A 72,089-nucleotide genomic window follows, 5' to 3' on the forward strand; every position below is an offset into this window, starting at 1 on the left:
ACTGAAAAGTGTGGTAATTTGCCAGTGAAAAGCCGGTAAGTAAGGGCACTCTGGGCATCTCTCCGTATAAGATGAGAGGTGATTTGGAAATTAAAAACCTCAATGATTCCCAAAGTCTGCAAGTGTGTGTTTATCCTCCATCAAATGATGAGCTGACAAGAGGAGCGACGCTCAAGTTTGAATGACACGAAACACTCAACATTTTACCTCAGTGTGGGGCAATTTGGTCCTTTTTGCACTTCTCAGACTTGCTTACAACATCAGCATATTGATCAGCTCCTCCTGGTTACCATGTTGAAGGTACGTTTATTAGACTGGCATTTTTAAACTAATTTTTGAAGTGTTCCACTTTAGTCCTGTGTATACATTTTAGGTCACTGCTGCAAGTGCAATGTCAAAATCAGGTGTTTGGTGTCACAGTTATGTCATCTTTGCATCCATATGGTTATAATACGGTTTGTCAGAACAGTTCACCTCTCGCCAAAGGGAATAATCAGCGAGGAAAGCTTTGAGCGATGATTATTTAACACTTTAGTCTTGATGCATGAAGCACTACTGCCCTCTAATGGACCGAGTATGTTAAACGTGTGTATATTGCATGTAATGGCTGAACGTCTTCGGAAATATGCAATTGCTCACAACACAAAATGCAATGTTTTGACTAAAATTAATGCTGGGCAGATAAATATGCTTTTTCAGTAGCTCTAAATTCGCCAGAGCATCTGTAGCCTACAACTGTGAAATGTTTTGTGGACTCGATCTGGTCAATGTGATCTCAGTCTATCACGTGGATGGACGATGCAGTCAAAGGGAATTTGTAGTCTAAAAGTAAATAAGTCACTATCTAAATGCAATACTGTGATTATCAAATAAAAAAAAAATAAAAAAAGAAACTGAATGGTTTTAAACTCTAAACTTTTACTAGACTGGAGTTTAGTGTTGATGCATTAATTTGGAGACAGATGTGAAGCCTTGTTTCATTAAGCGATTCCCAATTAACCTTTTCAGTGAACAGTTTCAAAAAGTTTTTCAAAAAACAGTTATTTCTTACTGTGAAGAAAAATATGTCTAACAACCTTTTAAAAACCTATTGTGACGTAAGATTCCATGGATGTTAAAGGTTCCTCATGGAACATTGATGCCACTGAGTAGAAAAAGTTAGGGCTAAAAAATACATGGTCATTCTGAAGGACAATTAAAGTTGTCAGTCTGGTCGTGCATTGTGCATCACAAACAGTCAGTCACCAACCTGTTCCTTCACCTTTCAGTCTCTCAGTCTTTATCTCTGGCTCTCTAGGTGGAACTATGTGAGTCTGATACATGAATTCACTCAAGTCTCTTCATGTGCGACTAGTGACCACCAGCCTGTGACCGTCAGAAAAGCTGCGCTCTGCCCTGCTGATTAGTGTGACTACAGTAATCTCTCTAGGAAAAATCCCATACATGAAGAAGTTACGTCAGTCTCAGTCAGTCATTCTTAGTCAGTCAGACACTAGAATATCCCAGAGAGACTTGAGGTTGGGCTCTTTTGAAACTTTTGGTTCAATACCAAACCAGAAATCCTTCAGCAATTGCATAACAATGTGATAAAAAAATAATAATAATGCAGAACGCCTTAGCAACCACATAACTTTTCTCATTAGAGACCTGCCCAAAATGAAAGCATAGAACATAATAATAATAATAATAATTGAATATTAAAAACACAGCAAAGGGCTAATATGCAAAAAAGTAGCTATATTTCTGAATATAAACAGCAATGTAGAAACAGCCTTTCTCTGTGTGTGTGTGTGTGTGTGTGTGTGTGTGTGTGTGTGTGTGTGTGTGTGTGTGTGTGTGTGTGTGTGTGTGTGTGTGTGTGTGTGTGTGTGTGTGTGTGTGTGTGTGTGTGTGTGTGTGTGTATAATATTCATTATTCTTTCAGAAAATGTTAACCACACAGAAGAAAGAAAATCACGTGAATTTCAGACAACATGATGGTGAGTAAATGATGACATCATTTTAATTTTTTTGGGTGAAATATTTTCTTTAATAAAAATAAATAATGCATGACTAAAGTTGACTTTAAGTTGTATTATTCCTTGGGAGAATTCCTTCTCACAGTAAATACTTTAGAATTCTCACCCTAAATACTTTAATACTTCCTGTAGGGTTAGGTAAGTCATGGGCAAGTTTTCAGATAAGGGAAGAAAATTGATTACATTAACACTTGCCAGTCTTAATTACATTCTACACTGTGTTACACTGTGTGTTTTACTTGTGTCAGCATTATTTGGCCCTGAAGGGATATTTGCTGTCTTTTTATTCCTCTTTATGCTTAGACTATAGTAAAGTTTTTTAGGGCTGTCATTAGGGCGGTGCGACTGGTGTGGCTGCCTGGGTCCCCGTTTCAGCTTGGGACGGCCCTGCATAATTTACATTATCTGAACTTCTTTATACAGATGGTCAGATGTTCTAGTTTCCATTGAAGTACCGAAAAGCATAAGACATACCAAATACAATTACCAAATCACTTTTCACTCAAATTGCTATGCTGATCATTTGTATCATAAAATAATGTTTTAGTTAGAAAAAAGTTTGATGCATTCTCACTTGTAGTCTTGGATTTAACCATGAAAGTGAAAGAAAGTCGTGACATTTTGCCAAGTATGGTGACCCATACTCGGAATTGGTGCTCTGCATTTAACCCATCCAAGTGCACACACACAGCAGGGAACACACACAAACCGTGAACACACACCCGGAGCAGTGGGCAGCTATAGATCCAGTGCCCGGGGAGCAACTGGGGGTTCAGTGCCTTGCTCAAGGGCACTTCAGTCATGGGTATTGAGAGTGGAAGAGAGCGCTGTTCATTCACTCCCTCCACCTACAACTCCTGTCAGCACCAAGACTCGAGCCAGCGACCTTCTGGTAACTAGTCTGGCTCTCTAACCATTAGGCCACAGCTACCCCCATAGCAGATCACCATGTGACAGCTTTGACCTGGTTGTGTTAAAAAAGCTCTCTTTTAATCTAGTTTGAGGATCTTTCATGCCCTGTGTCTTTGGGATGACAGAGTTTTTACATCTCTTCGGTTTCTCTCTGAACTTTGAACTTTGTAGTTCAAGTTTATTTCTTATTTTATATGGAGGTTCTTGACTCTTATGGGATGTTTATTTAAAGGGGTGGTTGCAATATAGAGGACGTCATTGTTTACAATACAACCGGAGCACATTCTGAGCTTGAGGTGTGTCATTTGTTTAACACTCAAGGATATATTATGACATATGGTGTGTTTCTTGCACACTTTAATTTTCCTGTGACTCCCAAGGAATTCTCTCTTGTTTTATCTGCAATTAATCCTGCTATAGTTTCTTTATTTAGAAATGTGATATTGGCTGATATGCCCATTGTCAATCTAACTGATACAGTATGTGGTCAAATTTGTTTTTCACAGACTAAAAATAACAAATCTATTCGTTCTCTGTTTTTAAAGGAGGTTGCTACCAAGCCTTGCTCTATTTCTTATTGGGCTAAATTTGTTAGAAATCCAAAGTGGGGAAGTATTTGATTACTACCACACAAGTTTTTTGTTACAAACAAGATAAAAGAAATTGGTTTCAAAATAATTCATAAATTCTATCCTGTTAAACATTTTTTTAGTAAGTTTAAAAAGGATATTGATGTTAATTTCTCTTTTTGCTCTTTGCACTTGGAAACTGTACCCCACATCTTTTGGCATTGTAGTCATGTTAAAAAATTATGGTATGATGTCTCTATGGTTATCAAAGATAAGGTACTCTTTAATTTTACATTTTGAAAATGTAGTTTTTGGATATTTCGATTATGGAAATGTAAATAACAATGTTTTTGTTATTAATCTATTTATTTTGTTGGATAAGTTTCACATCTATAAGTGTAAATTTTCGAACAAAAAAACCCGTTTTGCAGTGTTTTATAAAGAGTTGGAAAATTACTTGTGTACTATCCAACATAATACTAATAGAAAGGCAATTAAAACGGTCCATTTGTGTTCTAGATTTAAAATTATTTGAGTGTTGTAAAGATCATGCTTGTCTGTGATTGGATTTTTGTTTTTGTTTTTTTATTTATTATTATTAATTTACATTATTTTGTTATTTATTTATTTTTATCCTTTGTTACCCTGGATTTATATTGTCTGTTGTATTGTTTTGTATATGTTGTTTAAAGCATAATTTAAAAAAGGGATATATATATATATATATATATATATATATATATATATATATATATATATATATATATATATATATATATATATATATATATATATATATATATATAAATATATATATATATATATATATATATATATATATATATATATATACACACACATTTTTATACATGTGACAGCTTTGACCTGGATGTGTTAAAAAAGCTCTCACTACATAATCTGGTTTGAGGATCTTTCATGCCCTGTGTCTTAGGGATGACCTGCTGTTTTTGGTCCTATCAGAGTTCTTACATCTCTTCGGTTTCTCTCTGGCAGCAGAGGACAGGGTAGATCAAGATGCCTTTGATGTGTTGCCCACTGCAGGCGATACAGGGAAATGGAATATGATTTCGGAAAAATGTATTAAAAAGTAACATCTGGTTGAAATTCACAGCAAGGAGTGGTATGTTTTATGAACTGAATGGTTTCGAAATGAATTAAATAAAATGTTGACTGAATTATTATTCCTTTATTATTCTTTATTATTAACCTCCTCTCATACAGTGTTTGTAGTGCCACCTGCTGGCTGAGATGGTGCAGTGCAGGATTCCACTTTGAGCCTGTTTACCTGACAATTTTGGCCTGCACTTAACGTCGAGCTCTCATAAATCACAGCTCATTGTCAGGGGTAAGACCTTATGAACTCAAAATGTTTATCCAGTGCTAAACTGTAGAACATATATATCACCAACATATGATTGATCCTAGTGTGACATTTATTCTAGATGTGCAAGATTATAGATACTTTATTTTTTTATTATTGTAACATATGACCTTATAAAAACTCTTCTGGACAGTTCAGAATGTTTGTACAAAAGACACAGAGAGAAAAAAAAACAAAGAGGGTATAATATCTTTTGAAATCATTATTGATTGCTTTTAAGAACTGCAGTCCAGTTCTGATGATAAGAAAATCTTCCATCTCTCACCATTCAGTCTCTGCTCAGCCTGCTGTCTCCTCTGAACTACTGTACAGTATCTGAGCCCTCTCACCTCTTCACACTTGACCAGTCTGTCACCTTCTCATAGGAAGAGAAGGTTTCCTAATGCTTCTGAATAATGGGATGTATATATGAGGAATTTTAAAGTGTGGATGAAATGTTTAAACTTCTGAATCAAGAACAATGTTTAAAGCAAGACCAGGGGGAGGAACCCTAACACTGAGGCATACCTTGGGTTTGTTTCCACAGTCCAGTGCCACTGTGATTAACAGAACTTAATTAAAGTCACATCAGCATTGGAATTGTGTCAGAGCTCTTGGGGCTTCTCTCATTTACTCTCATTTCGGAAGTGGACCAAGCGTTGAAAAAATGCACATGTAAAATTATTTATTTATTATTAAATATATTAATTATTTTTAAATACATTATTTTTTTAATTATAGTAAGATTTTTAATTAACAAATTAAAGATTTTTATTCAACAAGTATGTATTAAATTAATCAAAAGTGACAGGAAAGACATTTATAATGTTACAAAATATATAAAAAGCTGTTTATTCATCAAAGAATTAAAGGAGTAATGGCTGCTGAAAATTCAGCATTGACATTTTAAGAATAAATAGCATTTTTTAATATAATAAAATAGAAATCAGTTATTTTATATTAAAATTATTTACACAGTATTGCTGTTTTTACTATATTTTTGATGAAATAAATTATCCTTGGTGAGCATAAGAGAACAGTAGTGTACAGTTTAATTTACTTGCACACAACCTTGCTCATCTAATTTTAAATATTAAAAACCTCATAAGCTCATATTTACTTAATTGTTAGCATTTTCTTATGCACAAGAATCAGGCGTTGTGTATCTGGGCCTGAGGTAGTAATAAGACTCTTAATGCAGAAGAGCTCAGTGCATATGGTGGAATAAATACATTTATTATTTTTATATAAATAAAATAATATAGCAACTCTATATATGTATTAACAGGAATAAGGTCTTATTTGACTCTTTTTTTTTTCTTTCTTTTTTTATTTTTATTTAGCAATTTCACGAATTATGGATCAATGGTGTCAGTTCCATTCTGTAAATGCCTCACAAACCAAGTTTGCTTAAAATTGTAGGTGGAAAATCACTAAAGGAAAAGATTTATTTGAGAGCATCTCTAGCTGATCTCAGTGGAAACACGTTCATGCTGGGCTGGACTGATTATTAGCTCGGTGAAATCTTCAAAGATATGACTTGACTTTAAAAAAACAAAAAACAAAAATTAAACATTTATTTTATTGATATTTTTAAGTGTTAAAGTTGCATGAAGTATTTTGTGTATGATAATTCATTGTAATTAAAAAAAAAAAAAAAAAAAAGAAAGTTGCAGATATTGTAAAAAAAAAAAAAAATTGGGTACTTTAAAACAAAAAATGGCAGAGGTGAGTTTGCAGCAGGAGAGGGTGACACAGGAACTGCGGGGAAGCGAGCCGAAGGTAAGTGGTGTTGCTTGGTGGTGGTATGCGTAGAGTGGACGGGGTTCCGGGGAGACACGGACATCCAACACAGAAACACACAAGAAAGCAAACATAGGTTACATACATGAAACAACGCTCTCACGAACACAAGATGCTAGACAAGCCAATATATAGATGAGTAATGAGTGACAGCTGTTGCTGAGGACAATTACCGGAGGCGCCCACAAACCAGAGCCGTTGAAAAACAGAGTTGCGACACTCCCATAGACTGCCATAGGAACTTTGGAATGCGGAAGTAACGCGTGTCGTGGAGCCGCCAATAGTTCCAAACACTGATAGTTCCAGCGCTGAACTCCACACATTTTCAATGTTTCTGAAGTACGCTCGCTGGTAAATTGATGAAATCACTGTATTTTCGACATTTGAACGCATTAGCCGACCTCTCATGAATCTATATAATAGTTGTATTTCATGTTGCCAGCTTTATTAATGTTTATTGGAGCCTGAGGTAGGTAGACTCCTATTAATCGCTGCTTAAGTAACAAACACTTAACTAATATTAGCTACCATAATCTGATGATGGGCTACATTTACCTCAAATTTTCTTCAAGTTCGTTGGCATACAATGTTTATCGTCGGTTATTAGATTTGTTGTTAAAGTGATTAACACTTGTTTGCGACCGTATTAGTACACCTGATTACAATTAACTTTAGCTAGTTTAACTAGAATTTTTGTTTTTTATTTATTTTTACTAGCTCAACTAGATAACATAGCTAACTTGTATATTGCAAGGTTGTTCTTTGGTTTATTTAGTAATTAAAGTTACACAGACCGTTTGTTAGACAGTGCATTGTGATGATAGGATATGTAGCATAAATGTGGATGATCCCAGCAAATAAAAAGTATAATTGCAAAAAGAAAGATTATTAATCCATTTTTAAATTGAAGAGGCTGACATGTGAAACCATTTGAGACTGACTTTTGACCAAAAAAACTGAAGTCATGATTTTAATAGTTATTTAGAATACAGTGAAGAATTTCAGCTGCATAACTCATGTTCATGGCTCTTAAAATTTTTGATGAAAGAAGCACATGTACACTGCTGCTCTGGTAACACATTGAACTTTAATCTAACAGTCCCGTTTGTGTAATGGAATGTATACACATGAAAGCAGAATACTTCTTTGTAAATATAAATTCAAGTAACTAATGCATTACTTACAGCTTCCTTGTTGGAAATCAAGCGAGTCTCTTTGAAGACCGAACATTCAAGGAAAATGTATCTACCCTCTCACAGGATGTAATGTTTAATTAAACGTTTTGTTGAATGCAATTGGTTGCCTTGTATATTTTTCACTGTTGACATTTTTTCTTGACTTAAACTGAGCAGCTTCTGGCATTCATTGATATTCACTTGTTGTGCATGTGTATATATGTATGTGAATGTGTTTTAACATAACTTTAGGATGTTAGTAATTATAACCATAGAAGCACAAGAAAAATATATACAGCACATACTGTAAATTATTATACCTTATCGGAGCAGTCCCCTTTTCCCTTCAAAATTAAACACACACAAAAATTAATTCAATTTTATTGGCATAAACGTTATAAGAACATTTCCAAAGCATCAAAATAAAATTTTAAATACACACAATATATACAGTAATATTAACATTAACAGAACTGGGTGAGGAACAGCCAAACTCAGCTAAAAAAAAAAAAAACATATACCATGGCAAGACGCAGCAACAAGACACAAGACGGATGCGCTGCTTCAGATGTGCTGCCCAAGCTCTGTTGAAGAGGCACAAAGAAATTGAGGACTGGTCAGCAGTGTCACCCAAAGAAACTTACTGCAGCAGATGAAAGGCACATCATGCTTACCTGCCCTGCAATTAGAAGATGTCCAGCAGTACCATCAGCTCCGAGCTGCAGAAAACTGTTGGACCCTAGTACATCCATCTATCGTCTGGAGAAGTCTGGTCCGAAGTGGCTGACCAATTCCTAAGAAGCAGGTTTTAAGACAACTTTGATTCACTTTTTTGATCCATTTCTAATTTTGACTACTCTATATTATATATACATTCATTTAATTATATATATATATATATATATATACACAGTGTTGGGAAGGTTACTTTGGAAATGTAATAGGTTACAGATTACAAGTTACCCTATTTAAAATGTAATAGTAGTGTAACTTTTTCAATTACTTTATTAAAGTAATGTAACTAATTACTTTTGATTACTTTTTGATTACTTTTCAAAATCTCCAATAAATGTTTATTTGCAACTGTTAATCATCTTCAAACATTTACACCATTCAGGTTTAACCTTACAGCAGTGCTCAATACTGTCAGACTTTTACAATCCTTCATCACTTGAATTAAGATGATCAAATTTGAACACATGTCTGCATGTCTGCTTCATTAATTTCCACATGGGGCGGACTGGGATAAAATTTCAGACCGGGAAATCTCAAACTCATACAAACAAATTCATGGACAACACTATTTTTTTGTATGGACCTGATATAAAAAAGATTTAAATCTTTAGTTTGGGGACATGCAAAATAATTAAAAGTTCTCTCCTGAACTTCACCTTCACTTCATTTCTTTTTTCTTTTCAGTCTCTTTATTTTGCCCTGTTATCCATCTACCTCATGACTTTAACACTCAAGATTTAACAAAACTATACTTTCTAAATTGCCTACATGTCAAATTGAGTGCATCACTACAATATAAAATCCTAATACTGAACATGAGTCATGTTTTCCCTCACAAAAATTAACTGCTTTTATTACGTAAAAGTACAGTAACCATGTTTTTTTTTATTATTATTATTGCAAATGGATTACCATTTGTATTTATTTTTAAATAAATAAATATGTAAATTTGTGGCATGGTTTAACAACAGTAACCTTTGTCTCTGAATTTATAGCAAATATTAAAACTTTGCATATGCTTTGATTCAAGTGTACTTTTGATATATTTGTCCAAAATGTGGCATATTCCGTCCGTGTTAGGCAATAGCAATCCCGTTTTTATGACTGGATTCTACTAACCAGACTATGTTTCTGCATCGCGGAAATTATAGGGCCGTACGTCTCAGAATAGTCAGTTCAATTTGGGAAAGAAATCAATTACATCTGTATGTGGATGTGTGTAAATATTCAAATGTAATCCCCACTGTAATCTTTAAAATTTTCAGAAGTAACTGTAATTTAATTACTCATTTTTTCTTAGTAACTGTAACTGATTACAGTTACATTTATTTTGTAATTAAATTACGTAATTAAGTTACATGTAACTAGTTACTCCCCAACACTGTATATATATATATATATATATATATATATATATATATATATATATGTGTGTGTGTGTGTGTGTGTGTGTGTGTATATATATAATTTATATACATGCGTGTATATGTGTACACACAAACTCATTAGTAAAGGATGTGTGGTTATGTACATATGTCTATATGCATGTGTGGGTGTGTGTATATCTATATATCTATCTATCTCTCTCTCTCTCTATATATATATATATATATATATATATATATATATATATATATATATATAACATTTGAAATGAATTTAAAGTTGTCCTAAAACCTTCTTAATAGGACAAATTAGTTCTTAGGATAACTTTTTTTTTTTTGTATGTGTATATATTATTAGTATACAGACATACTGTAGGTTAATATTAACAGTACACTTATGTTTCGGGAAGGTTTAGCCTATGTTTAGGGAAGGATGAAGGAGTTAACCATACTGAAATGAATCCCGTTAACGGTAATGTTATGGATCGTATTTAGGAAAAGAGAACACACTTTAAGTGTAGTAAACATAGTAATCAGTTCATACGCGTTAATATTTGCCCGGAAAATTCTGTAATATAGTCATTGCCGCCCGATCTTCCCTCCAAAATTAAACACAAAAACTGATTAATGCCGTGTTTCCGCCACTCCACAGAAAAGAATGCTATTATATGTATGCAATGCAAGTGTCAACGTAATAATCAATACATATTATGCGTCAATATTTACCTATAATTGCTGCAAATATAGTTGAAGCTTGTCTGACCCGCTTAAAACCATTCAAACTGGTTGACAGCGCGGAGTTGTTTGGAACTATTGAGAGCTACATGAACCACGTGACAGCGTGGCGGCGAGATCAAAGAGTGTCGCATATGGGGTTAGAATTGTTGCATTATTCCAAATAAATAGATTATGATCCACAAATAAATGTAACGAGATTCACAAAAATATATCAAATTCACAAATGAATATAAAGAGTTTCACAAAAAAATTTAAAACTCACAAATAAATAAAATGAGATTTGCAAATAAAAAAAATATATTTACAAATGTGTTTAATGTCACAAACACAACTCTACCTGGTATTTATTTGTGAACCGCTGTCTGTGCATTTGTAAATCACTGCACGCATTTGTGGATCGGTTCCTGTGCATTTGTGGATTTGAAACACTTCTAGCGTCGACGTGCAGATAAATCCACAAATAAGTGGACTCCACCCACCGTTTACTCAAGCCAATCAAATAACGGCCACATTGAGCTGACCAATCGTAGCACGTTATCGCTTCAACCAATCACGTTTTGGCTTACAGCCAGGGGAACTGCGGGAATAGACACCGAACTTGAGACCAACAACAGACAGTCAGGGCATTTCTCAATACCAAGTTCGCAGAGTCTGGACTTCCGTCCTTCCGAGTTTGGACATGCCAAGTTGGACTCAGAAGAACGAACTCTCGAGGACGGGAGGACGCGAGTCCAGTCATTCTACAAATGGAACGGCAGCGTACTTGATAGCTTCACTCAGCATGCATGTTTTACTTGAATTAACTTCTTTTTTATTTTCAATATATTAAATATATTAGTATTAAAAAACTAATATTTACCTACTCTGATTATTTTCACTTTATATTTATAATGAAATTGAATATAATATTAAACGACTGTCTCTTTTTTATTTTAAAAACTATTAAACATTAATATGTGGTTCAGGTAACATTAATACTGTGATTATATTTACGTCGTTCAAAATAAATAAAATATGTGGAAACAACTGCCTCTTTTCATTAAGAACAATCTAGCAATAAACCCACTCAGCTACAATTTAAATAATACGGTTGAAAAGTGTAAATCAATTGTAAATAAGTGTAAATCAAAATGGAACAGCTTAGGATTGCCATTGCAATTGCTATTTATCAAGATGCTGAAGAGGAGGCTGCCGAACGGAGGAGACAAATCCTTCAAAGAAAAGCCAGGATGCAGCGGAGGATGGCGAAGAGACGTGCCATATTAGCATGTCTCTCTAGCATTGTACGTTTTTCTAATTATTCTTTCTTCATAAACTGCCCATATACTTATGTGGACTTAGTTAGGTATATCCAAATGAAAAGTCATAATAAAAATTTATTATAATGTATCATATAGGCACCCTATCAACAGACTACAAAGTACTATCTCACAAAAAGTTATGTAAACTATTGCAGGGATGTAATGAGACAACATTAGATTTTTCAGTATACCAAATAAACTGACAAGTACAATAGGTTTGACAGTTGATAACATTTAAATTAACTAGCTTACACTTCACACACCTTTTATTTGTCTTTGTGGTGCTCAAATAAGTTTATAGTTTATCATCTTTATATAGCTAGGTGCACATCATATTACTGCATTAACACAAACAGGACAATTTAATATCTATAATAATCATATAGGCTACAACTTTTAGACTCTGGGATGAATGTTGTGCTAGAGCTTATCAATAAATGAATGAAACCGAAATAGAGTATAAAGAAATACTTCACGAAAAGAGCAAATGTTAGAGGGAGATTTAATTATGGCAGATTTTAGTAAATTTTAGACAAAATCCTTAAAACAACTGAGTATATAGCTTATATTAAATCCAAAAATATAATAAATACAATGCAACGACAGTACATATAGTAACAACTTTTTAAAAGCAATACATATAACAAATACATAATACAACAAAAGTAAAAACATTCTTAATATATTATCTATATATTTTAACAGGAACAAAGTCCCACTCGCAGGTATTCACAGATCAATGACCAATCCTGGTCAAGTTTTTTTCTGGAGAGGATTTAAAGCCAGCTTTCAGGCTCTCCAGGAACAGCATCAACATGCTGGTACAGATGCTGCCCCGTCAAAAAGCCCATGGATGGAGCCGTGAAATTGAAGTACTTGTTACGGTTTATTGGCTTGCCTGTTGAGCATCCTACAGGGTCACATCAGATGACTTCAGCATGCCACTTTCAACAGTTTGTAGGACTGTTCACAATGTTGTGGAGGAGATGATGACCATCCTCCACAAAATTATTCATTTTCCAAAAGCAGAGGAAATGGATGAGGTGGGGGGCCTTGCTGGCCATGAGGCATTCCGCTGTGCTGCTGGTGCCACATCAGGATTGTTCCTCCTGCAATGCCACAAAAAAGATGCTACATAAATAGAAAGATCTTCCCTTCCATCATTCTACAGGGCACCTGTGATGCTAAAGGCATATTTATAGATGTGTATATTGGCAATCCAGGCTCTGTACAGGATGCCCTTGTGCTGCGCAGATCACCAATGTACCAGCAGGCTTTGTATTCACCAGCTGGATACTATCTTTTGGGAGATGGGGGATACCCTTGCTTGCAGCATCCTATTGCAATCATGACCCCATACCGCCAGCCTGTCGCAAGTAAGAACACTTTTTTTATGTCAGACAGACAGACACACACACACACACGATAAACCAAATTTTTACTGTTATGAATTTGCAATACACTACACATTTTCTACACGATTTTTGATTAACAGGCCAAGTTGAAGCCCGATACAACAGGCATTATGCACAAGCACGGAACATCATCGAGCGCACTTTTGGGATGTTAAAAACTCACTGGCGTGCAATTTTCTTGCGGGCCCTAGAGATCAGGCCACTGTTCGCCCCAAAGGTGATTGGTGCCTGTTGTATCCTCCACAACATCTGTGTGATGGGAGGTGATCTCTTGGAGGAGGAGGAGGAAAGCCAAGGACAAGAAGACCGCGAGGATGGTGAGAATGCAGCAGTGGGTGAGAGGGACCTATCAGGGAACCATCTCCGAGGACGTCTGGCTGCTCAGCTTTCTTCTCCCGTGGAACTGCCTGGGTGTCTAACTGAACAGTACTACATCTAGACAGTAAACCTTTCCAGATGTTGTCATGTTCATTAAAAGAGCAACATAAACAGTTGAAATAGCTATGACATTGATTAGAAAGATAGGTATGAATAAATGTGCAAGTAGATGGGTATAGATACATTTATACGTTTTCTTAATGTTGGTATGTTCTTCTTGAGATTTAACTGCATGATTGTAAATAATTGTATACCACTATAGACATTGGATATTACATTATTTTATATTATTTGTGTTTTTGTTGTAAATATAAAGAATACACTGTTGCTATAACAATGATTTGCCAGGGTTGAAATTGAAACATTCATTTTTATTTTTTTTATTCAAATAATCTATATAAAATCATTTATCATTAAATACAACATTAATTTAGAATTTATTAAGTTTTTCAAAAAGAGACATATGTCTCTGCTCTGGCTGTTGCTGCCCTCTGTCTCTCCTCTTCTCTCGCCAATGCTTCTCTCTCCCTCTCCTCTTCCCTCTCTGCCTGTTCTTTTAGAAACTAAAGAAGAGCCTGGCTGTCCCGTCGCCTCTTTCTTGACTGCTGGCTACTCCTGGCTTCCACAGAAGGGGCTGAACCTGGTGTGCTGACTGAGCCACCTGTAGTGGCAGTGGGTTTGATGCAACAACTACGGGCATAGTAACTGAGTGCTGCCCCTGGAGTGCAGCATCCATTGCAGTGTACCACTGCCAGGTTGCAGCAGTCACACTACCGGCCTCTACCCCTTTTCCTGTGGGTGGGTCCCTAAGCTCCTGAAATAAAGCAAAATGCTGTCATGTTCTCACCTCACGTTGTTCCACACTTTTAGACATTTTTTATTTTTGCTCTACACAGAGGAAGATATTCTTAAGAATTTTTGTAACCTAACAGTTTGAGGCACCAAAAAATTACACATGTCAGTGGTGCCCCAGAACTCTTAGGTTACAAATATTCTTCCTTTGTGTAAAGCAAAAAAAAAAAAAAAAGAATAAATAAATAGTGTATACAGGTGTGAAACAACTTAAAATTGTAGGTGAATGGCAGAATGTTCATTTTGGGGTGAACTATTCTTTTTACAGTCTCAGAGTAAACAATGTAAACGGAGTAAACTACATTTTACAAAATAAAATGTAAGGACCAATGCATCTATGTTAGGTTTCAAATATGACCGGAAAGTCTTTACACACATCTTGGTAAGCCTCTTTCAGTAACAGAAAGTAGAGAAACAGGCAGATTACCTTGTATTTATCTTTTAGGTTATTCAATTTTTTCTTTGCCTGTTTGGCAGTTATGGCCAAACCAGAAGTGGAACAAAATGCCTATAGGCAAAACAAAACCATAAAGATTTACATGATTCCACTTCAATAACGTATTCATTTTTATGGATGAAGACTGTCCAAATCTAGCTCCAAACCTTCAGACATGCAGGGAATTATACAAGCACTCAAAATGAATACTCACTCCCATCAACTTTTGGAGGAATTGCGCCTCCCGGTGAAAAGCCTTTCATTGGCCGCCCGCCACTCTATCAAGGCCCGAGTTTCCTCAGCAGTCCCTTGATAAAAAATAATGCTTAATTTAAGTTGATGAAAAATAATACAATTATAAAAGAATTTGTAAAAAAAATGTAAATAAAGACAAGCAAACTATTTGGTTAAAATGACAAGAGCACTCTAAAATAAGGTTTGCATTTGATATAAGTATCGTTAGGCAAACGTTAGTTAGGAAACTTTTCCCTCAGGCAAAACAATTGCCCATTAGATATACCCAAAGCAAAATATATCAAATGTTTATCCACTACAGAATCAACACAGGCAGCCCCATATTTTACAAAATGTTACAGGGCCTAGCTACTTTTTAGGAGGACTTGCCGAGGGTTAGGCTACTTTTCAACTCGTAACGAAATAGTCTGAGCAAATTTTCAAAATTCGACGGTAGCTTTGAAGTTTAAACAACATTCTGGCATCAAAACTCTTAGAACTACGTTACATTTTGTGATAAAACAACAATAGTATTTCGAAATGTATAACTTACAGTTGTGAGTTTTCTCCTCCGCCATTGATGCTAACCTGGTTCGAGCTGAATTCTGGGTTATGGCCCGTATCAAGTCCGCACAAGTCACCTCTCCATGCATCCTCGGTAAAAGGAGCGGAGCAAGAACACATCCGGGGATTTGAACTGGACTTGGCTAGATGTGAACTTTGAAAAGGGAAACAGTACTTGGGCAGCGACTGATGACATTTCACAAGTCCACAAGTAACGTTACAGACAAGTACGCACAACATGGCCGATCAGGCAAGACGCCCCCCCCCCTGGATTTAAGCCAAAACGTGATTGGTTGAAGCGATAACGTGCTACGATTGGTCAGCTCAATGTGGCCGTTATTTGATTGGCTTGAGTAAACGGTGGGTGGAGTCCACTTATTTGTGGATTTATCTGCACATCGACGCTAGAAGTGTTTCAAATCCACAAATGCACAGGAACCGATCCACAAATGCGTGCAGTGATTTACAAATGCACAGACAGCGGTTCACAAATAAATACCAGGTAGAGTTGTGTTTGTGACATTAAACACATTTGTAAATATATATATTTTTATTTGCAAATCTCATTTTATTTATTTGTGAGTTTTATATTTTTTTGTGAAACTCTGTACATTTATTTGTGAATTTGATATATTTTTGTGAATCTTGTTACATTTATTTGTGGATCATAATCTATTTATTTGGAATAAAGCAACAATTCTCACCCCATAGTCGCAACTCTCATATTTAACGGCTCTGCCACAAACTAATCAGTGCTGACGCGTAACACACAGACTTCCCCACAAGGTGCAAAACCCTGAGATCACGGTTTGCCAACCGTGACACATATTAAAGGGTATGTAAAGTACTTGTTATTTAACACTATAGTAGTAAATACATTTTAAATATATCAAATTGCGACTTTCATTGTCAATAGATACATTTCAATAACGTTTCAAAACCTAAATTTCAAAAGTAATGACATTAAAGTATATTTTTGTTTACTATAAATGCTTGTCAACAAATTTGAAAGCACCCTTTAATCATATTTCAAAGAAAGCATAAGTAATTAAACGCATATAAAAATAAAGCTTAATATAAATAAATTTAAATGTAAATAATACATTTTCATTTAACTGAAAATATATTGGGGGGAGGGAAATGCAATTACATTATGCACTTAAATATTTGATTAAAGTATGTTATTCCCATAAGTAATTTTAAAAGAATGTACTACTTTAAGCATCAATTTTGTCTGCGTGCATCAGCTTGGGTGGTTTATGAGGACACAAATTTATATAATGACATGGGAATGACATATTACAATGTGTAGGTGGTTTATGAGGACACTTCCTGTGTCCCTCTAATTCAAAAGCCTTCAGTCATGCGTCCCCAACTAAGCAAGCCAAAGGCGACAGTGGCAAACATAAAAAGCATCTGCCAACTGCATAAATGAACAGTACATAAAGTGTGTAAGTTTTTAAAGCATACCCACAAAGTATCATGACCAAATTTGGCCCATGAACTGGATTACTCAGTCCCACAGCACTGACCATCCTGACTGGAAAGATACGGCCACATATCAAACATTTTTATGATTTGAGAACGTATGTCATTTATTACTTGCTACTGTAATTATGGTTATTATAATATATTATATTTTGCATGTATATAAATAGCAAAACCACATTTCTTCTGGGTCTGGGTCATTTTGACTCTGAATTAACATGAACCTGACCAGTTGTTAATGGACTTTGACTCTGACCTGAATTAACATAACCCGTAATTATCACTATCACTGACCTCCATTGTTTAAAACCTAATACAGGCGAACTGTACCAACCTGAAACACTAGCATTTCTGCATTCACTATCTGTGTGCTCAAAAGTAAATTATATATGCATGCATGCTTTGAGGTGAACAGAAGGTGTGGCTGGATGTCAGTGATAAAATCATAGAAAATTCTATGCTGCCTGTCAAGTTTTCAGTATCGTGAGCTGTGCTTAGGTTATGCAAGGTCAATTCACCAAACCTCATGAGAATTCAAACTCACCACATATAGACCTCAAATGAACTTAAAGACATCCAGAGCAAGCATGCATGAGGAAAAAAAATGTTAAAATACAATATTACATTGACTCAAGAAGCTTAGCTACATTTTTCATTGTCCCTCCCAAAGCTAGTTAGTTAAAAGATGTTAGAAAAATGTAATCCACAATGACCTTTTGGATTATCATAAAGTAGAACCTCTTAACGTATTAAAACATAATAAAGTAGCTCGTATTGCATCATGCAGTATTATACAGTAGGTAACAGCATCTGCCTTTTTAATAATAAGCGAGCTCTTGAAGTTTGAAGACCCCTGGTTTAGAGAGGAGTGAAACAGTCAGAATGTTCCTGTATTTTCCACCAGATGTCACTAAACATACATTATTATGACAAAAATATATATGTTGACACTTAATGTATAGCCTAGTAATTTAGAATTAGACACGTTTATAAAAGTGTGTGTGATTTATCAGACGGAAAAGTCTGAAATCTTAAAAATAATGAAATAGAAACAGGCTAATATAATAGCTATATCTTTAAAGACATGAAAGTAAAAAATTGTTAACGTACATACTTTCATTCAGTAACGTCACAAAAACACGTTTTACGAGTTTTACGTTAGCACGCTAGAGGGGTTTCACTTGTTGCGTCACATCCAGGGCCCCCTGGGCACTCAGCTCGATGCTAGTGGGGCGTGACGTCATGCACGAAACTTTGATACAATGCCCTCCATATTTTCGGGGAAGTTGAGCTCAACAGACAAGAGCAACATGTGACGTAGCGAAGGCATATAGATTGTCAATGGAAATTTTGCGTAATTGACGCGACCCGCTCGGAAAGCGAAGGCTCGCTGAAACACAGTTGGACCTGTTCAGTTTTTTAGGTGAATGGTTCGTGTAACACCCAACTATAGAGCGGTCTGTTCTCGGGTTGACACGCGGGCTGCTTTGGTAAAGCGTGTAACGGAATCTGTTTCCACCGAGTTGTTTTTGTGTTTCTTTCTAAAATGAGGAGCCCATTGGACAGACGCTTTTAGGATTGTTCTTCTGTGACAAACAGCCCTTCTCGGACCTCCGTCGCCGGGCGAGAGTCGGGCATCGTCCGTTGGAGGAGTATCAGAATGATAAAGCCCAAAGTGGGTCGGATGTTTCTGGCGACATGCGTCGGCTCGTTTTTCATTCTTATATTGTACTTCCAGAACATCTCAAGATCAGGTGAGTCTTACTAATAAACTAGCGATGTCTGATTCATTAAGGATTTGTTCTTTTAAATTGGATCCTTCGAAAGAATTGGGTCACAAAACCGGTGTGAACAGTTTGTTCGCAAACTGGTTCTCGAATGACACCGACAAGACTTTTCAGTCTGACATGTTCGATTCATATGATTAGATGTCAACAGTTTTGTCAACACATAGGCTAACAGATATGGTTTTGAAATTTCATTTAAATATGCAGAGATGTTTTTAACTGAGACATTATTTTTTTATTGTTCAGTGGAAATGCTGAATGTGTTTATGTTCAAAATAACTTCTGCTGAGTTTTGGCTTCAGTCAACGAATGAACTGGACACGTTAAAAAAAATAATAGAAAATCTTAGTAGGCTATAGCACGTAATCACATGATTCGTATATGTTTTTTTTGTTGTTGTTTTTTTTAGTATTGTACAATGATTTCTGCATTATTCAGTGGTAAACTTATTGGTGTACAGCTCTTCTTCTTTTTAATTCAGTAGAAAAAGGAAGTTAGATAAGTTTCATCAGCCAAATCTAGATTACAAATCAGACTTTTTGTAACAGACCATGACCACATACTAAATTCGTTCTTGGATTGATGACATTCATCTTTTTAAACGTTAACTGTGGGCAAAGATGATGCAAGTGCATTCTGATTCGTCCTACCTGGTCCGGACATCCTAAATGTCTGGGATCAGTGCCATCAAGGAACAGCATTGTTATTTTGCTTTGGCCTGTTAAAGTTAAATGTCACTTTGCATTAAGTGCTCTGTTAGTTTAAAATCTAGGATGATATCTGAAATGTTGCTGGTTTGAACCCCAAACAGGTCGATCCACTCTACACTAAGCCTCTTTTTCTTTTTTTTGCAGTCCCAACTTTTCACTTTCACAGTTATAAGTTAGTGAAATTTAGAATTGCATTTTCACCTGTTCTCCCATTTTTGTCTTCCAAATCCACCAGAATTACTGTTAAAACCTGTGTTAAAAGACTTCAAATGACTTCTTACTATGTGAGAACTTTGGCCTTGTTTACATTTGGTATTAAGATGTACTAAGATGTGCACAGTCATCTTTCACAGTGATCTGATCACATTATGAGCTGAGACACATTAATGATTACAAATGGTCTTAACATGCACTTTAAATGCATTTCCTGTGGCCACATGTGTTCGGATTTCCTCTTATTTTTTCCATCTTATTTTGGCATACTTGTGTGCGGAGCATGAATATGATTGAATGACTAAAGCTATTATGCTGTTTACAAGCTAGCAGGAAATGGAAGTGAATGGAAAGGACACGGTAACTACAATTTCAATCATAATCTTTGTGTGGCACAACATAGCTTAGTTGGAATCAATTGTTTTGGTATGCTTTCTCAAAACACATCCCATAATGCTCACATGTTAGGTCTACACTACAAAAGGTTGACTGCTTTTTCAACTTCCTCTAGAAGTGGCTGAAAATGTTTTATTTTATAACCCATTTACACCTGTATTTAACCTTGTTCACTTTTGATCTGGTCAATGAAAAGCATCTTAAAACCAGGTGTAGACAAGACCTTAAGCAATGACTGTCTAATTGAAATCCCTTATTTGATGTCAAAACTCAAGATGCTGTAACATAATTTTAAATTCAGTTAGGACAGACATTTCTTCCAGTGGTAATTGGGTGAAAATAGGAAGTTAATCCCACACTGAAACTGGTTTAATAATGTAGATTCAAGCCAATATGTTTGACATTCATTTTACATAAAATCAGTGTCATATCAAGTGTTTGAAGTCAGTTTGATTTGCATATTTGACCTGTTTGTTTTTTTTTTTTTTTTTTTTGACGTCAAACTGACATCTTTTCAACATCAGTTGCTCACTGGGAAAGATTTAGTGCATTGTCTTCACTTTCAATTGACAACCTTAAGTAAATAAAGTTTAGATAACATGGACAAGCATGCCACAAAAAAAGCAGTTCCTCTGACTTACTAAAAAGGACATCAGACTTTAGAGTGCACACATTTAGACTTTAGCCTGTTTAGAACAGCGAACAAAAAACGGCTGTTGAAACCCGGGAAACAAAGCAGACAGAGAGAAAATCCGGAATGTTTGGAAAGCCCCCACTGGGACACTCTGGGGTATTCTGAAACCTTTTAAACCTTACCCTGATGCCTCAGAAGAACGGATCACCTTGAAGAAGTATAGTGTGAGATTTGAGAAGAAGGGGGAATTAAAGGTCAGTGGCTTTGACTTTCTCTAGAGTTTTGGGAAAGGCTTCATGTGACCATGTCAGATTTTTCAACCAGAGATTACTTAGGTTCATGACAGTTTATGGAGCTAAACCTGTGCTGTGACAGTAATTTATGAAAATCACCTGGAAATGATCAAAAGCAGCATGGGGCAGTGAAGTACTGTATAGTATGTAACCACAAAAGATATTTAGATGATGGTTAGTTTCCTGTGAATTATAGATAAGAGACTTTGAACAAATAGAGATAATCTTGTAGTTATACATTGTAAAAAAAAAAGTCCGTAAAAATACAGTACAATATACCTTAATAATTTAAAGGAATTGTCCGTATTTTCTTTTTACAGGCGTTTCTCCGTTATTTTTTAATAATGCTTTGCATTGTGGGTACAAGAAGCTCAGTCGACAATCGGCGCGAAACCAGTGCTTTCGCAGGCGCCATTATTCACGGAGATACTCTCGGTCAAAATCTCATTTTAAAGTCGGATTTAGGATTTTGAGAATGGTTCCTACACTTACTTTTGTAATTTTTTTTGTTAAATGTAACAAACTGTATTGCTAACTTAGTTGCTGCCTGGCTTGTTTGGCAAATGAATGTCGGAGCCGTTGCATTCAACATTTTCAGCATGCCGTCACATCTTAACGTTACTCGACGTGGAGGTACGTGTTACAGCGCACTCTTTTAGTTTTATAAATAAAGGTTTATTAACTTTTTGTTGTTGATGCGGTGTAACATGTTTGTTAATGAGCGTGTCGTAAAGCATCAGGCATATTAATGTTTCTGAGGTGATATTGAGCAGCTGTGATAACGTTAAATCTGAATCGCGGTACAACTGTGTTTAGAGCGCTTTATGCCTTCAACAGGAGCAGGCAGAGTAATTGTCAAGAAAAGAAGACCCCATTAACGTTACGACTTTTTATTTAAAAGAGATTGATTATATGACCAGAAGATCTGACATCACGGAGTTCTTCAAGGATAACACACATTTTCTGCCAAACGAGGTAGGTTTAGACATTTCATCAGCTTGTTTATGTTAAACACACACACATACACACACACTAATAAACGATCAGTTAATTATGTAACTTTACTGGCACGCTGTCTGTGAACGCACACATGTCATGCACACGCAGAGAATGCCGCTTCAGGCCTGGTTCACACCGGACGCTGAAGCGGCGCGGAACGGAGGCCGCTTCCTTTCGGCGCCCATGTTAACCTATGGTGTCGTTCACACCAGACGCGGTGCGCCACGGCCGGCCCGCGCCGTGAAGCGCCAGTTTAGGCGTCTGGTCTATTTTTTGCGCGAGCCGCGAGCGATCCGCGTCAATTCCGACAGGAAGTCACACCAAGAAACACGAGAAAATCCGGTCAATTGTCAAAATATAAGCAATTTTCAAATTAAAATACCGCGAGTGACAAATGCAATCATATTTGTGTATCTAAACAGACTAGAAAAATGACACACAAAAAAACACGCACGCACATGCACACACAGAGAAACGGGAGTGGGCGGACTACAGAGGGGGTGGGGGTTATTTACTTACCCATGTGCTCTGAATAAACAACAACTGAGCAGAAGCGCTTGTCGACCGCTGCGGAGAATACGCGTCTGGTGTGAACAGGCAGACGCCGGACCGCGCGTGATTTTCCGTTCCGCGTCGCTTCGGCGTCCGGTGTGAACCAGGCGTTAACACAGACAAAAGCACGCACAGAGAATGGTGCTTCATACAAGTTCTTTCACTCTTACACAGACAAAAGCACGCACAAAATGAACATTTTTGGCAAGTGAGAGTCTCAAATAAGTTAATAAGTCTTAACTGATGTAAATCATGTCCAATATTTAGTGCAAAATGAAAAAACTATTATATCGTTTACATTTGCTATTTCCTACAATAATTTTAATATGCAAAATAAAAACATATTTTAATGCTTCATAAGTTGCAAAATTAAAATGAAAATATATTACACAAATTGATTAGATGTGTTTAATATGTCCAAGCAAAAACTAGTAAAGTTATCATTTAAATGCTGTTTTTCCTAAAAAAAAATTGACTTGGGGGTAGAACACTTGGGATTGCATTTTCATCATAATACAGCGTGATAATTGTAGCAAAATACAGTGAGAATTTCAGAATGCATTCTGAGCCAAAGGTGCCGCAAAATGGTTTAAATTTCTATTATTCTTAGTGCATTGAAGAACTGAAATTAATAATAATTTTGCTACATTTTTTGCTTGGACATGTTAAACATATCTAATAAATTTGGGTAATACATTTTCACTGTAATTTTGCAACTTATAAAGTGTTCAAATGTTTTTAATTTGCATATAAAAACTAGTGTAGAAAATGGCAAATGTAAATTATATAACTGAGTTTTTATTTTGCACTAAATTTGACACATGTATGGTAAAATGTTAATTAAAATACAAAACTACATTGGCATTTTATGTATTGCATTGCCATTTTGCATATTTCAAATTGAATTTTGCTATCCATATGGTTCCATATTTATTTACCATTAGGGATGTTCAACACTGACAAGAAATTAGTCATGGAGTCGTTTAGTAAGTTAACAGAAAGATTTAATCAATGTTTGGAATGGCTTTCTGATTTTACAATGTGTTGTTTATAATTTCTTTGTTTGTTATTGGTGATTCCAGATTGCTGTCATACAAGTTACCATTTCCACCCCCATTGTGGCCGAGCTACACATTCTCTTTGTTTTATTTTAAACCTAAAACATCCGGAGGAGAATGCTGCCTACACTGGAATTCATTCAAATGTAGGGAACATATCTAATGAAACTGTGTATAAAGCATTTTGTTATGTTGCCATTTAGATGAAAATAATAAGGGTTCGTTCACTCAAAAACAAAAATTCTGTCATTAATTACTCACCCTCTTGTTGTTTCGAACCTGTAAGACCTTCATTCATCTTCAGAACACAAATTAAGATATTTTTTATGGAATCTGAGAGCTTTCTGACCCTCCATAGACAGCAAGTGCCCTACCACGATCAAGGCACAGAAATGTAGTATAAGGACATCGTGAAAATGGTGCATGTGACATCAGTAGTTCAACTAATTTTACGTTAATTTTGTGTTCTGAAGATAATAGAATGACTTACGGGTTTAGAACGACATGAAGATGAGTGATTAATGACAGTTTTCATTTTTATGTGGACTAATGATCTCTTTAAGTATTTCATAAAACATTGTTGACAAGATCACGTGACCGATGCAATTGGAGACCACTGGAAATGCAAGTTTAGCATTTTATAAGCAATGTTTAAAATGGAACTGGATAATTCAATCTCAACCTGTTCTGCACATTACTCTGTACTTCACTTTCATTCATTTTCATTTCTTGTCATTAACAGTCTTACTGTGAAGAAATCCTGAACGAGCGTCAAAGGTTCAGATGAAGGGAATCTACGCTTCCAAGACTCATGTATGAACTACTTCTAGATTCCACATTTTTTTTTTTTCAAATCTCAATTTAGGACTTGGACTGAACATGCAGCGCAGAAAAAAAAAAAAAAAGGTTTCATCAAACGGGCACATGGCTAGCGATACTAAAAGCACACAAACACACTTGGAGCCCTGATCTTAATTTAGATTGTATAGTTCCCTTAGTTTAACATTAAAAAGTCAGGTATGAGTGCATAAATCTTCTTTATTTTCAAATGCTGTACAAGTTTTTTTTTTTTTTTTGATGTCAATTGTAGATGCAGATAATTTAGCATGAATAAAAGGTTAGTTAATCTAACTAGGTTTAGTTCACCCATAATATTATATGAAAAATCTAATTCAAATCCTGTTAGACTTTTGTTCATTTTTGGAACACTAATTAAGATCCTTTTTAATGAAATCTGACTGCTGTACTGTATTAGACCTTGAAATGGTAGTTGCATAGGCTGTCAATGGAGGGACAGAAAGCAGAGATTTCATAAAAAATACTCTTCATTTGTGTTTCAAAGATGATTGGAAATCGTATGGATTTGGAATGGTATGAGGGAAAGTAACTGATGTCAGAATTCACATGTGCTTTTAAATAATGTGTTCTATAGGAAAATTGTCATTTCACTTGACTATTGACTATTAGTCTGTAGCAATTGTTAATAATGACAGCCCTGTCTTTGTATTAATTTTTACCCCATGTATTTGAAAATGTTTATCTTTGTGACCATTATTTTGTGCAACACCAATATTGTACAGGTACCTGCTCATATTTTCTTTTTTCTGCATGTTGCTCTAGGCGCAGCCAGGGGCCGGAGGGGGTCAGGTTTGGTGACAACACGATTTCGTCTCTGCTCTTTGCGGATGATGTTGTCGTGTTGGCCTCATCAAGCCAGGACCTTCAGCATGCACTGGGATGGTTTGCAGCCGAGTGTGAAGCGGCTGGGATGAGAATCAGCACCTCCAAATCCGAGGCCATGGTCCTCAGTCGGAAAAGGGTGGCTTGCCAACTTCAGGTTGGTGGAGAGTTCCTGCCTCAAGTGGAGGAGTTTAAGTATCTTGGGGTCTTGTTCAAGAGTGAGGTAAGGATGGAACGGGAGATTGACAGACGGATCGGTGCAGCTTCTGCAGTAATGCGGTCAATGTACCGGTCTGTCGTGGTGAGGAAAGAGCTGAGCCGCAAGGCGAAGCTCTCGATTTACTGGTCAATCTACGTTCCTACTCTCACCTATGGTCATGAGCTTTGGGTCATGACCGAAAGGACAAGATCCCGGATACAGGCGGCCGAAATGAGCTTTCTCCGCAGGGTGGCTGGGCAATCCCTTAGAGATAGGGTGAGAAGCTCAGTCACACGGGAGGAGCTCAGAGTAGAGCCGCTGCTCCTCCACATCGAGAGGGGTCAGCTGAGGTGGCTCGGGCATCTGTTCCGGATGCCTCCTGGACGCCTTCCCGGGAAGTTGTTCCTGTTGTTCGCTGGAGAGACTATGTCTCCCGGCTGGCCTGGGAACGCCTCGGTGTCCCCCCAGAAGAGCTGGAGGAAGTGTCTAGGGAGAGGGAAGTCTGGGCGTCTCTGCTTAGACTGCTGCCCCCGCGACCCGGCCCCGGATAAGCAGAAGTAGATGGATGGATGGATGGATGGATGCATGTTGCTGTTTAACACTAAACAGTGTTCTATAATACAAGCATTTTCAATGGTGCTTTTCACATTGTTAAAGTAATTGATGTCATAATGTTTTTGTCTTCACCTGTTTAAGGCAAATAAAAGCTACTGAACGCATTAAGAATGTTCACATGAGGTAAAAATAAACCATGTTCAATTTTTACATATTGTGCTGGATTAATTTGCTACAAAATATAGGCCTATGCTATAAAATAAAGTAAAATCTCTGCATAACGGATTTTTTTTGTTTATGGTACGGAAGAAAATGTTAATCTAAAGAATTTTCTGTTTTAATGTTGAAGGAAGTGTCCGTAAAGGTTACGGAAAATGTCCTGGTAATTTTCTGCCAGTACATTATCCGTGTTTTTACGGATTTTGTTTTTACAGTGTAGCTAATTTATATTCTTGTTATTTCGTGTTGTAAACAAAACTTCAATTCATTCTCTTCACCCAAGAGAGCTAGACTAGAGCCAAGTTCAGAGTATTTTGGTAAAAATGTTCAATTAAATTAATGATCCCCTTACTAGATTTGGCCCTATTGAACCATTCTTGCCCAGGCTTGTTAGTATGGAGTAAGGCAGCTTTATGGTACATGCTGCTCAAGGATAGTTCAGAATCTGACCCTGGAAAATCTTCCTGCCTGAAGCAAAGAGATTGTCTATGGAAAAAGAACATTGTGTGATAATTCACTGTCTCTCCTTAACCTGCATTTTTGAAGACGCTTCTTTTGGTGGACCTCTTTACCCTTCACTTGCTCCAAACCTGTTTGTTTCTTTCCTCTGTTGAACAAGAAATGAGATATTTTGAAGAATGTGGGTAGCCATTGACTTCCATAGTATTTTCTTTAGTATAAAAGTCAATGGCTACTGTCAACTATTTGGTTACTAACATTCTTCAAAATGTATTCTTTGTGTTCAACAGAAGAAAGAAACTCATACAGGTTTGGAACAACTAGAGTGTGAGTAAATGATGACAGAATTTTAATTTTCGGGTGAACTATTCCGTTAATCTCATTCTAATGGTGATGTATCAAGGTGAATCATTCAAAACTGGGAAGCTTTTATATAGGCTTGAATGTGATTAAACTCATTCTAGGCTCACATTTTCATACTGTGCATTATTTGCTTAAAGCTTTTCTTGTTTGGCTCATGGACAGTTGTTTGCTGAGCCACACCCCTTCATTGGTCACACGGTCACACTTCACAGGAAGTTTGGCTATGCTGTATACCACTCTGTCCTCTTTGCTTCTAAAAAGTGGTTCCAATAAAAAGAGCTGATACAAGTGATCTTAAAAGTAGTGCGCTCTAGGTGTCTTGGCCTAATACTTGCAGCAGCAATCAGTAATTTCTTTAAAATGGCTTTTGTATTTATTTAATTATACTTCTCAGAACCACTCTGTAACCGACCTCATGTGTTGGCCATTTATTCTGTTTAATTACTGAATATTGAATTTCCCCTTATTCTTCTGCTGATACATCATCAAGAACAACATCAAGAAAACTTGTCCAGCCAAAAGGCAAACGGTGAGGTTCAACTCATGAATGTTTATGGCCAAACATATGGAGCTGCTTCCCTTTCTGTGCAGTAATTGACTTTGAGTCAGAACACGGGGTGGGGGTCATTTCTTTGACCTTGGCTCCATCACACCCACTGTGGGCAATCTGAAACTAAGATGATGTCAACTTCATGTTCTCCTGTGATAAAGGCTGTGTCTGCTGTGTGCAGCAGTTTCATTGCTTATCTGACCACCATCACTTAACTGCTGTTCGTGTTTAAAGAGGCAGTGTTGCTGAATTTGCTGCATGTCACACTTCTTTTTGCTTGTTTAGTTTGACATAGCCTGATTAATCTCATTCAAGCATTTTACTCAGCTCCCTTACAGCTTGCTCTGGTAAAACTGCTTAATAGACTAAAGTAGTTATTCTTGATGTTGATTGTCACAAGTGAAACTCTCTTTGATCTTTGAAAATTGAGTCACATTATGAAGTGATTGAAGGTCAAATTAGATTTTGGATTTGTACTTTCTCCAGTAATTGTTTCCTAAGTTGTTTATGCGTCTTTTACACATTTTATGCTCTAGTTCTAGTAAACTGGAGTGATTAAGCCTTATCGATTTTGAAATAAACCAGAGGTTGGGACAGTCCAAGACTTACCTACATTTAACAAACAATTTGAAGCAATTGTTCACCCAAAACTATTGTCTTTTACTGAACTTAATGTTGTTTCTAAACCTGTATGACTTTGTTTCTTCCACTAGAACACAAAAGAAGAAGGATTAATTTTTTTATCTATGTTTGTTTTGGACCCCACTAGCTTATGGGCGAAAGGACATTTTTCAAAAATAACTTTTGTGTTCTGAAGAAGAAAGTCATACAGGTTTGCACTTACGTAAAGGTAAGTAAATGTTGACTGAAGTTTGATTTTTCATTGAACTGTCCCTTTAATGTTTGATCCTCTTTGCAAAGCATGGGTTTTGATGCTCTCTTAAACAGATAAATAAACAGCAGTTTAAAAACCACTTTCTGACAGTATCCTTCAGGCACATGCGTTTAGTATAGCGTCATCAGCCATTGCTGGTTTGTCTAAGCATTCCATTACCCATAAAATGACGTAATTCTGGGAGTCGTTCTGCTCTACAGTGCCAAGTTTCCCATTAGACCCATTTTATATTTTATGAGGAACTGCGCACAAGATGCTTTTGATTTAACATGCTGCCGGGGCATTGGTCTGATCCCGCCAACCCTCCTGATCCTTCGCTCTTCCTTTCGGACAGCTGAGACTGGAGACAGATTTTAAGCCGTCAGAGATTTGGATAGAATAAACAAATCACGCAAGTGACATGAACAGATTGTTTGATTGCCAAACACTGGCACTCGTTTGGATAGAAGGCAGATATAGAACAGCTTGAGGGTCACAAGGTTGTTGTATCTTCTCTTTTGTTTTCATAATTTGTTCACTCTTCAGGCCTGGGAAGGAGAAAAAGACTGCATCCTTTTAATAAATTAGGGGAAATTTCCAGCCTAAAATGGAATTTGGGGATTTGGGATGAACAGTCACGGCTCTATGTTAGTCAGGGATAGAGTGACACCCTCACATTGAGGCTCTAAGGAGAAAGAGAGAAGCACAGTCTTTCATCAACGTTTCATATTATATGCATCTCTTTCTCTCTTCTCAATGTCATCTATAGTTAAGAGAGTAAAGCTCATCCTGTGAATGGATTACTGTACAGTAAGATGCTCTGAGCCACTATGAGTGGACATAACTCTATCCAAATCTCTGATTAAGCACATTCCTCACTCAGTAATGGATTTTGCTTTATGGCATATTAAGGCACCCATTGGAGTTCTACTTCCTCTAGTGTGCTTGGGGCAGAAAGGAAAATTATTGCTTTAGTTCGAAAACTTTTCCCTTCTTCCCTAAGAACGCTTTATGATAAGTAAGACTCCTTTTTACAGAAACAGGTCTCTGTAGGTATTCATTAGAATTTCAAGCAAGCATTTTAGTAATTTTGAAAACTAATTTGATCAAATCAGTAATTCTCAGTCAAGTTCATTCTTGTTTTAAAAATGTCTTTTATAGCTTAACATTTCATTACTGCCTCTATTTTGCAGCTCCCAGAATTATGCAGAATATCCACCATAATTGAACATTCAAGATTTGACCAGCATTAAAATACTTACACAAAAATGTTAAGCAGCACAACTGTTTTCAACACTGATAATAATAAGTAATGTTTATTGAGCTCCAAATCAGTACAATATAATGATTTCTGATGGATCATGTGACACTTAAGACTGGAACAATGGCTGCTGAAAAGTCAGTATTGTCAGGAATAAAAAAAAAAAAAAAACATTGTAATAATTTCCATCGTACTACTGAAAAATTAATTTTGATGTCGTGTTTTCTGGGAAACATGAGTCAAAAAGACACATGGCAGATGGTTTAATGCACATTTTACATGAATAAGAACAGCTTGTGAAATGTTCTCATTTCAACATCAGACTGGTTTCACTTCTAATTCTGATGGGTTTCATGACACATACATAATGCTTCCTGACATCACCATGAGGCATGAGCTCTTATGTTTCCACTGTTGTTTTAAACAGAGAAACATGACCCTCAAAGTCATTTGAATGTGTTTCCATGTATCACAGTCTAATTATATTTAGACTTTAGGAGCGAGAACACCAGCTGTGAAGACTATTGAGAAGATAAATCAGTTGATTTCAGGAGTAAAGCAACAGTAAGCGTGCAGTTGCAGTGCCGCAGGAGGGTTTCCTGCCCATTACCTTGCCTTAACTTTTGATAAAAGCCTGCTGATTTGTGTGTTGCCCTCTATAAACCCTCACAGAACAACATTATTGGCCACAAGCCTGTGTAGCATTCCAGCAAACAACCTTTGTTGTTGCCCCCTGGCCTCGGTTGACTTGTAGAACCTCATGTGGAACTCATATTGCATACTTACAAGATTAAAAAAAAAAAAGAGACCTCATTGTTGCCTACCTTTGGAAGCCATTTAGTGTTTTTTTTTCCTACTACGTAGCTTAGGATTGTTTGGAAAACTCATTTAGTCAAGTCAAGTATTGTTTAGTATTTTAAGTCATATTAAGTATTTCTTTGGGTGATACTGTTTTATGTCTAGTCATCATTTAACTTCAATTTTGTATTTTTCTTCTAGCAATTCTCTATAGATTACTATGTTCCTTTTAAAAATAAAGTCACAAGAGGAAGTTAGCTTGCAGGTCATTCTGTGGTTGCGAATCTGACAGCCCCTTTACTGCCTCTTGCACTTACTTTCAGACTTCCTTTATAAAATATTTTCATCTGTTGATTAAAGGAGTATAAAGTGAAAAGACATAATTTTGTGATGGCAGCTCTGATATGCTTGGAATAGACATCAAATTATGGCATTGTGTAACATTAAATAGTTCCTTTTTCACGACTTTGCACACTACCATTTAACAACTGCACTATCTGTTGTGAGGTAACCAACTTCAGTGAGTCATAAGATTTTGTAGCAGATAGGAGCATTTTAAAATTTTACCTCCGATATTTCACATTGAAAGTATTTGAAATGTATTTGAGCAGCACAACTCAAACCTTTATGCTAATATTTGTTTTATTCACTGAACAGGTCTAATGTATTGGCTGAAAGGCAGACGTTGTTGAGTGGGCGTAAATCATCTGGCTAATTAAACAATCATGAATATTAATTACGTTTTATGACTAGATGCTCCCGGTTACCAAGCAACATCTTCATGACTGAATTAATTAATATTCGCATGCCTTAATTTTGCAGACTAATTATACTGGGCTGAAAAGTGAACTAAGATTCTACTAGTTGTTTGGAGTACTCACGTTTTTCACTCTCTCTGTTTGATTTTGAAAACTTAGTTAAGACTTCTTTGTGCAAAATCAGATCGCTCCCATTATAAACAAGACTATTGGTAAATTTTCAGCATTTCACTTGAAAATGTTGCACTGTCACTCTTTACTGTTATTGTAATACAAGTCAAAAAGCCCCAAAGGCACATTTAGACTTGATTTTCACTGTGGAATTTATCCATTTTTATGTTTTATTGGCTTATTTGCAGTTTTGTATTAATTGAATGTTTCCATTTGTCCGGTTGAATGATGAGTGTATATAAAGGCTGGGAAAGCCATCAGCGTCTGCTCTCATAGCACAAATTTTGGTCTGTATATGTACTCAACCCCCTCCACTTTTCCTTCTTTCTGCCCCTTCCATGTTATATCATGTTCTTCTTTTCTTCCATTTTCCATCTGATCCTCATATAATCCATGTTTTTCTAGTACTGTATGTCTTTTGACAATTTCCACAAATAAGGTTCAAATTGGTGTACCACTAATTCTTTTTAAGCTTTTTTAACATTAGATATTTTTGATAAATATACATTGTTAATCAGTCCCATGTGACCATATTTTACCAAATTAAGTATAATTTGTACATTTAATTATTATTTTTTTTTTGTTTATTGATAGAAAATTATAAAGGAAAAGTTCCCCAAAAGTTTAAATGTTTTTAGTTTGTCTGGATAATGATGATCAGCATCTTTTGAGGGTTAAGTCTTTCATAGACCATTTACTGAAAAATCTCTTTCAGTGTGTTTGTGTGCGCGTACATTTGTGTGTCAGAATGGGTGGGAAGGGGAGTAAGGGGGGAAGTGGCTTGGACTGAAGAGAACAGACTGTTCCTATAGAGAATACAAATGTGAAGGAGGAATTTGTGAATTCTCAAATGTGAATTTTAGGGCTTATCAGCTATAGGAGCGGGAGTCAGAGAATGCAGTAACTGTCTGGTCCCAAAATGCTGAAAATTAACCGCTTTAATCTTTTACAGTTTAATAACATGACCATTCAGACAAAGTGCTTTGATATCTGCTCTCTCCACACAAGATCACAAGTCCCTTAACTACAAAGAAGCTCTTTCTTCTGAGGAAAATTTGAGTGATGCTTGAACATACAAAACTTGTAGTCACAGTGCTGGGATGTTGTGAGTGGTTGTCAAGGCATTGCTATGTGGTCGCTAAGGAGTTCACAGTGGTTTTTAGCATATTGCTATGTGGTTTCTAGGTTGTTCTGGGTAGTTTCTTACTAGCCCAAATGAAAAGACCCCACCTCAGAGTCATATTCTGGTCAATATAAGTTCCTTTAATATAAGCTAATGCACTCGTTATATTGTTAAAAAGATATTTAGCATAGATTATTAGCCCCAATTTGATGTATAAGTCATTTTCAATAGCAGTGCAAGATATACACTGAAGATTTGTAAAACCTACAATGACCATATTTAATAACAATATTTTCTGTTGCCTAAAAAGCAATTAAATGTTTTAACGGATGTCTAAATGTTTTGCTTTTGGAGCCATTATCTTTCTGTTGCCATTTCTCATGTTGTTGCATTTATTGTGTGCTTATAGCTTCTGAACAGTTTTCAGGCTGGAACAGTTCTTCAGTTAAATCAGGAAGAAGCCCTTTGCAGTCACTACAAGAAAATGACCAGGTATGTATTTCAGCAATGAAATCATTACAGATGTTGTTGATTAACGGTTATAAAATAAGTAACGAAATTATTAAATAAGACTATGTGTACTTGATGATACATTTGCAAGCAATTTTGAAGTATGAATTATATGATTTTGGGGATTGACAGAGGACAGAGTGAATTCTTTGGGACCCGGTGTTGAAGGGACAGATTTTAACAGCAGTAGAGGATGAATTACTAAAATAACAACCTCCTGTTGGGGCTCAATTCATTCACCCTCAACACCTTATTTTTACACAATCACCATCTCATTAAGACACATGCTAACATCTGACAAAATGAAATTATATGCGTCACTGCTATGCCAGGGTGTGCGCTGCACTAAAGGGTGAAAATTCTTTATTTAATTCAAAATAAAATGCTTTTGTTTGCTCACGTTTTTCCAAATTTTTAAGACTGACTTTCTTCTATTGAAAAGAAGAAAATCCTGGCTTCTTTTTTCAAATAATTCAAGTAAAAGATAGTTGGGTCTGTCAAATTTCAAAATTGCCAAACACAGTATAATAAGATTAATCCATGCGACTTGTGCACCATATTAATTTTTTAAGCCATACCATAGCCTTGGAGATTTACAGACACTGTTTACTGTGTAGTGGAAGCAAACTGCCAGAATGTTCTGCTAAACGTCTGCTCTTATATTATACAGACAAAAGTAAGTTGTACGGGTTTGGAATGACATGACGTCAATGATGGCAGACTTTTAATTTTTGGGTGAACTATCCCTTTAAAGGTCTCCGTTGAAAGTTTAGATATGATCCTTCTTGTTGAAACACTACCAGCTCATCAAATCCTATTATATTGCCATTATTAAACCCATCTGTGGATCATCCCCCAGGCAAAACCGTTACCCTCCTTTAACCGCTATGTGCCTCATTGTTTCACAAGAAATTCCCTCAAACAACAACTGTCATATCATATAAAGTAACGCAAAACGTGTAGTGGAACCTGTGGTCGCTGATAAGAAATCTGGAAATTCAGTTTCAGAAGAAAATATTTTTAAAGCAATAGTTCACCCAAAAATTGTATTCCGTTCTGAACTCATGTGACTTTTTTTCTTTCGTGGAACACAAATGGTGACTTTTTTTTTTTTTTTTTTCATTTCCTCTTATACCATTCCTTTCTGTCATCCAGCTGGAGCAGTCTGCAGTGCAGGCCACTCTGCAGGATCGAAGGGAACTCCTGGAGGAAACCTGTCGCACCCACACCCACAAAAGACGCATACTCAGCCCGGAGGACCTCCGCCACCTCATAGTGGATGATAAACACAAGTTACTATATTGCTATGTCCCCAAAGTGGCATGTACAAACTGGAAACGTGTGTTGATGGTGCTAACAGGAGATGGGCACTATCATGAACCACTGGCTATTCCAGCAAACGAGGCTCACGTAGTGGGCAACCTGCGTTCACTCTCGGAGTACTCCACAGCCGAGATCAACCAGCGGCTACGCACATATCTGAAGTTTGTCTTTGTGCGTGAACCCTTCGAAAGACTTGTCTCGGCATATCGCAACAAGTTTACCCGTAGCTACAACACGGCCTTCCATAAACGCTATGGGACCAAAATCATCCAGAGGCATCGTGCGGACCCCCAGGCTGAAGCACTGGAAAAAGGCAACGATGTCTCCTTTGAGGAGTTTGTGTATTATTTAGTGGACCCCCAGACTCAGAAAGAGGAACCGTTTAATGAGCACTGGGAAAGGGTTCACTCACTTTGCCACCCTTGCCTGATCCATTACGATGTAGTGGGCAAGTATGAGACTCTTGTGCAAGATTCACGCTACATCCTGAAGTTAGCAGGTGCTGAAGAAGAGGTCAAATTTCCCGCCATGTCCAAGAGCACCAGGACCACGGGTGACATGACCGCTAAGTTCTTCGACAACATCAGTCCGTTTTACCAGAAGAAACTCTTCAACCTTTACAGAATGGACTTCTTGCTTTTTAACTACTCTGTGCCGGCTTACTTGAAGTTGAGATGAACAGTTCAGTGAGTTTCAACTGATCATAAAACTTGTACACATGGATGTGAGTCTTGCGGGCACTGACTAAAATTTTGCTTGTGTCTGGATTTGAGTGAATTGCCTGAGGGAACCTGTAGAGGATGCACCTTGGATATGGCGTCTCCATTGGTCTTTTGAAGTGAAATTCAGCACTGTGAACAGATAAGTGCTGGCTGGGGTGTTGCATACCATCCCAAAAGTTCACAAAATACTGTCTGTAATTCCTTTGGCAACTTTCGACTGAGCTCCAAGTATGTGCCTTTATCCTTATGAATGTCGATAAGTGAAGCAGGATTCTTCATCAACAGACAAATGCTATTTATGTTTCATCTCCTTTAATCTTCACCATCCAAAATAATATTTATGGCATTGTTTACATAGCATATTTATTGTGGATTTTGCTGTTGAACTGGAACCAGCAAAGCCTTGACATTAATCTCGAAGAGATTCCTTGTAGCTGATCTCAAAGCCTCCTTTTAACATTCCCTGGATATATGGGCCTTTCGCACCACTTTAGTTCAATAACTAAATGTACAGTTCTTAGTACTGGGATGATTTTGCGATAATTTGATTCTCGAAAAGTAGGAGTTAATTTGATTCTCGAAAAAGGCAGTCCTGTAATAAAATCACACCTAATTCTGGCAGTGCGAAAATGCCCAAAAGTGGGTTGTTCCACAATTAGTTCTGGTACTATGAAAAGGTTCCAGCGGTGCGAAAGGCCCTAGAGTTCCAGACCTCAACCTTACGCCCAAGTTTAAAGGTCAACTGGTTCAAGCAGATTGCTGGTAATATGTTGGAGGGAGTCAAAGGTAAGGGATGAATTTAGACTTCTTTTTCAGTCGCAAACTGGACAAGGCTGTCTACCTTGGGCAGTTTAGATGCTCTGGAAAGAAATGGCGTTCTCATAGAGTCTCCACTTTATTTGGCATGCAACGGGCTGTGTCAACAGTGCATAGCTGTGGTTGGAGAAAGGTAGACCCTCATCAGTGCGGCTCTTGTTGAGCTATGGATGCAGGGTGAGGTGCAAACTACTCACTTGCCATTGCAGGTCAAACATTAGCATGATTCTGGGAGGAAGCACTCGTTTCATTAATTTGTAATAAGGGTTGAAGTGCAATAAAAATTTTAGAGAGGTACCAGTATGTGTTTGAGTCAGTAGAGGATTATCTTTCCCTTAGAACTCTTAAAGTGAGAGAAAATCAATCTCTGACAGTAGAGTTTTACATCTTATTAGTTTTCGCGACTGTGAAATGTTCTTTTGGTTCATTAGCATTTGGTGGAAATGACCCTTGATAATTTAGGTAATGTCGTCTTGTCTGCGAAAAAGCCTATGGTTATGGTTGAAATCATGATGAAATCTTTAGAGAAAGGGTTAGAATGAGTCATCTGACTAATATCTGGCGGACAGGCAGACATGTCCTGGTGCACAATGGGTACCTCGTGTGCCACAAAGCATAACGAACCTTCCAAATTTGCTCCTGGAAATGTTTTGTTGGAAAATATTTTCTGTCTTGATAGTTAGGCTGTATTTCAGTTTTGAGCTGGAATCTTTCAGGTTTTTGTAAGGACAAAGAGAATCATCTATATGTCTAGGTTTATAATGCATTTAAATGAGCAATATATATAATCATTTGAAGAGGAACGTCATGCCTTGATTTGAAAGTTAAAGGAGTGCCAGTGCTTTTGTCCTATTATAATGTCATTATTATGGTGTAAAATTATGAATGTTGTTTGAATGGGTTGATTCATATGTGAGATGTGAGTGTGGGAAAGCCTGACTGCATGAGCTGAGCTTTTGAGAGTGTGGCGACAGTGAGTGCCATTTGTGTTGAAACTAACAGTTTGCACCTGTTTTGAAAGCTTGTGTGCATACATGTGCTGCAAAACTGTGAATGCCAATGTGCTAGACAATATGGAATCTTGCTTCGAAGGGTAAATTATCTTGTTTTCTTTTTGTTTTGTTTTTTCCAGGGAATACATCAACCAAAAGTGATTTCATGTGCTTTCATTTTTTGTTACATAACATTTTATAAAGACAAACTGCCTCTGGTACGACAGTTAAACTCAAATGTGTAATTATTATTATTTTTAATGTTTTAGGGACCACAACACTTAAACTGTAGAAAAGTCATGAAAGAAGGTTAATTCTAATTCAGAGTAAAGATATTACAAATGTGTTGAATAAAATTGCCACATGAACAATATCATTGTCATCAATTCATTCAAGTGAACAACCATTTACATTCATTATATAAATTAAATTTAAATTAATGCATTTAGCAGACGTTTTTATCCAAAGCGACTTACAGTGCATTCAGGCTATCAATTTTTACCTATCATGTGTTCCCGGGGAATCAAACCCCCAACCTTGTGCTTGATCATGCAATGCTCTACCAATTGAGCTACAGGATCACTATATAAATATAAGATTTTGTCTTTTTTCAAAGTGTAGTATTTTGAGAAAAAATATTTCAGGTGCAAAAAAATTACAAACGGAGAGGTACGTTAGACCCCCTGTGTATATGAGATATAGTATCCAGTAAAAATATCTAGCAGCAATTATGATTTTGTATGTAGTTACTATAACAGCAAAAGGAATGACCTTCAAAGTTTTGAAACTTTAGATCCTAAATCAGACACTCAAAAACAATATTTGACTAAAACAAACATCCCAGAATCCTTCAAGGTCTTAAATCTTGTAAACTTCAAATTCAGTCTATACATGGCACATAAAAAATTGTGGAGCACCTAAAGTTATACAGTTATCAGGTGACTAGTGTTTATGAAAGCAGCATCACTGAGGCAACAGGACAACACACCAAGAGTATAATCATATTACGGACCGTCAGATATTAAGTCCATACCTGCCGATGTATTTCATATTTCCACTCAACATGTCCTGTAAGCACAGAAACAATGTGGCTCATTTTCTGTCTTTAGCTTCCCACAGACAAGTTCGCATCTCCAAAGCATTGCAACCAGGCTGGGTGGCTAAGGTCCCGTGAACTGGGAGTGGGAGTGGGGGGAGGAGGAGGTCTAGCATTTTACAAGCCTAGCCCCTCCACTAACATGACCAGACGGAAACACAAGGCCAGGAAACCCGTGCCCAACAGGTCTCCCAGTGCAGTCAGGTATGGGATGGAGAAGTTATCTGGATCCAGACCTTTTCTCCACATCAAACGCACAATCAGGTCTGCTGTATAAATGAGGATCCCGACCTGCGAGGAAAAACAAGATTAAACATTACATATATTGTGACAACTTACTTCAAACAGATTTCTTTTTTTACAAAGATTAATATTAATCGTTTAATAATTTATTATTTTAATAATACTTCAGCAAGAAGGCATATAAATTATTAAAAGGGACAGTAAGGACATTTAAATTATATATAAATATTTTTTATATACAATATATTTTTTTATATAAAATATACATTTTAAAAATGCTGTTATTATGAACTTTCTATTTATCAAAAAACCACAAAGCATGTTTGTTTGTTTTTTCAGCACTGATAATCATAAGAAATGTTCTTTTAGCATCAAATTGGCATATTAGAATGATTTCTGAAGCATCATGTGACACTGAAAACTGAAGTAATGATGCGGAAAATTAAGCTTTGCATCACAGGAATACATAACACTTTACAATATATTAAAATACAAAACAATTACTTTAAACTGAATAACATTTCACATTATTACTCTATTTTTGATCAAATAAATTCAGCCTTGGAAATTATAAAAGATGTCTTTCAAAAACATTACATAAAGTGGTAAAGTAGTAAACCTGACCAATACCTTTACTTCCTGCTATCTTTTATCTTGGTATTATACCTTATTTCCCTATACAAGTCAAAATAGTCTAAAATAGTCACTACATGGGAATTGGAGACAAAATGAAACTTTTTTTTTTTTTTTTTTTTGAAGACTTCAAGTAAAATATTTAAAACCACAACCTATTTTAGAATTCCATTTGCCAGCACTATCCGTGTGAACATTAAACACTTAAGCTTGAAGCACTAAGGCTCACCTGAAGCAAAGCAGCACCCAGGTAGCAGCAGATAAATGCTGGTGTGATGGCAGTGTGGCCTCCTTGGAGCATATTAATGGCAAAAAGAAACAACAGATGACCTGGAACCACCAGGAGGAACAGCACCCGCGCCGACTTCGAGTTCACACCTGAGGAGAAATGGCACGAGCTAAAGATATCATCATTTTTCAATTATTTTAAAAAGACCACAATTACAATTTTTTTTTTTTTCAAAGGTGGTTCCTTACTAATTTCAGGCCTCTCCTTCAATGTAAAATTTTGTGAAGTCATTGTCTAACCACTTAAGAAAATAAATAGCACCCCCTCTTCAAAATACAGCAAGGTTTCAGATATCACTCATGTTTGCAGCACAAATGGTGCAGATGATTAATGTGTTGAAGTGCAAATATCAGAGTTCATGCTTTGTGCAGCAATAGTGAAGCTTGACTTAGCAAACACTACTAATTACCCACTTTATCTCAAAGATCTGAAGGAGTGAATTCATCTGAGGAGCACAAATAGTTTGACAGTGACCTCACCTGAGGAGAAGAATGTGGCACAGGGGTTGGGCCAGTGCTTTCTCATCTTATAGGGCAGGACTCCAGGTACGCTCCACAAATGAAGGTAGGTGGAGATCCGACTGGCCTGGATGGCCACCAGATTCCCCCCCACACCTGAAAAGTTCAAGAAGGAAAGAATGTGCTTTCCAATCATTACACCATAACCAATCTCATATTCTCCTCATTTCAGTCACAAATGAAAATTGTGTTGGAATGCAGCATGCAGCTAGGGAAGTATGTACACTGGCATTAGTCAAATATAAATTGTAAATTTGAGTATTTTGTTCACAATTCATAGCTTTTCCACATTTTCGCTCGATGCAAACCTGGCAAATGACGCTCTATGGGGAATAATACAGCAGGAGGGCAATCCTTGATATGAATATCAAACTAGTTACTGAGGTATCAAATTAGTCTTCATGAATCACAGCCACCTTGTGTTCCTCTTTAAGGGCAGTTTGTCTCAGGATTGAGCTGGGAAAAAATAGGGTGCCAGATCCAGATAAACAACTAGAGAAGACGTCAGAGAAGTTTTTGGCTGAAAAATCACAGCTACTACTGGATTAGGCCGCTTTTACTACACTGACATGCTCTATTCCCATTGGGTTGTGTGTAGTTTCTTCCAAAATACTGTTAAGTCATCATTCGAGAGCGATGGGATGTTGGTAGAGCACATGTGCAGCTGGGAAGGAACAGAACGAGTGAGGGGAAATCTAAACCAGATTGCTTAAGTTGAAAAATCACCACAAGTAATATTTTACGTAAGAAAAAAACCTGCCTCAACCGGGGTTTTAAGTCTATTAGTATCTCCCATCAAAATACTTGACTTCTTTCATGTGCAATAAAATGCCGCCAGTGAAGAGCCAGTGCTCTGATTTAATGTGATGATTTGGAATGAGATGGTTTTATTTTGGCAGCGCAGTCCATTGTCTCCCTGAATCCACGAACTGAGCTCCAAATGCGGAAAGAGATGTGATCAATTTTACTGTAATGAGGAGCTGAAGAGGGAAAAGGGCCTTAAATTAAGTTTCTGAACTTTTTTTCAGGTTTGCTGTTACTCTGTATTGCCTAATGTACATTCAGCATGATTCTGAGTATGTTCTGATTGTTATCCGCAATACGTCTATAGGACGTTTTCTATCAGATGTCAAATAGACATTTAGAAGATGTCTTTAAGATGTTTATGAATTAGAGTATATGTAAAACTGACAGTCTATCAGATGTTTTTACAAAGCAGAGGCTTTCCAGATGAAGCAATCTTTAACAGACATCATGCAGACGTGCGTGTGCTGTCTGGGATTGACATTTCCTCACCGTTTATGACTGGTGTGAAGACCGCCATGCCCTCGAAGTTCGGATCGCTCACAGTCTTATCAAGAATAAGGCCTCCGAAACTGAAATTGGGAAGAGTTTCATGATAAGTTGACCCACAAATGATATTTCTGTTGTTACTTTGTTTCTAAACCTGTTCTTCCATGAAATCTAAAATGAGTTATTTTAGTGGAATGTTTACAGTATATATTGAATGAGTAATGCCCTATAAAGTCACCTTGATGGTATTTTTTATTCATTTAAAAGCAAATATTAGCAGGCAGTTATATGCTAGTTTCAGTAATGTCAAAATCAATAGTCATTTTCAACACAAATTAGTTCTATATACTGTAATGTAATCTAGCAGACTGCATATTTTAGATAAATACATTAATCGATATTTTAGAAGAGAAACACACACAAAGAAAACTAATTACATTTTTCTTGTTGTTTTCTTTTCAGTGAATTCTAAGTAAAAATCTCATATGCCAAAATTATTAACAATGTTCCCATACCTTTAGGGCAACTAATTTTCATTAGTTGTACAGTTATTTATGATTGAGATTACGCTCTAAACAGAGCAATCTAGCTAATCTAGCTTTTTAAAATAATTTCCATTACTTTATCAGATCTAAAAAAATAAAATAAATCCCTAATATGTACGGTTATTTAATCCTTTATTACAGGCACAATTATTTAGTTATTAATGAATACATAACCATTTTCATGTTATTCTGACACATTAATAGCGGATTGTGTCTCTGTTTGCACGTTTGTACCTGCTGATGGACATGGCCACTAAAACAGGCTGCCAGCCCGACTTCAGAACCTCTTTAATCTGTGGACTCTTTCTAGCGATGAGCACCCAGAGAGGAATGAGCAGCAGGAAAAAGACACACACCAACGGGGACAAGTACCACACATCTGAATACACAAACATTGTAGATTACCCTGATGATGTATGCTAGACATAATAAATAGTTATTTCAGAAAATGTGTTGTGATTTTTGTAAATCCAGATTTTAAGGATTTTTAAATCTGCATAGTACATACAACTGTGATGTTTCTAAACAAAGCAGAATGATTTTTCTTGGGGGAAAGATTCCCACTCTTTAATGTAATCTTTAATCATGGAAACTACGTGAGCTAAAAATGCACATCTTTGTAAAAAAAAGTCCTATTTTAGTGAATTTCTACTGCCCTCTTCTGGTACATTTTAAACAGTTCACATTCATTTAATAAGCAATATTTAAAGGCTCAAAAAGAAAAAGTGATGTATTTTTAATTTAATTATATATACATATATATATATATATATATATGTAATTTAATATAATAATTATTTTTCATTTTATCACTTATACAAATATAATTATACTATTATATATAATTATTTAATAATCATTGAATATATATAAAGTTATGAAGTTATGAATACTTGCAGTATTTTTTTTACAATAATTAAGGCTGTTAATAAATATCAGTCTGTTTTGTAACAATATGCAATTAAAAAGTACAGTTTTTAGTTTTTAATCTAGCAATAATTTTTTATTAATATGTGAATAACTAAAAGGCCCCATACCTCTGTACTGGAACAGTGTGCTGCTGACTCCAGCCAATAGAGAAAGAGTGATGAGATCTCCCAGACTGGCTGCTATTGGTGTGGCCACGTTATCAGGGTTGATGCCCACCTTCCTGGAGCCGATGATCACACCAATCATCACCAGCCCTGGACACGGAAGAAAGCAGAAGAGTCAGTAACTGACAGGGTAATGTTAGAGTGTGATATTTAAAGAAGTGTAAGATTGAAAGAAAAAAGACTAAATGTGTGTGTTGTATTACCCATATAGGTCCTGCTTTTTGGCATGCAAATGCTTTTATTAAAAATTAGGGACACTGAAACCACAGTCTGGGTGACATTTGTTATTTTAAAATATGTTATGCATTATTCAGAAATGTATTATACACAATGTTGCTTTGCACATCATGTACAAGCTATGAAAGCCATTCCAGAACATATAAACAACATGAATTCCTATCACATTTCCATTCAAATTGTCCAACAGCAGCTATTACTCCACTCTTCTGTGTCACATGATCCTTCAGAAATCATTCTAATTGGCTGATTTCATACTGCTTAATATTTTTGTGGAAACTGTGACACATTTCTTCAGGGTTCTTTGTCGAGTAGAAAGAACACACATTTTTGTAACAATGTAAAAGTCTTTACTGTCACTATTGAATTTAATGCATCTTGCTGAATAAAAATATTTTTATGAAGATAGTACATTTTGATTTCATGTTTTAAAGAGATGTACCTAAAAAGAGAGCTGCCACAAATGCGGTGGTGACACTGCTAGCACACAGGACAGCCGCCTGGTCCAGCTCTACACCCCCTCTGGACAAAGCACCAAGACCTACGGCCGCAAGAGCTGCCAGGAAACCCACCACAGTGGCCTGAACCTGAGGAAGACAGCAGAGGAGCTCTACAATCACAGCTGCTCATCAGAGCCTAAGATCACATGCCTTCAGCACCATTAAACAGATTACAAATCTATTTTCATAATGAATACTCACTGGTATTCAAGACCGAGGACTCCTGCAGAATGAAGTCTCGTAGAGGAATTGTTCATATTCTTTTATACAGTATTTATTTAAAGTTAAATTAATTGTTAATTCATGTTCATATTGTCTAAATTATCTCTGACAGGAACTAAAGTCCTATTCCAGTGTATTATGTAAAATATTAATAATATAAAACATCTGTGTGTTTCTGATTCACCTACCTGAATGAGAGCAAGATTACAGGTCACCATCAGCCACTGCTGTTTGGGGTCGTCCATCTGTCCGGTGTTAGCCTGGGGAAAACAAGAAACAAACTGCAGTCAAGTAGATAACTTATTTTTGATTATGAGACTTAGGGCTATTAAAGGTTATAGCTTGACACAGATCATAAGTAATATATACATGCAGTAATACATATATTATCCAGTTTATAAGTATTTTTACATACAGCAGTAGAGAGACGAGATGCTAGAGTCATCTCCAGGTTTCCCTTGAGCCCGACTAGAGCAGGTACCAGGATGAACACCTCCGTGATCACTTTAAACACATCCCAATGCTAAAACACACAAAGAGGAGATATTTGTGACCACAAAACCAGTCTTAAGTGTCAATTTTTCGAAATTGAGATTTATAGATCATATGAAAGCTGAATAAATAAGCTTCCAATTCATGTATGGTTTGTTAATACATGACAATATTTGGCTGAGATACAACTATTTGAAAATCTGGAATCTGAGGGTTCAAAAAAATCTAAATACTGAGAAAATCACCTTTAAAGATGTCCAAATGAAGTTCTTAGCAATGCATATTACTAATCAAAAATTAAGTTTTGATATATTAACAGTAGGAAATTGACAAAATATCTTTATGGAACATGATCTTGACTTAATATCCTAATGGTTTTTGGCATAATTATTTTGGATAATTTTGATCCATACAATGTTTTTTTGGCTATTGCTACAAATATACCCCAGAGACTTAAGACTGGTTTTGTGGTCCAGGGTCACATTTCTAAACAGTCTGAAACAGCAAGTTCTCCATTACACCAGGGTTGACCTGGAACTGTGAAAACACTATTTGTAAAAAATGAAAAGAGAAATGTGCAATCAAGTCATTTATAACAACAAAAATTTACTTTCAAGGCATTTTAAAACACAGGTTTCCCCCTTGAGTGTGTTCTGAAATTTTGAGCAAATTCAGAAAGATTTGTAAAAAATTACTAGATTTCAAATATGTTGTAAAATATTATTTTTAATATAAATATACATTTATCAAGGTAGTATTCATGAAGACAATGTAATTTATGCAGATTTAAAATACATTTTAAAAATATTAAGTAAAAAAAGTCATTCAGGATTATTTTTATTATAGTAGTAATTGAATAATGACACTGGGAGGAAGGAACACTTATTGATTTATTATTATAATATAACAATGCAAAAAAATAAATTATATATATATAAAATAAATTTCTTCTGATTAACTTACAAATTTAAATGCATTTTTTCTTTTTTTATGACACCCATTAAGTACAGTATGCTAGTATTTTCTTATGAACATAGCCTAAGAATTTCAAACTAAACTAAAAACAATTTTTTGAACCCATTCATTTAAGAATTCCATCGATAAACTAGCTCTCTGAAATGAAACGGAATTACATCACTATTAATTTGGAGTGCAAACCACAATTTAGTATACTAGTAAATATTCAATTCTAGTAATTACAATTCTAGTAAACTAGAAAATTCACACCTGAATTGCATGCTGGGAAACCTGCCCCCAGGTCCATAAATAAGTACTGAACTTTTAAAGAATTCTAAGATAAACAGATACTTTACACAGAACAGATCACTGGCTTTCCCATATATCTGCTAATGTGACCATCGTGGTCAATATTTTTGAACAGAGTGAAGTCTCGATGTACAGGCCATAAACTGGGATGCTCTCAATCGAATGAAAAATACTTCACAACAGTACTACATATTAATTTAAACTAGGTGTCAGTTTCATTTTTTTTTCTCTGATCCTTTCAGTCAACAACACGCAGACTAGTCATGAGCACAGTCATAAATATCATCACATAACGGGCAAACTGACAAAAGTGTCACAGTGACTCACTGAATATGAATGGCTTCTTGTGCTGTGGGAGTGTGCGTTTATATTTAGTATGTGTCAGTATACGAGTTGAGCACTCCTCTCTTCACAAACCCACTTATGCAGTTAAAAATAGCCATAATGTTTAAATGAACAGATAAGAGACCGGTGCCAGCCAGCCAGGGGCCGGTATTTTTACCACACACACAGTCCAGGCTGTTTCAAGGGGCTGGTGTCACCTCACAGGCCTGTCCTGGGATCTAGCACACTTCTCTTTTAGAAACAAGCTTTCGTTCTCTCGCTCGGTCTATCTCACGCACCCCCATGAGAATTCAGTTAATAGACACAAAACACAGTCCATGCCAACTGCATCTATATCTAGAGGACAGGAACACAAGCAACCGTTACTGGAAGCTAGCATGTGATTGTGTGATGTGATTGTTTGCTGATATCCTTTGAAACAATTGTAAAGTATAGATCCAAAAAATTAGAATGCTAACTGAAATATCCATATTTTGTGTTAGAATGCAATAACTTTAGATCTACACACATTATTGTATAGTTTAGTTCAAGGTGTAATTATAGTCCATTCAAGTGTTATTTTTGTAGTACTATTACAATAGTTATTAATATTCAGATTTTTTTTTAAATTTTAGTTTAATTTTTATAATTTTGTTGAGCTTTTGTCATTTTTATTAGTTTATATACATGTACAGTATGTATACACATTCTAATCAGCTCTCATTTATTCATTCATTCATTCCCTTTTTTTCAATTTATTTTAGTTCCCAGTGAAATGTTTTAAGTGCAAGTTTTAACATTTATAATTTATTTTATTACTGCTTTATTTGAACTACAAAAAAATACTAATTATTGTATTAAATATTTTTAATTTTGTAACTATATTTGTAACACATTTTTCCCATTTAGAAAATAAATTCATACATTTTATGAAACTATACAATATTTACAATACAATATTTGTTAAAAAAAAATATTTTGTTATCATGATGCTCTTGCTATAATGTTATTAAAGCATTAAGCCTAGATTAAGCCTGTTTTTTTCTTTAATATCTAACCTTCAATATTTGCATTTTAACAAAGAAAAAAGTAAAATAAAAAAGTTCAAAAGTACCATAGTATTATCATGAATTTTGAGATATGGTACAATGGCAATATCATGTTTGTTGATACCATGGTATTCTTGAAGTAACATGAACAAACTATGTAATTTAAATAATAGTACCATACCCTGTAGTACTCTCATTGTATTTACATAAAAACAACTTTTTGTAAGGTACAGAGCCCCACACATGACATGCAAGAAAAAAAATTGTGCACACAATTTTCTAATTCATTCCTTCGATGTACTAAAACGTGCACGATTACTATTTAATTCCCTCAATTTGCTAAATCATGCTCACAAATTACTAATTCCTTGTCTCAATTTATAAACCTTATGCACGATTTAGCAAATCGAGGAAACAAATTAGTAAATCGTGCGCACAGTTTATAAATTGAGGGAATGAAATAGTAAAACAAGCACATGATTTAGCCTACTATTTTTTTTCTACATGCCATCTGTGGGGCTCCATAGTAAGGATCAGATTTATCAAAGTAATGTTTTAATTACCATTTGATCCCATCACTGAACCATGGTTCTGCCAATACTTATCAATACTGGAAAACAGCATTATTCACAGCTTCAATAACACATACAACCAAGAAATACACCAAATCTAGATTAAATAGCTCATACTTGGACAATATCCATGATGATGCCGGCCGCCACCATACCCAGCCCGCCCAGAAGAAACGGCAGAAAGACCTGTGCAGCAATGATGTAAGAGCTCTCCGGTAGGAAGCCATGAGCCGACCGGGTGAGCTTGCAGGTAAAACCTCTGAGCTTCTTCCCCTGATAACAGAGCTCCAGCTCTAACTGTGTGACTACCATCTCTCTGTGTGTTACCCCATTCCTCAACGGTGAGAGCCACGACTGAGATTGACAAGGGTTCCTTGAGGCTTTTAACACCTTCTTAGATGTCTGAATGCTACTTTCATAATGTCTCGAAAATAAGAAACTAAAGACAAACGAGCAAGAATCAGGTTGGGAAGAAGAAAAATAATACGCTGACTCAGAAAAACAGGATGTTTTTAAGATTAAACGATGAGGCAGTTTAGTATCTACAGATTATCCCACGATAGCAAAGGCCCCAAAAGATGGCTGATGCACTCACTATTTCATATATTTCAGTTCTTCTCAAAGATGTCATTTGTTCATCTATCAATGCCACAGGGGTTTTCGAACAAAATCCAATAGGAACCTTCACATTCAAAAAAGTCTCAGCGGAGCATCCGTCTCCACAGTTGTTTCTCTGAATGTCAAAATCCACTTTTAAAACTTCTTGAGATTCGTCTTATGCCTTATAAGATGAAGCATTGAGTTGTTATACACGGCTCTCCTCCAACAATAATTCTCAAGTTGGCTATTTTTTCACTCGCAGGTCGCTGGAACGTCGCTGGAACATCCCTGTACACGAGCACTACGTTCTCTGGAGTGCGTTCTCTCCGCCACAGGAGTCGTGACTCACATGACAAACACTCCTGTCCGCGTTAACGTGGATTTGAACACCTCTCCATCATCAGGCCTGGTCTAACAGGTCCAGAACGTGACAGAAACACATGTTGAGGCTTTACTTCCACTCGTTTCTGTGGGCAGTCCTCTTTGCCCCCTCCTCACTGGTGCATCAGACCCTCGAACAGTCTCTCGTCTAACCTTTATTTCTTCCCATCAGCCGTTTCATAGCCGTTTTCATAGCCGTTTTTAGCCGAGTCTTGCGTCTGTTCTCCTTGTCCTTCTCTCTGCTAATGTCTCCTCTGACGTATTACTAAACCTGTCTTATCAGCTGTGAATGGGCTGAGTGCTTAGCAGACGGACGAGAAGGGGGAAAGGAAAAGAGGAGAGGAAAAGACAGATCGAGATAGAACAAGTGTGCTTACGAGAGACAAAGAGACAGATTGAGAACCCATGTGGTTGTAAAAGCAGCATTGTTCGATTAGTCACCACTCTACGTTGAGGACACATTGGAAAGAGGGGCATGATTCAGCTAAAAAAAAAAACTGCTTGGATGTGAGCACGGCAGAGTGACGCAGCAAATCCAGCAAATCTCATTTATTAAACACCATCAGGACACAGCAATGATAACCAGTTCTATGACAACACATTTTAAGATCGGACATAATATTTAAAGTAATAGCTTTTTGGAAATATTTACTTACCCTTATATGGAATCTTGTTTCCGCCATGGAATACATTTTTAAAAAAAGTAATCGTGACTTTTAATCTGACAATTCTGTCTCTTATTTATGTCTTGTTATTTTAAGTTAAAATCTCACAATTCTGACTTTATTTCTCACAGTATTGAGTTTATATCTTGCAATTATTAACATTTCGCAATTCTGACTTTCTCTAGCAATTTAGAGTTTACATCTCACAATTATGTTTTTATTTCTCGCAATTCTGAGTTTATATCTCGCAATTTTAAGTCAACATCTCACAATTCTGATTCTTTTTTTAAAAAGTAATCGAAATTTTTAATCTCACAATTCTGTCTCTAATTTGTCTTTTTTTTTTGTGAAAATCTCACAATTCTGTCTCTAATTTATGTCTTGTTATTTTAAGTTAAAATTTCACAATTCTGACATTATTACTCACAATTTTGAGTTTATATTTTAAAATTATTCATTAACATCCCACAATTCTGACTTAATTTCTCCCAATTTAGAGTTTACTTCTCACAATTCTGTTTTTATTTCTCACAATTCTGAGTTTATATCTCATAATTTTGAGTCATCTCACAATTCTGATTAATTTTTAAAAAAGTAATCGTGACTTTTAATCTCACAATTCTGTCTCTAGTTCTTGTCTTTTTTTAAGTTAAAGGTCCCGTTTTTCACGCTTTTTTGAAGCTTTGATTGTGTTTACAGTGTGCAATATAACATGTGTTCGTGTTTCGCGTGTAAAAAAACAGTATTTTTCACACAATTCACCTATCTGTATACCGCTGTCATAAAAACGAGCTGATGACTTCCTTGTCCTATAAAGTCCTTCCTTCAGAAATACATAAAGAGTTCTGATTGGGCAAGCGGTTCCTGTGTTGTGATTCGACAGCAGCTGAGCGCAGGCTGCCCTCCTGGAAACGCGATTGGACCAGTTTTGAGAAGCAAGTGGGCAGGAGCATGTGTTGGAGATGTACTTATAATCACAGGAGTGTTTTTACTGACGAGATGCGCATGAAAATCGCACAGCCCTAACATCTACTTAACAAAGCTAAACAGCGTTGCCCTTTGTGTAATAAGTTACAGAAACTGTTAAATGCACCAACTTAAATAATAAAATACACTTACCGGCTGGGTCCATAAACAACGCCTTCTCCAGACAAAGAGGGAACTGCTCCATCTTACAAGAATAATCTTTGTGTGAATCCGGCATTAAACTGATTGAGATTGAGAAAGCTGTCCTCAGCAAGCTGTCCTCAGCAAAATGTGCTGCACATAGTTTTACATGTGGATTATAATTTTCGGGAACCGAGTTAAACATACATTGTAACCATTAATCTCCAAGTACAGCGTCCCTGGGAAGGCCAAACAAAGATGATTGGACTCCAAGATGAAAATAAGAGCGTTTCAACGACATGGCGACAAACGCAGCTCTTCCTTCTTCTCCATCGGAGCGCAACAAGACCACACCCCCTTTTTGTGAATTCCTCTGGGCGGAGGTTAGTCAAAAACTGTTTTAGTGACGTCATTACTCTAGGAACTAGAGGGATGTAGTCCAAACGGGTCATTTTTTGTAGGCGAATTCTGTTAAATAAAATATCTCGCTTGGCATTGAACTTTGAGCTTTAGAATTTTACCGATATTATTTATACTCTAACAACAACATTACACACTAACTAAAGTTTAAAACATGGGATCACGAGGAATGGGACCTTTAAAATCTCACAATTGTGACTTTATTGCTCACAATTTTGAGTTTATATCTCATAATTTTGAGTCAACGTATCACAATTCTGACTTTTCTTCTCAAACTTTCGGGTTTAGATCAAGCAGACTTATTTCTAGTAATTCTGGGTTTATGTCTTGACTTTTTCTGATTTTTGTTTTGGAAATCTCGCAATTCTGACTGATTTCCTCTGAAATCTGAGTTTTTATCTCTTGGTGAACTAAAGGATTAGTAATTATCACAAAATGTGTATTTTGTTTAATAAATGTTTTGGCACATTTCATTTTGTAGGGACTGGAGTTCTCCAGCTTCAAGTAGGGACACGGTTCACCACCCTTTATAATGTTTTGTAACTAAATAAGAAACTCAAGATGAACAAGCAAGAATCAGGTTGGGAAGAAGAAAAATAGGTCCTAAAACCATTCATTTATAGCCTGGTCATCTCAATTTGTGTTCCACAAAATATACAGGTTTGCAATGATTTTAAAATGACATCATTTTTGGTTGAACTACTGCTTTAATACTTCACAATTGGACTGTTTTTCCAGTTCTTGGCTTACGAGTGAATTTTAATCATCACATTAATTTCCCTCACACTCTGCTTCCTCTAAGTGAGGACCATAAATATCAGCACTTGACATGCTGGATAATTAAAGTGGGCACATTAGCTGCTAAAGCATCAAAAAATGTTAGAAAGTCATGTCAGGCTATAAAGTCTTACAGAAAGTTGCAGAAAGTTCTTCAGAGGTCTCTTACCTGTACACTGTCCAGCACCATGCCTGCCATCACCATCCCCATCCCAGCCAGCAGGTATGGGAACAGCACCTGCAGGCAGACAGAAATGGCCGACTCATCCTCTATCTTAGCCAGGGCTGTTTTGGTCCTCTCCTCCATAGGCTTTTTGGGTGGTATGGTGGGAGGTTGTAACAGCAGGTCATTCTGCCCATCTAGACTGCCAGTCCGATACAAACCACCCTGCCCCTTCCCTTTCCCCTTTTTGGACTTCTTGCGGCCCCCTCCTTTCCTCTGCCGAACTTCGTCTCCTGCCATGGTTGATTCTCCAGTCTGCTCCTTCTGACTCTGAGCAAAAGAAAGTCAAAGACAGCTCTTCAACACTGATGCAAGTACATCAAAAAAAAAAAACTAAGACAAGATACTTCTTTTCTAATTTAATACATTTATGTTTTTGCTACATGATAACGTAATGATAATATCAGCCAAATAATTAAAGTTAAAAGCTGAACAACAAACTTCATTTTTTGCTGATATAATGAACATTAAACTGAATTCTGAATCTAGGATGTCAATGCTGTAAGTATTATTTTTGTGAAGAAAAAAACTGAAAAAATTACTAAATGCGTGGCTACAATATAATTTTAAATATATGAATTATATAATAGTATATAATAAACGTTTATATCTTAAATGTTAAAAATCAGTACTTGTACAACCAGGTTTGCTTTGTTTTTATTTTTTTATAAAGACAAAAAATTGACTTTTTTATTAATAAGTTTATTATATTTCACTAAAACTGAAACTAAAACTAACAACAAACACACACACATAGTTCAGCTCATAGGACTTGATGTTAATATCCCTAGTAATCAGCACTTCCTAATTTTAAGTGGGGAGAGGGGTAAGAACATCATCAGGGTCTTCAGGTGGGCACCCTCCTTCACCGGTGTTTCGTTGATAGGCCCACGACACCTCCAGAGGGCTCAACGGCAACACCTGGCCTTAAAACACCTTTTAACCCCTACTTATTGTTTTTTGCAGCCCAGTTGGGGTCCTTCCTTTTTATCCAGATCCACCTGCTGCTTCGCTCTGCTGCCTCCAACAGTGATCTAATGGCTTTCCTGAAGGCCTGTCCCCGAACTCCCAACCCATTCATGAGCCTGACTATGGATGTGGCCACAAATCCTCTGCAGCCAGAAGTACCTGTGTAGGCCAACCTAGTTGTTTTGCCTCAAAAGTTATATCAGTGTACTTCAGCTTTTTCCGTTCGTACGCTTCTCCCACTGCAGCCTCCCATGGTACAGTTAGTTCAACGATGAACAGGGACTTCTGTGAAGTTGACCACAAAACAATAACCGGCCTGAGATTGGTGTTTAAAATCTCAGGTGGAAACTTGAGTTGCTGATCTAGGTCCACTTTCATCTTCCAGTCCCGTGCGGTGTCCAAGAGGGTGCTATCCATTCTTGCGGCTGGTTTTGCTGGGCACTGCCCTGCTCTCACGAAGGGGATAGTGGGTGAGTGTCCGGATGTTTGGTGAGGGAGGGCATTGATAAAGGATCGTCTTCCTTCCAGAATGACTGCCAATTGGCGCAGGACTTGGTTATACCTCCAGGTGTAACGGCCTTGGGACAGACTGGTTTTGCAGCCAGTAAGGATGTGCTTAAGATATATATATATAAGTGAGGATAGCAAAATAAAGTAAACTGTGACATATTATACCCATAAAATATTCATATAGTGGACCACAAGTAAAACTGATTAACAATTTGGGGCACTAAATTCACCAAAATCAGACACTTTGACCAGACCATGCTTAAGTGTTATCTGACATTATCAAAATGAATTTGCTCCGACAGTTTTTTTTTTTTTTACCATATTCCATGAAATGTTTAAGGTGTCTGAATACATTTTGGTTTGACTGTATATATATATTGTATACAACTTTAACTACAATTAACATGAATACGAAAATCAGAAACAAAAACTGGTTCAGAAAATAATCACCTACATTAAAACTGCTTCCATAATTATTTTACATTCTCAGTCCCAGACTCTCAATGTGGCTGCTAAACGTATAAACTTGTAATTTTCCACACAACATTAATTTTAAGTGATTTAGCTGTAAGTGACTTTGAACATGAAGCATTTGTAAAGAGTGAAGCAGCAGAAATGTTACCCCATCTGTTAATCCATTCAGTATAATATTAATCAGTACACAGATTTTGCATTAGTACTTTGGAAGTGAGCTCTTTCAAACTACTCAAAACAGAACTTATTATCAATTTAATCATCTAAATGTATCAACAGTCAAGCGCTGGTGACATGTTCCCATAGCAATATCAAGTCGCACATTCCCACAGATATTATTTTTAATGACAAATCTTAAATCTCACAAAACCGTTCCTGTAGCAAATAAATGTATCACGCACGCGTTTGTGCATCGAAACTGAATGTTATCGATGAGAAGGACAGATGCAGTAAACAATGATGGGTTACACACGGATGGCTCGTGCTCCACATCAGCAATAGAAAATCACGTAAAGAACCGCCTACCGTCTCAAATTAGCCCTTCTCTTGTGTTTATATTCATCACATTATATGAAATTTCGCTGTCTAATACGATATTAATCACTGTAAATGCGCGTTGAATCACTACTCGAAATGTTTAACTTCCTAGAAAGGAAACGAATTCACCAATAGTACCACGGAGAAAGCTTAGCTCATGAAAATTTATTAGTCACGTGAGGGGACGCACCCGGAGAGCCGTTGGAAGGTTACAAAGCAACGTCTGCATGCTAAAATTAATATTCATGAGCGGATTCGTGATTTTGGGCAACCTATGCCATTCGATAGAGGAGCTATTCCATTAATGTATAGAATATAGTACTTTTGAAAATAATAAATTAACACAGCCTGCTGTTTTAAAACCTTAACATATAAATGTAGCATACTATGGACATGTTAAGGTTTTAATGTTTACTAATTAGTTTGAGGTGCTTTTTTCACAGATTCTTAAATTATTTGTCAGTCTACTAAATTATTTTAAAGCGGTTTTTATCTACGCATGCTTGCTTCTGTCGTCAGTAAATATCGTTTGGGATTTTTTTCATTGAGTGACTATAATCTTTTAACTGCGTTCTCTGTAAAGATTTATTTAACATATTCATAAATTCGTTTAGTGATACTTTCTGTCGATTATGTCAGGTAACGACAAGCGTGCATTTTCGTTTTTAATGGCGAGTCGTTCGAATCATTTAACCGATTCGTACAAAACCGAAATGACACGTTTAATAATAATAATAATCGTCTTCCCAAATTAAATACGCCAGTAACAGAATATATAATTTTTTATTTTTCTGTATTGTTCTTACAACTTTTAATTAACCATCATTTTTATATATTCAGAATCATAATTCATCCGCACTCTCTCCGTGTGACTTGCATAGTGAATAGAACGAATCGTTCAATTGGTCAGAAGATCATTCAGTTTGGTTGAATCGAGAATTGAATACTACTGTCCTTGTTATTTATAGCTAATAAATATATTTAAATATTAAGAGTAGTATGCGATTCCTAATCCATCCTTAAACTAGACGCTTCATTCTGAAATCACTGAGACTGGGAGTGAAGGAAATGGCGTGCTTCAAAAGAAAGTGACTGAAAAAAGAAAGTGGACTAGTAACATTAATGATTCATTTGAACCAGATTGATTCATTCACTTATATGATTCAAAAACGAACATCTCAGGTTAAGAAATGTAACCATGGTTCCCTGAGAGGGAACGAGACACTGCGTCCTCTGAGGGGACACTATGGGGAACACCTTGTAGTGACCAGTGTCTGAAGCATACTTTGAAAAACGCCAATGTGTTGGCCGGCGACAGCCTCTGAAGTCACTACCAGCGCGACTATAAATCCGCGCCCGTAGTACCCATCACTTATCTTCTTCGTGAAGCTTGTCTCCGAAGCATGGCAGGGAGCTAGAGGACGCAGTGTCTCGTTCCCTCTCAGGGAACCATGGTTACATTCGTAACCTGAGACGTTCCCTGTCAAGAGAACTTCGAACTGCGTCCTCTGAGGGGACACTATGGGGAACAGTATACCCACACCGCCATGCTGAGGGGAGTGCAGACCAGAATCATGGCAAACACTAAGTACCAACTCTACCATTTCACCGGGAGTCGCCCCTGGGACGGTTCGACGGCTGTCTATGACATTATCCCTTATGGCCAAAGGCCTAAGCTACATACCCAACTTACCTGTAGGGCCCTGGCCCGGGGTAGAGCTGAAGGCTTGGAATCACAAAAGATTCCTTTAAAGGGATACGGCTAAGAACCTAGCACTTTCTTCTACCAAGTCTTGCCTGTCACACAGGGGCTACTGCTAGCTTTCGCAAAAACTTGCCGAAAGAGCTGTCCCAACAGTACTCTAGTAGCGGCGCCCTGTTCTATGCCCAAGATGAACAGGGCTTTAACCGACTCAAGAAAGGGCACGAATCAGCCGCGCGAAGCCCTTACCATATAGGAGTTTAGAAAGAACGCAGAGTACTAGCGTGCGAACTTACCACAGTGTGGATTTCAGAAAGAGTGCAAAGACTTCACGTGCTCACTTACCATAACATGGATTTACAAATACTGTTCTAAGGAGGGGCTCTCGTGGCACTCTGATAGAGCAGCTCGTAGATGGAATGGCCCAGGAGCAGAACAATTGTAGGAAGGAATGTACAGACGAAGCCTCGGCCACATCTGTACCATGGCGTCCAGCCCCAATGGATCTGGCTGAGTCAGAGGAAGCCAGAGGGGATAGTGCGATGCTCTCTCGAGCCGCAAAACCGATCCACCCAAATCTGGTCAACCTCTCCTAACTCTGCTTCAACACCTTGGTGCGAAGGCACCATTCCCCGAGCCTCAGCCCCTGCCTCAGCAGGATGTCTGCTCTCACAGTGCGTCTCAAAACAGTATGTAGTACTGGAGCGCTCTGATGAAAAAACCAAGCATTCAGTCTCCTATGAGAGGAGGACTCCGAGCTCCGAGCAGCATGCTCATATGCGACCCTTCTTCTTTAGAAAAAAAGGGGGGAGCTGCTAAACTACCACGAGAATTGCCCACACCGCCCCTCATGTTGAGGGAAGCGATGCTCGAGGTGAATAACAAATACACACTGGTTGAATAAAGCCCAAGGAACCCAGGGCTAATCATCTTAAAAAAGGGAACGAAGCGGAGCGTGTAACCCCTACGGTACAGGATTTCAGAAAGTGCGCAGAGTCTTGCGTGCACACTTACCACTTACGTGGATTTCAGACAGTGCACAAAGTGTTCACGTGCACACTGACCACCATATGGTTTTGAGAAAGTACACAGGCTTAGCGTGTGTACTGAAAGGTAACCTGACAACCACAGTATGTGGGAGCTCACCTTCAGAGAGGCCTGTGAAGCCTACTACCTGATAACCACAATATGCGGGAGTTCACCTACGGAGAGGCCTAGAGAGGCCTACTACCTGTTACCAGATAACAACCTTAAGTGGAAACTGAAAGTTATTGGAACTCAACTCCAGGGAGGCCTGGTGAGGCCTACTACCTGAAAACCACAAACCATGGGAGCTCGCTTTTTAGTGGAAACGCACAGTATGTGGGAGCTAAACCTCCAGGGAGGCCTGGTGAGGCCTAATACCTGAAAACCACAGTATGTGGGAGCTCGCCTTCAGAGAGGCCCCACAGTACGTCCACACAGCCCCTCATGTTGAGGGAAGCGATGCTTGAGGTGTATAACAAATACACACTGGTTGAATGAAGCTCATGAAACCCAGGGCTAATCATCTTAAGAAAGGGAACGAAGCGGAGCGCGTTACCCCTACCGTACAGGATTTCAGAAAGTGCACAAAATCTTGCGTGCACACTTACCACTTACGTGGATTTCAGAAAGTGCGCAGAGTCTTGCGTGCACACTTACCACTTACGTGGATTTCAGACAGTGCGCAAAGTGTTCATGTGCACACTGACCACCATGTGGTTTTGAGGAAGTACACAGGCTTAGCGTGTGTACAGAAAGGTTCCTAAGCATCGCAGAGGCACTGGATCGCACGGGAGAGGCGAGCTCCAACCCTCAAGCGAGGGGAGCATCACCTGAGGCAGTACATACAGAAGAATTCCGTAACTACCACCTCCCCGGATGCGCCAAGCGGCCAGGCAGCCCTTCAGGGTGACCTGGCCGAACATCCATGAAATTCCCCGCAGTGCTGTGCCAGTTCTGACGATCAGCCAGGCTCCTCAGGAGGGGGTATGGGATGGACAACCGCAGAGCTCTTGCCTCCCACACGCGGGTCCCACTCCGCGGTGGGTGTCGCGCCCCAGGGGGGCGGAACCCACGCGGCGCGGCCGCCTGCCGAAAGCCTGTGATCTTGGCCACCTAATACCAGAGCACTGTAAAGGAAACTCACAGAGTTTGTTAGTAGACATATAACCACCAGCAACATAACACCCATAAGCAGATAAAGAAAGGGTTACGTACTCACCCACCCTCCTGTACTGGAGTCCCACTTACGGGGCGCCCCCTTCTGGTCCAGACCGTCAGTAAGGTAGTTACTATGAACATAGAACCAACCAAAACATCATAGGTCCAGGATAGGAGACTGTTATGTGAGAAACTTTCCACCTAACCTCGATCAGGTGGAGAGCTGATGGCTACAGGGGAATTAGGCAGGGGAGCATAAAAACAGAAGTTAAAACAGAGGTTAAAAACATCCAGAGCTACTAGGTATTGCTCCGATCCGGACGAGGACGCTGCCTCGTCTGAATCACATCCCTCAGACCCTGCTTATCTCTCCGTGACCCGCGATTCCTCTTACCCCTGCCCTTAGGCGGGGGAGGAGCGCGAGCCGCGACACTAGCCTTCTGAGCTCGTCTCCGATCCTCAGATCGAGATGGGCCAGGACCCCTTTGTTGTTCGGGCTCGGACCTGGACCTTCGTGGCATGAAGGATTTAAAGGCAGCTGAACGCGCCCTTGCCTCCCTGAACTTTTTGACCTCCATCTCGACGGAGGTACCGAAAAGCTCAGAAGGCGAGACCGGAGCATCGAGAAGAAACCTCTTTCTTCCCTTCCGATGTCTGCCAGGTTCACCCACAGATGTCTCTCCGTTACCAGCATGGCCGCCATAGACCTACCCATGGCGGAGGCGGCCTGCTTGGTAGCCCGGAGAGAGAGGTCTGTGGTGCGGCGCAGCTCGGCTACCTGGTCAGCTGAAAGGCCCTCGCCTGTATCCAGGTCCTTCAGCAGGTCAGCCTGGTAAGCCTGAAGCACTGCCATCGTGTGCAACGAAGCCACAGCCTGACCTGCTGCCGTGTATGATTTGCCATTTAAGCGGGATGTATTCTGGAGGGGCTTAGATGGCAAAGAGGGAGATTTAAGAGAGGATGTTTCCCCCACAGAGAGATAGCTAGCCAGCATCTCTTCTACAGGGGGCATCCTCTCATAGCCGTTTTCGTGCATGCCTTCGATATCAGCATAACTCGTATGCTGAAACCGATGGATGCGAGTTGAAAACGGCCTCTTCCATTCCTTTTCGACTTCTGCATGTAAGTTAGGCAAGAATGGAAGGCTCACCTGGGCTGGAGGGCTATGGTCAGACAAATAACGCTCATCGAGGCGACCTCGCGGCGTTACTTTTCTGGCACGCTTCCATGGCAAGTCTAATTTTGCCGTGGCGCAATCCATAACCTCTAACAGCTCCCCATACGCAGGGCAGGAGGATTGAGAAGGCTCAGCCTCAGCTTCTTCGCCACTCTCAGACATCTCCTGCTCTTCCTGGGTAAAACCCAGCAGAGCACTAACTTCAGTGTCAGAATGGGTTAATGACAACGCATCTTCCTCCTGAAGTTTACTCTCATTTGCCGCCAGAGAGTGTAAAAGGAAAAGTCCCTCTCTACACTCCTCAGCGAGATCCACCTGTGATCCCCACGAGCTCATTCTCCTCCGTGCCTCGGCAACGGCGGGTCCTGAGCCGTGGGATCCAGATGGCTGTCCCTCTTTCCTCGAAAAGAGAGACAAACGAGAGCGGAGCTTTTTCACAGAAAAACGCTCGCAGTGCACGCAGATTGCCCCCTCGAGGACATCGCGCGCGCGTGCTCTTCGCCCAAACAAGAGACGCAAAGAGTGTGTGTGTCATCAGGTGTCAAATAACGCTGACACGGATGCACACACTGTTTAAACGCCTTGCTAGTGGATGCCATGATAACAATAATAGATTGCTCTTACCGTTTTGGTCGTTTCTCAGATGCACGCTTCAAACAAAACAGTCAATGAAGACGAAGAAGATAAGTGACGTGTCCTACGGGTGCGTATTTATAGTCGCGCTGGTAGTGACATCAGAGGCTGTCGCCGGCCAACACGTTGGTGTTTTTCAAAGTATGCTTCAGACACGGGTCACGACGAGGTGTTCCCCATAGTGTCCCCTCAGAGGACGCAGTTCGAAGTTCCCTTGACAGGGAAACACCGCTGCTTGCTAGCACCCGATTCAGCTCAAATCTACTTTAAATTAGGTGATGTTGTAAGTTATACATTTCGTTTTAATGTTTTTATACATACAGTTGTTTTATTTAGTGCATAATACAACCTTGTAGTGATAATTATATTTGTATTGAAACACGATTTTAAGGGATTTGAGAATAAACATGCTGTCTACTTCTAAAGTTAAGTATAATAAAGTGACTGCTCTACCTTGCATTTGTCCACATTGCAGGTGTCCACGCATGCATCTAGCTTCCAAAGATCATGAAAAGTTGCAAACCAGACAGACAACTTTATAATTGAATGTGTCAATGGTCAATTTTATGGGAAGCTGATGACACAATTCAATCTCAAATCCAGCTATGGTGTAAGTACAGCACTGATTTGTCCATGCAAATCGAACAAATAAATGTCTTACCTGTGATAGAATGTGAATGTGGCAAAGCGAAGGAAAGTCGTAAGTGACCAGCATAAACCGAGAATAACAACGTGAAGTCGGATTGGAGGAGTCACTGATGGGGGGCTTTGGAGAGTGTCTTAAATTTCATCCTGATGGCAGTTTAGAACAGTCCCCTCCTGTCTGACCTCATCTTAAACTGAGAAGATGGTGTTGACAGGGAAACCCACATCTCCTCTCCCTCCAAAGAGCAAGTTAACTGCTTTCCATACACAGTCACTTCAATGCCGCCAAATTTAAAATGACAGTGTTTGCATTAATAGCTTTTGAAAAAGCTTTTTAGCCACATTTCAGTAAGTCCCTTTACCCTGAATTTACACTGCGGTACTTCTGTTGCTTTCAAGCATTGTCTCAATTGGCTATTGCATAAACGCATTTTCAAATTCATGTTTTTTTTTTGTTTATATATTTTATAATAACATATTATTTTATGTCATTCTCATTTGAATTGTTATCAAATTTTGTTATTTATTTTTTGCAGGAAGAAGAGAAAGAAGTCAGACTGTAACAGAATCAAAATCTTAGATCAAAGATTCTAGACTGTTTTCAGATGGCAATATTAGCTCATAAATACTGCACAGTCCTTCAAAAACAGCAAGTAAAACAATAGGGTAAACATTTCAAAACATAGTATGCAACATATTTTTCACATGACTCACATTATGTGAGTGTTATGCTATGATCTTGGAAATAAAATGGGTACTTTGCCTTTTCAATAAATATATCAGATCAAATATTGTGTCTAAAAGAGATGCTAAAAATATTATTTCATCACACTGGAAATGGAATGTCAAGTCAAACACATTGCATTGTGGGATACACTATTCCATTCACTACAGTTATTTGCCAAGGCACCTTTTTAGAATTTTTTTTTTCTTTTTAGCTTTAATTTTAATATAAAGCCCTATTCGGATGGTAATTGTTTCTCAGGGGAACATAAGGGATTTTCACCATTTACAGGGGTTAGCTGGTGATTTTAGTGCAGTCGGAATCCAGGATGTCAGTGTTTTTCTCTCACCACCCGTGTAAAATCTCCAGCTGAATAAACCTACATTACCTTTTTTAACAAAAACCAAGGTCGTGTGGCGATTTAATTGCAGCCCAAATCCACATCTCTGATTTTCTAAGGAGGAGATCAATCCAAAAGTCATTTTGTAAATTTTTGTAAATACTTTTCGACCACTGAAATGCTCCTTACGGTTGCACTTTGCGGTAATTTGTATCAGAAAAGTGACATCTCATGCATTAAAAATGGACACCTACCACCGAAGTGCTAGAAAGTTTTTACAGGAATCATTCTTCATCAGCACTTCAATACAGTGACTGGAAGCTATCAAGAAAATGAAGAAACAGAAGAAAAACACAAAAACATCTGAAATGGGCCATTACCGTGGCAGCTATATTACATTTAAAAATATATATTATATTAGGAGTATATTATATATAATTCTAGGGTTGCCCACGACTAAATATTTTTCTGGTCAACTAGTAGTCATTCATTTTAAGCATTATTGTTATTATTATTATTAATAATATTAATAAACCATTTAATAATGAGCCTTTAATTACATAGCCTAATAAGCGCTCAAGCGCATGTCAATGATCATGTGACTGACTACGTATGAAATGCAATTCCGGGTTCATAGGATTACAAATTCATGCTGCGTACCAATGTGCCTACTTATACTACACCCTTGAAGTATGTACTTTTTTTAGTGAAGAAAAAGTACACACTTTTGAGCAAGTAGTAGAGTAGGAGGCAAGCTATCATGTCCATACAGCTGCGTCTTAAACTGACTGCTCTGTGCAAAGTTACACTGTAGACTGGCCTGTCAATCATCTTGTCACAGTTAAAATCCTCTACATTTTATTTCATTTAACTTCCTATAGCATATCGGAGAGAAAAGAGTGTAGCACGTTCATCTGCGAGCCGTGGATCTCCATGCAGAGAACTGCTCATATTTTCTGCATAATCTATTAAAAAATGAAAACAAAAAAAGTCTGATCTATTTAAAAGTTAAAGAACAAATGGATGTTTGTAAAAGTATACATTGTTGTCGCAGATGAAATATAACACAGATAAGATTAAATAAATCCTTTTTTTTACCAAGTTAAATGTTGATTATTAGTAACTCATACCCCTTTATTTAAACCTCTCTACTTTTGTAGTTCTCAACCGAAATATCGTCAAAGCGCAATGGATTGTGGGTAATATTAGCCATTAAAGTGTGCATGGATCCACACTTCAAAAATTGACCTGGAATAGTACACCATATGGGGACTTTTGGCATACTCTTTTCAACATACTATGCTTTCTGGGACACACTTAGGCTGTGTTCAAAATGGCATACTTGCTTACTGCTTACTGCTCAGTACACAGTGCATACTGCCTACTATTTTTTTTAAAGAATAGTGTGTGAAACAGTATACAATAAGCAATAAATGTTTCAGAGTAGTATGCTTAAGTGCTGTCACATGGCAAATGCTGAACATTAATTCAGCACAGCTGTAAAGGTTGTTACCTTAGAAACAAATGAGCTTACTCTTCTTTTTACAAAAGCTTACAGGATTTCTCATTCATTGCTATGGTATCTGTAAACAGCGATTTAGTGTCGCACAACTCCAACCGACTTTGATTGGTTATTAAGGCACACATGATCCAAGTTGACCGTTACACTTTCTTCAATAGTAAGTTATACAGACCATCGTATCTCCCTATATTAAGACAATCTCAGCTCAGACATCCACAATTTATATTCATCCGAAAGCATGTGTTTAATCACTGAGGAGCTTTAGAGATTTATTTTTACAGACGTCCCCATGAGAAACAATTACCCTCTGAATAGGGCTTAATATCTATACTTTATTTTAGCCTTATTTCAATTGTCACAGCGAACTAATATAAGTGCACTTTATACTGCACAATTTGCCAGATGTAGTAGAAAATCTAAATATTGTGTGCATGCTGAAAATGGCCATACTGTACACAGTATATACTGCAGAAATAGTAAGTACATGCTATTACAAATATTCTGTAAATCAGGGGTCTCCAAACTCGATCCTGGAGGGCCGGTGTCGTGCAGGATCACACCTGCCTGGAAGATTCTAGTATGCCTAGTAAGAGCTTAATTAGCTGGTTCATGTGTGTTTAATAAGACAGTGGCCCTCCAGGATCGAGTTTGGAGACCCCTGCTCTAAATATTTCTGCTTCCTGTGTGATGTTGCAGTCGTCCACTAGGTGGAAGTAAAGTAGAGCAGAACATGTGCCTCTGTAGCTGAATGGATATAAGCCATAAAGGTTATTTAGGAGAAATTGTGTTTTAGTAATTATGTGCAAAGAGTACATTGAAATTGAAATGAATCAGGTCAGGACAGTTGAATTACAGGGTTTGCATGTTAATCAAGAAATAGTGCAAAATAATGCGTTGGTGGATGAATTACAAATAACAAGAACTCCCACAATGCCTCTTAAGGACCTCTGACATTAAATACCAGATAAAATGCAGTAAAACAGAAACACACAATCACATACTGTAATTATGGGTTTGCTGTTGCCTGACAGGAGTGGTGGAAACTTGTCAGAGGTGCTAAATATAGCTGCTGTCCCTTTCCAACAAGACACAGTGGACACCTGTCACACACACACAAACACTTACCCACAATGCTTAACTTTCACTTTGCACCACCTCCCACACTCATCATTTGGCTTCAGACGTCCCAGCTGTTCCCCTTCATCTCAAACTTCAAAGCAAAAAAGAAGGAGCAAAAATGAAGGACTGTTATGTCGGGAAAAGCTCACCGATCCTGTATTTATCAGTCTGCAACACTGCTTTACGACAAAGGCATTGCTGTACATGCTATGACATTTCAAACCCATAAATGTCCATTAAAGTCATTAATTAAAATGATGACAAGTGGAGTCTTCCCAATTCTAAAGCAGGAAAAGATGGCTAATTGCTTCCTCAGAGCAGATCACCTCAAACATACCCCATAAAACTGTCACATCAAAAAAATCAGTGTAACAAGTAAACAGGACCAGTTTCCACAAAAATTACAAGGCAGTGAAGCTTTTAGTAAACCCATAACTACATATGTTTAATCTCAAGCATACTTCACTAACATGAAGAGACTCCAACAGAGGGAATAAACTAGAGTTCCAAGAAACACATAACCCTTAACCTTTCTTGAAATGCAGTAGCTTCGCACATGTTAACAAGGTCTTATCGGGGAACAGATAAATCAAAAATTATTAGATGGTTTAATAGCTTAAACCGAAATGGGATTAGTGTCAACACATTCCAAGGAGCTTAGTAGCACCTGCACCGGACTCATGTTAACCCTCGAAACTTTTCTTAATGAAAGAAACCGTCTCGATGCACATTCTATAAGATGTAGCTAAAGAAAATTAGATTATTAAGTGAAGCAGAAGCCGCTCAGTGATTGTGAACACTACATGTTTCCTTCTCCCTGAGCTCAGGGCTAATAACAGTTTCTCAAATGACCTCTCGGCTCTGCGTTCATAGCGTGGTGATCACATGACTCCGATTCCAGGCCTCTTGAGGTCTTATTCTGGATGTGAAGCTCAGGAGTGTGACTGACAGCTTTTTACTATGAACTGCTGAAGACGACGGGCAAACTTTCAACACACACTTTGTTTGTAACTCCATTAATTTATTTTGAGTGGCATCAACACTGGTTCCTTATTGAGCAATGGCAGCATTGTAACCCTAACAAACCTGATGTCTCATGTTTCTGAGTTATAACGTGCATGAAAACGTGATTTGATACAAGTAAGAAGATGCCTGCCATGGCACATGCTGAATGCAGTACTGTATATGTTTGGCACACAAGTCTTGAAGCTGTCTAAAAACCTGCCAAGAAGAAATCAGTGCATTTGTGATTAACAGATTTTGTCTAAGGATAGAATATGATAATTGGTTATTACCAAATGACCAGCCTGTGAGATGTTGCAATAGAATGATGCCATGATTTTATTATAGTGACAACTCCCATTGAGAAAGCTGAGGTTAAGTGCCTACTCAAGGGCACAGTGGTGATGAATCTTGGGTCACCCCTTACAGGGAAGGAACCACAGAGGTCTGTGATACACAGGGAAAGTTATCTGATAGCATTCATCTCAATTGCAGTCGCTCAGCTACTGTAGCACATGCCCCCCTTGAAGTATGCAACCTAGAGGATGCCATCTTTGTTTCATGGCCACTCAGTTTCAGAAACATGTGACTAATTACTTGTCAAAAGCCAAAAAAGTTCATTTCGTGATTTCAAGAGCCCTGCAAATATAACCGCTCCCAAGGGAAAACATTTTCTATAATATAAAAACATATTTGTCTTGGGAAAAAGCAGTTTCAAAAAGCCATCGATGGAGAAACATGCTTTTTGACAGCAGAATGATGCAGTTATGACATCCACCAGCAGCCATGAACAGAGCACAACAGTGACTAGACACTTTTTCAGAGGCCTTGGTTCCAGAAGTATTTTTCCCATTCACTTTCTCATTGAAACATTTCTTTGATTAAGAGTTCTCTGATGAATCACATCATTATAAACTTTTATAAGCAAAAAAACATAATAATATAATGGTATATTAATATTCTGTATTATTATATATTATAGTCCACAAAAATATTAAGCACAACTATTTTCAGCGTTAATAATAATAAGAAATGTTTCTTGAGCAGCAAATCAGCATATTAGAATGATTTCATGTGACACTGAATGCTGAAAAGTCAGCTTTGCATCACAGGAATAAATTACATTTTAAAATATATTCAAATAGAAAAGAGTTATTTTAAATTGTAATAATATGTGTTGATAAAAGAAAATGCAGCCTTGGTGAGCAAAAGCAACTATTTTAAAAACATTACCAAAAAAATAAACAAATCTTACCAGCCCCGAACTTTTGAACAGGCTATTAAATATTATTATTATTTTAATAATGTTAAAATTACACTGACTGATTGCTTCATCTGAAGCATATAACATTGATTAATGACCTCCAAGCTCATGGTTTGTCTGTTTAAAGGTTTAAACATAATCATTAAAAATCGATTTCTCTATGAAGAAAATTAATGGGATTTTTATTTCCAGAACCCAACCCTGGAATGTTCCGTTTACAGGCCCTGCATTATAAATGCTAAACCAAAACACCACCACATTACTGGCTATCTGTTAAACTGAATGTGTACGGAGCGCAGGCACATGCTGACGAATTGTTGACTTTGTGCACTCCAGATCTTTGAGTTCATTATAATATAAAAATCATCCTGACTATGCCCATCATGATCTTAGCCGCAGGATAAATGCGGTGTAACTACTTTCCACCCCTACTCCCACATTTCTTCACTTTCCCACAGCGCAGCTTACTCTTACTTAGCGTGCTCAGATCGGCCGCAGCTGTTCGTGTTGGTCTCCACCCTCTCCATCAGAGCTCCATTACATAACATTACAGAGTGATTGATGAGCTCTCAGATTTCTGCGCACTGCCAAGTGTCCATTCTCTCTGTCCTCGGTCCAGTCTTCTGCATAAACTTTCCCATCTCCTGTCGCTTTCTCGCCTCAGTCTTTTCTTCTTCAGAATAGGACAACGAGGAGAAATGACACAAGTGCAAAATCTTAGTCATCCAGTTTTATGAGCTTAATCTAATTCATGTCACAACATGCACCAAGCTGATAAAATGACATATATTGCACTTGTTGCACATAGATCTCCTGAGGAGACTTTTTTCTAGCAAATGTTACATTTCTTGCATTACTGCTCACTCATTACTGGGTTTTCTCGAAGGGTTTCTCAATTCTGATATGCGGCCAGATCATTAAACATCTGTAATCAGCTTTTTTACACTCTTATCATATCGTTATCATGATATGTCCTTATCATATCAAATATTTGAACATTACTGTGCAGCAGAAAAGAAACGAACAGAAGCGAACTTTGCAAGAGAAGAGACATGGAAAACTTCTGTAATGGGTTTCATGGGGACAGTGAGCCGTTCTTTCTTTGACGTCACGTCTTTGAACAGGAGACGCAACGATCAAGCTTTAGTGCTTTTTAGGGACTGTCACAGCACTCAGAGGTGTAGAGAGACATGCTCACTCTTAATCAAACTTTCAGCAGACTGTAATAATTTACCCTGAGAGGTGACAGCTGCTAATTAATATTCAGTATCATTACTATTGCTTTAGCTCATAGAGGTAAGGATTTGAATCTTAACTCTTAAGTACATTACATTTGAGCACATAACTCATCCTGCACTGTTTGTGCTATACACACATCTGGCTAGTGGTGTAGTATTACATACATATTCAGGAGATCAGACATAACTTTCACCTAGCAGGTCATAAAATGGCCAAAAAATCTCATTATGTCGGAGATAGAAATAATTGTAAAAAGTAATTGTAAAATAATGGTGCTTGGTATTAACTAATTAAAATGAATCTGGATTGCATAATGAGATTACAAAATTAAAGTACATGTAATAAAATTCCTGACATTTTAAGATAATGGGACTACCATTACATATTCATACATAATAATTTATCAATTCTCTGATGTTGGCTCATGGTCACATGACATAACATATTTTTGAGTTTACTTTGATTGTCTATAATAAAATAATTTCTTTCTTTAATTTAACATTTTTATGATACATTGATTATTAGCTTTTTAACAACTCACAAACCAACTTCCTTCATGAACCCCAATTTGGTGTACATCATGTTTTTGATAAAAATTAAATATCTTTTCTTTCATTATAATTTTATGTATTATATTTTCTGTTTTCATATAGATCTTTTATAGCATTTCTAGTTGTTTAATAAATATGGTACAAAATAATTTTTTGTGAATTTTTTTGTGATAAACGAGTATGCAAAAAAGAATAAAAAAGAATATATTACTTAAAATGTAATGTACTTACTTTAAATTGATCACGTAACAATAATTTTTGTTATGCAATTTGTATTCAACAATGCAAAAAAACCAACAAATTTAAGTAATAATCCCAGCACTGAAAATAAAACGTCTTGTGACTATTGTGAGATATAAAATCACAATGTGTAATATAGTTACATTTATTACAAAGCTAATATTGATAACGTTAATCTAAAGTTATTTATTTATTTATACTCTGAGGCATAAATGTGATTCTATATTACTGAGATTTAGGTGATTGTTTTTTCAATGTGCTGAACACCTCCCATTACAGCATGTTGGATGTTTTTTTATAGGCAAGAACCACTTATGTTTTCTTCTGAAAAATCAATTTATACTTTGTCAAATTTAGTCCTTGTGTTGGGAGAATTTGGTAGAATCTTTATGATTTTTAAAAAAAAAAGTTCAAGATCTCCACATTTCTCACTATTTTTTCAGATATAGTGATGATGGCACATGAGGAAAAGCTTACTTCAAGTCTCACTCTAAAACTTCCTGCTCGAGTTATAGAACAACACCGCAAAACCTGGGGAAAAAAGGGGAAACTCATCTGGAACATCTTTGAGTTGCAAACCAGCTCTGAGGACTCTGGATCTGAGACTCATCCTGCACTTTATTTACAGCTGAATCTTTGAAGTCACTTCATTTTAAATATCTATAAAAGCCTGGCTGTTCAATATATAGTTTCCGTTGATCTGTCAAGAACAATGATTGTAATATCATCTGTATTTTTGTTGAGCCAAAGCAGATAAAATCATAAGAACCTCTTCCATCTGCAAATGGTTCTCTCTAATATCCTTAAAGTGTGTAATGTTTTGCTCTATCAGCAAGACCAAACAGAACTGGGAAAAAGTTTTCAAACATTCACTCATCTAACCTCATAAAGTTATTATTATTATTATTATTATTATTATTAGACTAGCCAAAGCATCCGACCACATCATCCAATAAATGGTGAAAAATCAAAGCGTACACAGAGATTTTAGATTACACAGAGAGATTTGAGGGCCAGATTAAAAGCAAACAATATGCATGACACTTTTTTAACCTATTTTAACAGCTATTGCTAGTCAAAAATCATGACAATATCATGTTAATATATGATTTCAACTTAATGCTGTTGCTGCATTTTTGTGCGTGTGAACAATTTCAATGATTTTATTCATTTATTTTCTTTAGAGTTCATAGTCATAAATCATAGCTACATATATTTTAAGAAATAATAATAATAATAATAATAACATAAAATGTATCATATTTATATATAACATTTAGTTTAAAAAAAAGATAAAAAGATTTTATATATAAAAAAAAAAAAACTTATTTTATTCTCCAAAACAATTAAAATAATAATAAATAAATAAATACTCAATAACTCTACAGAGCCAGCAATCATTCTTGATAAGAAAAGGGCTGTTTGCTGAACTAAATAACCTGCAAAAAGCCATTGATAAACCTTTATTGTCAATAATGTACAGCCAGTTGCATGCACAGTCATTCATAGAAGAAGCAGGCAAATGGCAGAGCGCCTCTGTCTTCTGGTTGTGATTTGCTGCAGTCATTATGACATTAAAGCAGGCTGGAGGGTTGGCCACAGCCTTTCTTGGAACAGGAACATCAGCATCCTCACACTCTTAAAATGGAGGGGAAACACAGAGAGGGATATTCAGCACACGGAAGGGTAACATTAACCGTGATATGCAAGATGATGTTGGTCTAAAGAACATTATGTATGGCTCCATCCAACAGCTGTTACATAAGTTACTCTGAGTACTCCTGCAACCCTTGGCTAGTGCTGGTTGTATGAATGTTTCAAATTAAAATGACTCTTAGTCCTCGACCTTCATTCATAATAGATGCATTTGTTCAGAATCCATAGGATCAACGGCCAGCAATCACTCATTTGAATCAGCCCCACTATCGCTCCAAACCATCAGTGTTGGACAACAAAATTATGTACAATCTGGTGTAGTTTCAGTCCAAAAGCAGCTAATGCTGGATCTCCCTATACATACACATCTGGGCTCCATCACGGTTCTCTTCTAGCCATGTGGGAGTGTTTAATTTCTCTCTCTCTCTCTGAAAGCAAAAGTAGTAAGAAGGTCTCACTAGATCAACTTGTTCCAACCATTGTGTAAAATGATCTCACTTTGAGCTGTGCAGCCACAGACTATAGACAATGTCCTAGCACTGGAGAAGCTATGAAGATAATGATTTGAGTGTGCTGATAGTGATATAATAAATACAGGTTATAGTGCCTGAATCACAGAACTGAATTGGGAATTGTGCAAATCCAACACAATCTCTTGCCAACTAATTTATGCTTTATGCAATTATGTAATTATGCTGGTGCCCTAAGAGCAAGTTATTTATTTTTCATTGGCTCAATGCAAATTGTAATATACCAAGTCACGTTATGAGATATATAGTTACATTGTGAGTTATAAAATCACATTGGGAGATGTAACATCCCAAGATACAAAGTTACATTTTGACCTAGAATGTACATTTATAACTCAATATCAGCAGTTAGTGCATAAGATTTGCTGTCAAATACGGTATCTACAGTTAATTCACAAAGCGTCAATTTAAAGACATCCTGTGAAACTTCACACACCTTTAAGCAGTAATTTCTCAAAACCTTGTTGCTCAGTTGAAGTTCAAAGGTCAAATACACAATCACTGATCCTTTGTTTTGCCCTCATCATCTGATGGTTGTCTCAGTGGGTGCTGGGAACGGCGTGGCCCTCCATTAGCTGAATGTGATCGCTGTGCTTGAAAATGAAACATCATTGAGGTTTCGCATGAATCAGACTACACAGTTGGAGCTTTGGGTTCTGTGACTTGAGTCTCTGATAGCATTTCCCGAGAGACAAACCTGCAGAGTGAGGAGGAAAAAAGAGCCTTTTAACCGGAGGACTGATCTCTTCTGTGAAAAAGTAAAGCTCACTGGAGTGATGTCAGTGCAGAAAGCACACCCACGTCCCACTCCAACCTAAACAAACCTATGAAATAATGAGGTACACAAGCCAAAAAACGCTGACGCTCAATGAAATAGGGAAGAAAGAAAAAATGCAGGAGACAGATAAAAATCAAAACTCAGGAGGGCGAGTTGCCAGACCTCCTGAAGCCAAAAGTTGAACGCTTCTGGAAGCTTAATAATGTCACCTTTCAGAAAACTGTGAACAACAACTGTTCTCAATTTGCGGGGCGGTGAGGCAGCATTTGAATTAACTTTAATTGAAATAGCACTCACATTTGGTTTGACTCGCAAAAGACTACTAAATAGTGTGACAGAGGAGTTAGA

General features: G+C 37.3%; 2 protein-coding genes across 3 annotated transcripts; one reads left to right on the forward strand and one right to left on the reverse strand.

The window, feature by feature from the left end:
* Positions 1–18,628: 18,628 nt before the first annotated feature.
* Positions 18,629–36,103, forward strand: LOC132129178 (carbohydrate sulfotransferase 11-like). Its single transcript, XM_059540668.1, has 3 exons — positions 18,629–19,138; positions 33,446–33,528; positions 34,702–36,103. Exons 1-3 carry the CDS (start codon positions 19,045–19,047, stop codon positions 35,545–35,547), a joined length of 1,023 nt encoding a protein of 340 aa, XP_059396651.1. The 5' UTR covers positions 18,629–19,044; the 3' UTR covers positions 35,548–36,103.
* Positions 36,104–36,633: 530 nt separating this feature from the next.
* LOC132129164 (solute carrier family 41 member 3-like) lies at positions 36,634–54,576 on the reverse strand. Of its 2 annotated transcripts, XM_059540650.1 has the most exons (11): positions 54,424–54,576; positions 51,892–52,215; positions 44,485–44,592; positions 44,258–44,329; positions 43,790–43,934; positions 43,054–43,200; positions 42,251–42,395; positions 41,475–41,554; positions 40,140–40,274; positions 39,601–39,749; positions 36,634–38,786 (listed from the first exon to the last, which is right to left on the reverse strand). In XM_059540650.1, exons 2-11 carry the CDS (start codon positions 52,183–52,185, stop codon positions 38,613–38,615), a joined length of 1,449 nt encoding a protein of 482 aa, XP_059396633.1. In that variant the 5' UTR covers positions 52,186–52,215; positions 54,424–54,576; the 3' UTR covers positions 36,634–38,612. The 2 variants fall into 2 exon arrangements, with proteins under 2 accessions (XP_059396633.1, XP_059396634.1); XM_059540651.1 differs by lacking the exons at positions 51,892–52,215; positions 54,424–54,576 and adding an exon at positions 47,890–48,928.
* Between the last annotated feature and the right edge of the window lie 17,513 nt (positions 54,577–72,089).

This window comes from Carassius carassius, chromosome 46 (genome assembly GCF_963082965.1).
Source record: "Carassius carassius chromosome 46, fCarCar2.1, whole genome shotgun sequence".
In the NCBI taxonomy this organism is placed as follows: domain Eukaryota; kingdom Metazoa; phylum Chordata; class Actinopteri; order Cypriniformes; family Cyprinidae; genus Carassius; species Carassius carassius.

What these genes read in the sequence shown, in the direction of transcription:
- LOC132129178 (XM_059540668.1), top strand. Translation starts at nt 19,045, where the DNA reads ATGATAAAGCCCAAAGTGGGTCGGATGTTTCTGGCGACATGCGTCGGC. An exon ending in CCAGAACATCTCAAGATCAG is followed by an intron (nt 19,139 to 33,445) that starts GTGAGTCTTACT and finishes GTGTGCTTATAG; the next exon opens with CTTCTGAACAGTTTTCAGGC. An exon ending in CACTACAAGAAAATGACCAG is followed by an intron (nt 33,529 to 34,701) that starts GTATGTATTTCA and finishes TCTGTCATCCAG; the next exon opens with CTGGAGCAGTCTGCAGTGCA.
- LOC132129164 (XM_059540650.1), bottom strand. Translation starts at nt 52,185, where the DNA reads ATGGCAGGAGACGAAGTTCGGCAGAGGAAAGGAGGGGGCCGCAAGAAG. An exon ending in TGGTGCTGGACAGTGTACAG is followed by an intron (nt 44,593 to 51,891) that starts GTAAGAGACCTC and finishes TGTGTGTTTTAG; the next exon opens with CATTGGGATGTGTTTAAAGT. An exon ending in CTTCACACCAGTCATAAACG is followed by an intron (nt 40,275 to 41,474) that starts GTGAGGAAATGT and finishes TGAACTTTTCAG; the next exon opens with GTGTGGGGGGGAATCTGGTG.